The 72,089-nt window shown below is 44.3% G+C and overlaps 1 protein-coding gene across 1 annotated transcript; it reads right to left on the bottom strand.

Annotated features, from left to right (window-relative positions):
• Window positions 1-18,680: 18,680 nt before the first annotated feature.
• Window positions 18,681-61,866, bottom strand: MRPS30 (mitochondrial ribosomal protein S30). The gene is made up of 5 exons (XM_030192217.1): window positions 61,288-61,866; window positions 50,688-50,833; window positions 34,753-34,858; window positions 31,105-31,281; window positions 18,681-19,279 (listed from the first exon to the last, which is right to left on the bottom strand). Exons 1-5 carry the CDS (start codon window positions 61,838-61,840, stop codon window positions 19,011-19,013), a joined length of 1,251 nt encoding a protein of 416 aa, XP_030048077.1. The 5' UTR covers window positions 61,841-61,866; the 3' UTR covers window positions 18,681-19,010.
• Between the last annotated feature and the right edge of the window lie 10,223 nt (window positions 61,867-72,089).

Genomic DNA, 72,089 nt, shown 5'->3' with positions numbered 1-72,089 from the left:
AATATCTTTTTCTTTTATTTGACTATGACCAACACACCTACTCACATAATGTGAGAAACAATCTCTGCCCTATTAGGCAGTGATCTCTGTTTCCCTGCTGGTTGAATACGTCAAAGGAATTTTGTTCTCACAGCACAACTTTAATCATATGCCATGCAAAGACTTTTGCACGTATCTCAGAAGCCAGCCAAAGTTGTTGAGGGATATCTGCTTTTCTGATAAATACAGTTGGGTACAGAGAGCAGCCGCGCGCGCCTATCGTCTCCACTGGCTCCCTGCTCCCTCTGCCCCGGAGCAGGAAGTAACCCTCTTCCGGGGCAGAGGGAGCAGGGAACCAGTGGAGCTGACAGGCTCGCGGCTGCTCTCTGCACCCTCCAGCAGCGTGCACCCAGGGCGGACTGCCCCCACCGCCTCGCCCTTGCTACGCCACTGGCGCCACTTTGTAAAAGGAGCCCTTAGGTTTTGGGTTGTTTTTTTATGTAATCATTTTTCACTCTTTTATCTTCTAGATTTTACCATGTAGGTGAGACTACAATCAAACTCAAATCTGGAAGTTTTTGAAAAGTAGATTGTCTACTGTAAGTCAGTCACTGTTTGATGTGTGTTTTGATGTGTGCATTTTCCCAACTGCAAAGGTCTAAAATACAAACTAATGCACACGTCAAACTTTACCTACTTGAGCACACAGTTATGGAACACACTGCTGCGCAACTTAAAAACGATTTACGAACTAATAAGCTTCCGCAAACTGTTGAAGACCCATCTCTTTAACAAAGCATACCAAAAAGATCAACCAACGTGAACACCCACAATTCCTCCACATATATTAAGAACTGTCTTACAATAGCAGCTTGTTATACTACTATCATGTTGCTTAAGATCCTTCTGTAACACTAAATGTCTATTTTCTAATATTTCCATTATTCATGATGTATTGTAAGCCACATTGAGCCTGCAAAGAGGTGGGAAAATGTGGGATACAAATGCAATAAATAAATAAATTAATTAATTAAAAGCCATTTACACATTTATGATGATTAAATATTTCTTTAGCACAGATAACAACCATTTTTAACATAGGATTTTAAAAAGGTTTTGATAATTTCCTAAAAGAAAAATCCATAAGCCATTATTAAGATGGACTTGGGAAAATCCACTGGAGAGGCAGCAAAAAATCTGTTTTACTGTTCTGGGATCTTGCCAGGTACTTGTGACCTGAATTGGCAATTGATGGAAACAGGATACCAAGTTGATGGACCTTCATTCTGTCTAGTATGGCAATGCTTATGTTCTTTTGTTCTTATTTTTGTGTCCTTTTTTTTTTTTGTCTCCGCAACTATGGTAACCCTACCCCATGTCAGTCATGATAACTGATTTTGTTATGCAGATTGCAGTGTTGCTGCCCAGGGGAGGGAAACACCTTGTAGGGGGTGGGGGAGTGAGAGGAAGAACAAAAATGCTGGAGCCTGGGTGGAGGGGAGAAAAAGAGAGAAATGCCGGACAGTAAGGTGGGGGGGGGGGGGCAGGAGTAAGAAATGCTGAAGATGTGGGGGCAGGGGAGGAAAGGGAGGAGAGAAATACACTTAACATGCAGTAAATGCAAAAACTTGCCACATTTTTGTAAGAGTACCAAAGGTATTTTTGTAGTCTTAATTTATGTTACAGTTTATATACTGCACTATCTGTAGTACTAGGTGGTTCCCAAAATTCACATACATAATCAAATAAACAAATATAAACAAAAAATAAAATATTCACTAAGGGCCCCTTTTACCAAGCTACAGTAAAAGGAGACCTGTAGCAACATCAGTATGTGGATTTGCTGCACGCCAAGGCTCCTTTTTACCGCAGGGGGTAAAAGGCAAAAAAAATGGCTATGTGGTTAAGTGCACACATCCCGGGGGCAGCCCTTACTGCCACTTATTTAGGAAGTGGTAAGGGCTCCTGTGCTAACCCAGTGGTAACTGGGCAGCACACTGTGCAAAAAAAAAATATTTTCTGTTGCGCCGGAAGCAGCACTATCGCCAGCTCGCGCAGAAGGCCAGTGGTAGTGCCAGATTGGTGCATGCCAATGCCAAAGAAGCTCCACTGTGGTGTTGTAAAAGGGTCCCTAACTCTTCAACATAAAAATTAACCCCAATCAAAAAAAGAAATCCAAGAAATCAGCTAAACACCTATTGAAAAAGCAAGACCTTCAACTGCTTCTGAAACTGTCAATAGTTCTGCATGCAATAGTATGTACAATATACAATAGTATTGTATACAAATACTCCGGAAGAGCATTCCACAATTGGGCTCCTTCAACATAGAACATCTTAGCTCTATAATCCTCTGATCAGATATGCCTGAAGGAATATCCAAAACACACTCCTTTCCTGCTGACCGTAACATTCGAGGTGAATAATAAATCCTCAGACTTAATGCCAATGCTGCAGGGACCTCATTATTCAAAGCTTTATGAATTAAGGTCAGAATCGTAAATTGAATACTCCATCTCACTGGAAGCTAATGCAGTGACTGCAACACGGGGGAAATATGGTCAAATCTAGTAATATCAGATAAACTTCAGGCAGCAGGCATTCTGTGCGAGTTGCAAGGATGTCATAATTTGGAACCTTAGGAACAACAAATTAGAGTAAGCAGAGACATGATAAGTGTTTGTACAATATTGTCTGAAATTAGAACCTAACAGATTTTTTAATCTTCTCAAATCCATTATTTTATTAAAAAAAATTTTTTTCTAACATTTGAAGATGAACCTTAAATGAAAGGGAAGAATCTAATGTCACTCCAAGATATTTAATTTCCCTGACTAATTGAATTACAGAATCACCCAATCTAAATTCTCCTGGATAACTCAGCTGGTCATGATCTGTCAAAATTAACACCTGTTTTCATGACCTATTTAATGTCAGCGTATTTGCTGACATCCAAGTTCAGATAGTGGTAAAACAAAGTTTAAAAAAAAATCTAATGAATTATCGATCAATCACTTCATAGTGAATAAAAACTGTATGTCATCTGTATAAAGTCTATAAGAAACTCCTAGTCCAGCTAAAACTTTCCAAACATGAATCATATAGATATTGAAAAGTAACGGAGACAATGATGATCTTTGAGGGACCCCAGAATTTATTTTTCTCCAATCAGAAACATCACTGGTCATCTCATCTCTAAAGGATTTATTTTCTAAAAATGGCATAATAAACCAATTTAGCACTTCCCCACTTATTCCCAATCTTCATAATCTATCCAACAGCCCATGATAGATTGTATCAAATGCAGCTGTTATATCAAGCGAAATCATCAAGAATTCTGTACCTCTATCAAAAACTTGGGGCTCCTTTTACTAAGCCATTATAGTGATTCCCATGAGGCAAATTCAACAAACAGTGGCAGCCCTAATATTAGGCCGTCTGAGGTGGGGGCCTCAGGCAGCACTCTTTTGGATTGGCATCCACCCCCACACCCTGGTATCGCCCCCTGTCCTTCCTTCCCCGAATATACCTTCTTTTCTTGCTTTCCAAAAAGTCAGGGCAGCAGGGGTTCCCATATGCTGCCCTCATAGGCGGTCGGTGGCCCAACTGTTTGGGGAGGCTAAGGGGGCGGGGTTAGGGGTGGGGCCAGGGGCGGGGCTTGCATTCATAATTGTCTGACAACATAGAAAAAAAAAGTAAAAAATAAGTCACAATTAATACCTTTTTTTAAATTTAGATATTAAATATGTATTGTATGTCAAAAAATAAAGTGGTTGCTCAAAGCATGTACTAACCACAATTGCTCAACTGCAAAACACAATGCACAAATTTGTGCAAAAACACACTCATAAACCTTACTGTACCATAACACTGGGCAGACCCTAATAAACCAATATACCACCCATATGGAAAATGCAGACCGTCAACAATATGAAACAAGGGATCATAATATCACAATTCTCATGTAGAGCCACAAAACACCCTTTTAGGGTGGAAAGTGCTCACAATTAGCTCCTTTTATGAATGACTATATGTAGATCCTTCAAGAGGTAGTGTGTCATGATTTTGGCTCTAAAACACTTTCTGATGATTTGGTGCCACCTCAGTAAGGCCAATACACAATCTCTCCACTGCAAAACACTATACACAAACTTGTGCAAAAGCACACTCATAACCTTACCAAACCATAACAGTACTAATTCCAAGGACAGGACAAGCTACAACCTTATGCATGGAAAGGCAGCACTGTAATTACACCGGGCTCTAAAACAGCAGTGCACAACCTAGTGAAACAAAAAAACCCCAAAAAGGGCTGAAAATACTACACGCTAGCAGAATACTGCACCTTGATCACATGAAAAACACATGACACAACAGATATGAAGACAAAATACTAAACTGGAAAGTTACCTCAAGAAGTCAGACTCAGCATGCAGCAATACTAGAAAAATTGAAACTTACATGCAAAACATCACAGATGCAAATTTCCAAAAGCTGACATATTCCAGTTAATAAATTCTGAATAAAATACTTTTTTCTACCTTTGTTGTCTGATCATTTAGTTTTTCTATTCGCTTTGGTCCCAGTGTCTTCTGTTTTATGCAGCGTCTTCTTTCCATTTGATATTTTTTTCTCTCACCATGTCCACCATCCTCCTGTGTCCTTATGCGTCCTGTCTACCATATGTAGCCCTGTCCCTATCCTTCAGTATCCTGATCCAGCTCTTAAATTCATCAGTTTCTCCTCCATCCATATACAGCATTTCTCCTCACTCCCCTCCATCCATGTGCATATACTTCCCTTCCCTCCATCCATGTCCAGCACCTTCCTTCTTTCTCTCCTACCCTTCCATCCAGTGTCATCCCTCTTTCTCTCTCCATCCTTCCACCCATTACCCTCTCCCAATCCTTTCGTCCATTGTCTCCCTCTATCTCCCCTTCCTTCTAGACAGTTCTCTCTCTTGACCCTTTTCCATTCAGCATGTCCTCTCTCACCCCATCCTTCCAGTGTCTTTCCTCTTTCCCTCCCTACCAGCGTCTTCCCTCATTCTGCCCCCTCCTTCCAGCATTTTTCCTCTTTCTCCCTCTTTTCATCCAGCCAGCATTTCTCAGTCTGACAGCTAGGGTCTCCCCCAGTTTCTCCCCAGCAGCTTCTCTCTCTCCTGCCCATGTCCCCTCTTTCGCTCCCCATCTCTTTCTGGCTCTCTCCTGCTTTATTCCATGTCCCTGGCTCTCTTCTGCTCTTTTCCATGGCCCCTCTTTCTCTCCCCATCTCTTTCTGGCTCTCCCCTGCTTTATTCCATGTCCCTGGCTCTCTTCTGCTCTTTTCCATGGCCCCTCTTTCTCTCCCCATCTCTTTCTGGCTCTCCCCTGCTTTTTTCCATGTCCCTGGCTCTCCCCTGCTCTTTTCCATGGCCCCTCTTTCTCTCCCCATCTCTTTCTGGCTCTCCCCTGCTTTTTTCCATGTCCCTGGCTCTCCCCTGCTCTTTTCCATGGTCCCTCTTTCTCTCCCTATCGCTCTCTGGCTCTCCACTGCTCTTATCCATGCCCCCTGGCTCTCCTCTGCTCTCCCTCTCTCTCCTCCTACCATTTCCCGCCAGTGACCACGTTCTCTTCTCACCCTCCGGCCGGGCCTCTTTGCTGCAGCGCTGACATAAGAAGAAAAAGAAGCGCGGGGCCGCAGCAGCGTTCAGACATGCGCTGTCGGCTCTGCCGGTCCTCTGCCCCCCCGGAACGGGAAATTGACGTCACGGGGCAGAGACCGGCAGAGCCGACAGCGCATGTCTGAACGCTGCTGCGGGTGGCCCCGCGCTTCTTTTTCTTCTTCTTTTATGCTGGCTGTTCGTCTTGTTCCTGGCTGCCGCTGCGCTGCTCAACAGAAGCGGCGGCACGCGGCAGCAGAAGATTTGAACTCGGGAGTCGTCTCAGGCTGCATTTAGAGAAGGAGGTAGGCGGGGCCGCAGGGAAGGTCACAGCTGGGCTGGGGAGGCTTAGCCTCCCCAAGCCTCTTATACGGGGCGCCTATGGCTGCCCTGCTTGCTGGCCCCTTCTTCTTCTTACAGCCCATCTCTTTGATGTACTGCCTGTTTCCTTGGAGGTGGGGTGGGCCACAATAGAGAGAAGGGACCAGGGCCAGCAGCATATGGGAACCACTGCCACCCTGACTTTTGGAAAGCCAGAAAAGAAGGTAAATTCAGGGAAGGGAGAAATATCAGACTGGGGGGGGGGAGGGGAAGAGCGGAGCGGAGCTGGGGTGGCAGACCATCCCTTCGCCTCAGAAGGCAGACTGCATTGGGCTGTCCCTGGCGATGAAGCCCATAGGAATTGAATGGGCTTTGTTGTGTTTGCCATGCTGGGAATCACTACTGCAGCTTAGTAAAAGAAGCCCTCTGTCTTCCCTTTTTTTTTGCTTGCTATTTATCTCTGTTATACAAAAACAAAGATTTGTCAGCTTAAAGTATTTCTAGTTTAGTCAGAGATAAAGAGCAAAACACAGTAAAGTCATTTGATAATATTGACTTGCCTTTAACATCTATATTTGATGAGGAGGTTCCCACTAAGTTGTCTGAATTTACTTCTATAACAATACAAGTAGAAAAGATTATTGAGTGTGTGACTAGTGCTACTAATTCTTTAGATGCAGTCCCTCCGACTCTGATTAAATCTATGAAAAAATAGTTATCTAGATTTTTTAAAATCTATTTTGATTAACGAGTCCTTGGCAGATGGGTTGTATCCAGATTTATTAAAAAAAAAAAAAACTGGTAGTAAAGCCTTTGAAAAATGAGCAATTAGATTCTTCTGAGATTTCTTGTTTTCAACCAATTTCTTAAAGGCAATCTTGTTTCAGTTATAAGATTTTATGGAAGAATTTGAAGTCCTACACAATTTTCAATTTGGGTTCTGTCCTAAATTTTTCATAGAAGCATCATTGATCGCAGTCTATGACAGAAAAGCACACCATTTAAAAAGGAAAATACACTAAAGGGCTCATTTTCAAAGTGCTTTGACAGTATCAAATGGAATACGGTCATTTAGGTAACATAGACATTATTAGATTTAAGTGTTCTTTGATGAACCCAGATGCATTTAATTTTATTTCATTACTCTAGAGCTTGAACAACATCATTTCCTGCCTGGGACCACATTTAACTCTCCTCCGTATTGATAGCAGCTTTGAGAGCACAGAGGTACAGATTTTGCTCCAAGGTTGACACTTGAAGACATTTAGAGTTCCTGAGGAAGTTTTTTCAACGAAACTCTGCAGTGTTGGACTCTTGATGCTTTAAGGATAGAGACGCTGCCAAGCCTTAGTGTGAAGCCTTCACTTTGACTTAGCGGCTTTTGTGGGAAGCAAACATGGAAGAGACAATCTTACCAGTAATTCCAAGGAAATTGGACTCTTGATGCTTTAAGGATAGAGACGCTGCTGAGCCTTAGTATGAAGCCTTCACTTTGACTTAGCGGCTTTTGTGGGAAGCAAATATGGAAGAGACAATCTTACCAGTAAATTCAAGGAAAGCCAAGGAAAGATAAGTGATTAATATTGTTAAGTGCCTCATGAGCATAACAACTATAAAAGGACTATAAATGAGTCAATACAGAAGTCCTTAGTGAGAGTGAGAGGAACTAGGGATATGAGATTGACGAGCACAACTGACATTGATTTTGCACTTTAAAGAGCACTATAGTGGTTTTTGTGAAGGAAGCACACAAATAAAATTTTCAATACAAAACCACAGAGAGGCTTTATGATTGAGAAGCTCAACCACCCCTTGAGATTTACACATGTATGTTTAATTTCTCGTATTTGGGTGAGTTAATACTCTGAGAGCCCTCCAACACACATTATATATGATATAGTGAATGATATCAGTAAGAGTCAGATGTGCAGCCAATCTTTTAATTGAACCCCAGTATCCATGTTTTTAGCTTTTGGTTTATTTTGTATTTAGTAGATTATCACCAGAGCATTTATTTTGGGATTAATTTTTGATTCATAGGTCTATTAGAGCAGCATGCAGGTTCCTGGAGTAGTCATGGTCAGTGCAGTGCACCATGGCCTCTCTCTCTCTGCCTGTCACATTTGTGGTGGAAACTGAGTCCTCCAAATTTCACCAGAAACCCACTGTACCCACATATAGATGTCCCCTTCACCCATAAGGGCTACTGTAGTGTTGTACAGTTGAGGGTAGTGGGTTTTGGGGGAGGGGCTCAGCAGACAAAATAATGGGGCAACAGTGAGGTGTATATCTGGGAGCATATTTTTGAAGTCCACTGCAGTGCTCCCGAGGTTGCCCCATTTATCTCCTGGGATGTCTTGGGGTCCAGTCTACTAAAAACATTGGCTCCTCCTACATCCCAATGGCTTGATTTTGTGCATTTTGTAATTGGACTTACTTTATTTATTTTTTTTTTTTAAATGGACCAAAAAACAAAATGTCAATCACAAACCTTGTTGAAAACAGTAGTTTCAGAAAAAAAAAAAAAAAGAGAGACTTTTTCTTTTTTTGAAAATGACCATCTTTTCTATTCAGATTTTGGACATTTTTTTTGCAAAACATCCGAAGTCAAACATTTAAATGTCATATTGAAAATGCCCCTCCACATAAGGCTAAGGGGTCCTTTTACTAAGGCGCACTAAAAAGTGGCCAGCAACAGTTTCAGCGTGTAGGTTTCCCATGTGATCTAGCCACTTTTTAGCGCAGCTCTAAAATGGCAAAAAAAAATTATATTCTCTATTAATGGCCATATGCTAATTTCCAAATTAGCGAGCAGCCATTAGCGCCTGAGCCCTTACTGTTTCCTATTTAGTAGGCAGTAAGGGCTCATGCACAACTCGTGCAGTAATCGAGCAGTGCACAGCAAAGTGCCAGCACAGCCCGATTACTGGCCGGAATGCCTACTTCCCCCCCCCCCCCCACGTGTTAGAAAATAAAAATTATTTTCTAGCATTGGAAACAGCACACAGCAAATGCAGAACTACCACAGGGTACATGGGCAAGACCGGTGGTAGTGCTGTTTTGCTCTGCACTATCTCTGTAATAGTCCTACTGTGTCTTCATAAAATGGCCTCCACGTGCTTTGAAAATACACCTCCACATGTAAACAATAATAATGTTGTTACACATAGTAATGTTCAAAAAACAATGAGGCAAAAGTGTGCTACATGCCTCATGTGAATCATAAAAAAATATATAATTAACAAAATGGAAACTGCTGAAAAAGTCCAGTAAAAAAACATGTAGAAATTATCAAAAATCATAGATTGAATCATATTTCCATTACAGTTATTTCTCTTCCTCATTAAGAAGACCTTTTGCCAATCCACGGTAGGGCTACACCATGGGCTTGGCACACGGCAATTCGGCCCTACCACCAGGCTACAGCAGCAGAATAAATAGGAGGCGGTAAGGGCTCCCCCCCAGAAATGGCTGCATGGCAAGTGTTACACTTACCACACAACAATTTCCATTTTTTACAAAAGTCCTTTTTTAAAAGCCTAGCTAGCAGCTGCCATTGCGGTAATGCCGACACAGCTATTCAAAGTGAATGGGTTGTGTTGGCATTGCCGCATGGCTTTTGTAAAAGAGGGGAGGGTTAGTGTATTGTTCTTTTAAAAAAAGGTAAAATTATGTATCATACCTGATAATTTTCTTTCCATTAATCATAGCAGATCAATCCATAGACTGGTAGGTTGTGTCCATCTACCAGCAAGTGGAGATAGAGAGCAATCTTTTGCCTCCCTGTATGTGGTCATGTGCTACCGGAAACTTCTCAGTATGTCAATATCAAAGCTCCATCCGCAGGACTCAGCACTTAGAGAATTACACCCAAAGGGACACTCTGCCCAGCTCACCACCGCCGAAGCGGGGGAGGGGAATCAACCCAGCTCACCACTGCCGAAACGGGGGAGGGGAACCCACGCCCGCCAATGCAGGGGGGACTGGCTTATCCTGCTACCGCAACCGCGGGAGGAGCTGGCTTACCCTAACACCGCTGAAGCGGGAGGGATACAAGGCTACCCTACTGCCACACGAAGCGGGAGTGCCGGCATAATTTAGTTATCAATCCTGCCACCGTCAAAACGGGGGAGAGAGGAAGCAGCAGCTCACTATAACACAAAATCATCTCAACTCAAGGAAAATCCAATTGAAGAACTTGAACACTAAGTCCTCCTGAACAGGAACTGAAGATTAAACTTGAACCTGAAATATAACCAGAACACAAACAATACAGATATCTGGGAGGAGCTATGGATTGATCTGCTATGATTAATGGAAAGAAAATTATCAGGTACGATACATAATTTTACCTTCCATTTCATCAAGCAGATCAATCCATAGACTGGTGGGATGTACCGAAGCAGTACTCACCCAGGGCGGGACATGGAAATCCCTGCACGCAACACTGAAGCTCCAAACTGGGCCTCGGCCCGAGCAGCCACATCCAAGCGGTAATGTCGTGAGAAGGTATGAGCAGACTCCCAAGATGCCACTCTGCAAATCTCTTCCAAGCAGACGGATCTGGACTCTGCCATCGAGGCCGCCTGTGCCCTAGTAGAATGCGCCTTCAGCTGAATAGGCGGAATCTTCCCTGCAGCCACATAAGCTGCCGCAATCGTCTCGACCCAACGTGCCACAGTAGGCTTAGATGCCTGCAGACCCTTACGAGGGCCTGCGAACAGCATGAACAGGTGATCCGACTTCTGGAAATCATTGGTCACTTTCAAGTATTTGATGACTCGTCTAACATCCAGACATTTGAGAGCAGGCTACTCCTCTGGGTAATCCTCCTTATGAAAGGAGGGTAGACAAAGCTGCTGATTCACATGGAAGCGAGAAACAATCATGGGCAGGAAGGAAGGCACTGGGCGAATCGACACTCCTGCCTCAGTGAACCGCAGGAACGGCTCTCGACATGAGTGCCTGGAGCTCGGAAACTCTTCTGGCTGAAGTGATAGCCACCAAAAAGACCGCTTTCAACGTCAGGTCCTTCAGCGATGCCCTCGACAAGGGCTCAAAGGCCGGCTTCTGCAAGGCCTGTAGCACCAGATTGAGATTCCACATAGGCACTATCGAGTGCAAAGGAGGGCGCAGGTGATTAACTCCTTTGAGAAAGCGCACCACCCTTCAGACGGTTCCTGAAGCAAGCGAGAGCCGCCACCTGGACTTTCAGTGAACTGAGTGACAGGCCTTTCTCCAGACCCTCTTGCAGGAACGCCAACACTGAAGATACTGGAGCAGTGAAGGGCGATAGAGAGCCTGCCTCGCACCATGATGCAAAGGTATGCCAAACCCTGGTGTAAGTAGTAGAAGTAGAGCGCTTCCTCACTCTCAGCATAGTGGCGATGACCTTGTCTGAGAAGCCCTTCTTCCTCAGCCACTTCCGCTCAAGAGCCAGGCCTTAAGACCAAAGGGGGAGGGATCCTCCATCAGCACGGGACCCTGATGCAAGAGGCCCTGCTCCGCTGGCAGCCTCAGAGGGCCGTCCACTGAGAGCCTGATTAAGTCCACATACCAGGGACGTCTGGGCCAATCCGGACCCACCAGGATCACCCGGCCCAGATGCTTTGTCACCCAACCTAGAACTCTGCCCATCATGGGCCAGGGCGGGAACACGTAGAGAAGCTCCTGTGTTGGCCACTGCTGGAGAAGAGCATCAACTCCCAGAGATCAAGGGTTCCGTCCTCTGCTGAAAAAACGCGGTACTTGTGAGATAGAGAACATACTGAGGAGTTTCCGGTAGCACATAGGGAGGGCAAAAGGTTGCTCTCTATCTCCACCTGCTGGTAGATGCACACAACCCACCAGTCTATGGATTGATCTGCTTGATGAAATGGAAATAATGTTGGTGTGTTTTTCTGTAAGTGGCATGGGATGTAGACAACATATGAGTCTTGCCAATAGTTTTACTCCTTATGTCAATCATCACAGAGCTCTTGTTGACAAGAAGTAATTTTTTTTAGCACATTTTCATACAGCGGCAGATTACAGCCTTCTGATTTTTTTAACTTTATCACTAATTTAAATTTTTAAAAAATGTTGTATACATTGGCCAAGATCACGCCTCCTTATAACAAGCACCTCATGCATGAATGGCATCGTTACTAAAGGTGAATTTGGTGCCAATACAATCTCACTAGGAATTACCAGCAGAAAGTTCCTTGGATTTGTTAAAATTGATTTCATTACATTTAGGAGTCCTTTTACTAAGGTGCAATATTGGATTTAGCGCACGCTAATGATTAGCTTGTTCTAAATAAGATATCCATTATATTCCAATAGGCATCTTATCATTTAACACACATGAATGGCCCTATTTATTAAGGTGCACATTTTTAGCATGTGCTAATGCTAGAAACACCCATAGGGAAAGGGAAATGGGACTTGACATACCGTCTTTCTGAGGTTTTTTGCAACTATATTCAAAGTGGTTTACATATATTCAGGTACTTATTTTGTACCAGGGGCAATGGAGGGTTAAGTGACTTGCCCAGAGTAACAAGGAGCTGCAGTGGGAATCAAACTCAGTTCCCCAGGATCAAAGTCCACTGCACTAACCACTAGGCTACTCCTCCGCTCCATTGGAATATATGGCTGTTTCTAGCATTAGTACATACTCATTTTTAGTAAGCACTAAAAATGCTAGCGCCTATAGCCCTAAATCTGTTAGCGCTAGTAAGAGGACCCCTTAATTTTTATCTTTCATTGTGCTTTCTTGCAGTTTTTTGGGGGGACATCCAAATATTTTGATATATAAGATATAGTGATGCCACGTCTCTAAAAGTTCATTTTGATCACACTACCAATTTAATGTAAGGAGACTATCGGCTTTATTTTAATATCTTTAATCAGTTTATTACTTTGCTGGGGGGTCATTTTACTAAGGTGTGCTGAAAAATGGCCTGTGCTGTTGTAGATGCGTGTATTGGACGCACGCAGGTCCATTTTTCAGTGCACCTGCAAAAAAGGCCTTTTGCCAAAATGGATGTGTGGCAACAGAAAAATTGATGCATGTCCATTTTGGGCCCGAGACCTTACTGCCACCCATTGACTTAGAAGTAAGGTCTCAAACGTTAACCGAGCGGTAATTGTCTGCATGCGTACAATGTCGATTACTGCCCGGTTAGCGCTGCGCACCGGAAAATAAAATATATTTCCTGGCATGCGTAGTGGACACAGGCAAAAAATGAAATTATTGCCCGGGCCACGTAGCTCTGAATTGGCACACATTCGCTAGAAATGTAAGGAGAGGTGACAAAACTTTCTTCAGGTATATTAGTGAAAGGAGGAAGACTAAAAAGGGAATTGTGAGACTGAAAGATGCTGAGAACCGCTATATGGGTAATGATGAAGAAAAAGCAAATTTGCTAAATTGATACTTTTGTTCTGTTTTCACAGAAGAAAATCCTGGAGCAGGACCGCAATGGACTGGCAAAAGTACATGTGAGAATGGAGTGGATATAGCACCGTTCACAGAAGTGTGTGTATGAACAACTTAAAAATCTAAAGGTGGACAAAGCAGTGGGACCGGATGGGATCCACCCCAGGATATTGAGGGAGCTCAGAGAGGTTCTGGCGGGTCCTCTTAAAGATTTAATAAATCCTTGGACACGGGAGAGGTTCCGTTGGATTGGAGAATGGCGGAGGTGGTCCTCTTCACAAAAGTGGTGATAGGTAAGAAGCTGGAAACTACAGGCCGGTAAGCCTCAATTATTGGAAAAGTAATGGAAGCGATGCTGAAGGAAAGGATAGTGAATTTCCTGGAAGCAAATAAGTTGCAAGATCTGAGACAACATGGTTTCACCAAAGGGAAATCGTGCAAAACGAATCTCATTGAATTCTTTGACTGGGTGACCGGAGAATTAAATCAAGGATGTGCTATGGGCGTAATCTACTTAGATTTCAGCAAAGCTTTTGACATGGTTCCCCACAGGAGGCTCTTGAATAAACTAGACGGGCTGAAGATAGGACCCGAAGTGGTGAACTGGATTAGGATCTGGTTGACGGGCAGATGCCAGAGGATGGTGGTAAATGGGGTTCGCTCGGAGGAGAGAAAGGTGAGTAGTGGCGTGCCTCAGGGATCGGTGCTGGGGCCGATTCTATTCAATATATTTGTGTGATATTGCCGAAGGCTTACAAGGTAAAGTTTGCCTTTTTGCGGATGACACCAAGATTTGCAACAGAGTGGACACCCCGGAGGGAGTGGAAAGCATGAAAAAAGATCTGCGGAAGCTAGAAGAATGGTCTAACGTTTGGCAATTAAAATTCAATGCGAAGAAATGCAAAGTGATGCACTTAGGGAGTAGAAATCCACGGGAGACGTATGTGTTAGGCGGTGAGAGTCTGATAGGTATGGACGGGGACAGGGATCTTGTGGTGATAGTATCCGAGGACCTGAAGGCAACGAAACAGTGTGACAAGGCGGTGGCCGTAGCTAGAAGATTGCTAGGCTGTATAGAGAGAGGTGTGACCAGCAGAAGAAAAGAGGTTTTAATACCCCTGTATAAGACGTTGGTGAGGCCCCACCTGAAGTATTGTGTTCAGTTTTGGAGGCCGTATCTTGTGAAGGATGTTAAAAAAATGGAAGCGGTGCAAAGAAAAGCTACGAGAATGGTATGGGATTTGAACATGTATATCCTGGAGGAAAGGAGGCACAGGGATGATATGATACAGATGTTCAAATATTTGAAAGGTATTAATCTGCAAACGAACCTTTTCCGGAGAGGAGAAGGCGGTAGAACGAGAGGACATGAAATGAGATTGAAGGGGGGCAGACTCAAGAAAAATGTCAGGAAGTATTTTTTCACAGAGAGAGTGGTGGATGCTTGGAATGCCCTCCCAAGGGAGGTGGTGGAGAGGAAAATGGTAACGGAATTCAAACGTGTGGGATAAACATAAAGGAATCATGCTCAGAAGGAAGGGATCCCCAGAAGCTTAGCCGGCGGTGGGAGGCAGGGCTGGTGGTTGGGAGGTGGGGATAGTGCTGGGCAGACTTATACGGTCTGTGCCCTGAAAGACAGGTAAGGTATACACAAAAAATGGCACATGTGAATTTATCTTGTTGGGAAGACTGGGTGGACCGTGCAGGTCTTTTTCTGCCGTCATCTATGTTACTATGTTACATAGGTGCCTACACGGCTTAGTAAAAGGGCCCCTTGGTGTTGATTCTCAATGTTTGTTTTTATTCTAATATCTGTGTTTATATATGGTTTTATTGGTTGGCATGCATGTTGGATTCTGTTGATTTGGGCTTTTCATGTTCTATCCGGTGTCAGGGTTTATGGACTGTTTGCTGTATGTATAATTATCCAGGCACCAGCACTGAATATCTCTGATGCTTGGATACCCCTAACCAGTCACTGGATAGTCCTGGAACTATTGTTTGCCTTGGATCCAAATAAACATTGCAATGAAGCATGCTATGCCATACTTTGTATTGTTTGAATATTTTTACTGCTGATTGTCTACTGCTTATGTTTGACTTATTCTTGTTGTACACCGCCTTGACTGAATTTCTTCAAAAAGGCGGTAAATAAATCCTAATAAATAAAAAAAAATAAAAAATTAATTTGCTGTTCACTCTTTACAGCAACAACAACAACAAAAAAAAAGCACCAACGGCCTCCAGGACTGAAATTTCTTTAGTTTCATGGGCCGTGTTTCAACATCCATGGCTGCAGCAGGGGTCTGTAAAAAAAATACAAATATGTACTACAAAATACATACTGTTTCCATTTGTATGTACCCAAAAGCACTGCACTTTTACCACAGAGAAATATAGTGAAACAAACTCCAAAGTAACCACAAATGCAGTGCATTAGTGACATATTTGAACCATAAATGTATATTAACTATAGCATCCATATGAACAAGAGAATACATCTTGGTCCGTGCATCCATGTGATTAAAAAAAAATTAACAAAATATATCTGCTGGATGCTATCACATATTGTTCATTCACATCAGGTTGGTCTCAATCTATTTGTGATATGAACGTACCGATTTTTTTCCATCTCTTTATGGAGGTTACACTCCATATTCATTTGCTTTTGATAAAGTTCCTCATGAGAGACTCTTGAGAAAATTAGAGAGTCATGGGATAGGAAGCAAGGTTCTGGTGTAGATTAGGAATTCGTTACTGGACATAAAACATAGGATTGGGTTAAATGGTAATTTCTCTCAATGGAGGAGGGTGAACAGTGGAATGCCACATATCATAAATGATATGGAATGAACAAAAGTGATTAAATTTGCAAATGATACAAAATTATTCAAAGTTGTTAAAACACGTGCAGACAGTGAAATAGTGCAGGAAGACTGGGCGTCCAAATGCAGATGAAATTTAATGTGGATAAATGCAAGTTGATGCACATTGGAAAGAATCCAAATCATAGTTACCTGATGCTAGAGTCCACCTTAGGGGTAGCACTCAAGAAAAAAACCTGGGTGTCGTCTTAGACAATACACTGAAATCTTCTACTCAGTGTGTGGCAGTGGCCAAAAAAAGCAAACAGGATGCTAGGAATTATTAGTAAATGGATGGTAAATAAAACCAAAAATACTATAATGCCTTTGTATCGCTCCATGGTGTGTCCGCACCTTTGAGTAATGTGTGCAGTTCTAGTCGCCAATCTCAAAAAAAGATATAGCGGCATTAGAAAAGGTTCAAAGAAGAGCAACCAAAATGATAATGGGGATGGAACTCCTCTCATATGAGGAAAGGCTAAAGTAGTTAGGGCGCTTCAGTTTGAAAAAGGGACGGACGAGGGGAAATATGATTGAGGTTTACAAAATTCTGGAGTGGTGTAGAACGTTCCAAAAGTACAAAGACTAGGGGACACTCGAGGAAGTTACATGGAAACACTTTTAAAACAAATAAAATCATTGTGGTAAGGTTCAATATATTGTGAGGCTTAGGTTCAACAGGGCTGGCTGCAACCGAGCCTGGCTATGTTCAATCAGCTGACTCTAATTATCAATTAATTTGGTCAATTAGTTTATTAAGTAACTAAGGGGAAGTTACTTTTTCACACGGGTGAGCGTTTGGATAACTTTGTCCCTTAAATTAATGAAGTACTAATTTAAAAACTGTGGCATATGCTTACTCAGGTTTCCTTTGTCTAGAACTACATTTTGTTGAAAGATCAGAAACCATTCACTGTGACATATATGCAATAACAGGGGAAATTTGGGGGGAGGGGCCTTTTTCACATCACTATTTTTAAAGCATATTGCATTTTCAGTTCTATTAAAAAGGACTGGGAATGATAATTTAGATCAGGTGCAAATATGAAGTTTGACTGCCTTGTTTGTACCTCCATTCAGGAGAACATGTATAGGACTACCTTAGTGACCACCTTTATGGGTTTAAAAGGGATACAACCTACCTGGTATGGTGGGTACAACTTCGGTCATATGGCTGGCTGTCTGAACAAAAAGAGGATGGAACCAAAGCAATCCTTACATGACCGTCACACTTTCAGCAGGGTTTGGATGAAACCTGGCTGGTGTAGCACGTGCATTTTGGCTACCTTGTTGGGCAGACTGGATGGACCATACTGGTCTTTGCATTCGTTTACTAGATTACATATCTCCAAAAGGTTACTTCCTTTTGTGGTTCTGTCGTGCATTTATTTTCAGCTGTTGAAACAGATTCAAAGAACATTTCTTCAAATTAAAACTTAGGGCTTCAGCCCCAGGAAATTTTTTTGGGGGGGAGGGGGGTTGGTAAATTTCCTAAAATATGCCTAGCAAAGTTCCATGGAAAGAATTAACTTACTTGTACTTAGTTCACACCTTCAAAAGAAGCTCAAACGATTATCTTTTCTTTAATTTGTTGGATTTGAAAGAAATTGATACAAGTACAGGAGGAGTTGGCTAGAACTCAGAATAACACACACAGTATGTTAGCAGGGTATAATAATAATTACTCAAAATTACACTGGGTTCAGTGGAACTCTATGATTCTGTTTTTTCTCTAGATTCCTCTTCCTTTGGTACTTGATATGGCAGAACATTGGCAATTTATTTTCATGTAATTTTCTAACGTATTTCTTTTCATGGTCATGCTCTTTATGTGTTTACTAGTAAAAAAGGCCCGTTTCTGACACAAATGAAACGGGCGCTAGCAAGGTTTTCCTCAGAGTGTGTATGTTTGAGAGAGAGAGTGTGTGAGAGTGACTGTGCGTGTGTGATAGAGAGCGAGACTGGGTGCGAGTGTGTCTGGGGGGAGAGGGGGAGAGAGAGAGAGAGAGAGTGTGTGTGTGTGTGTGTGCCAGGGCCCCCCCCTCCTAGTTCCAGGGTCCCCCTCCCTCCCTCAGAGTTCCAGGGTCATCCCCACCTCCCTCCCTCCGAGTTCCAGGGTTGTTGTCCCCCTCCCTGTTCCAGGCTCCCCTCCCTCCCCTGCATTCATCCATATGCAGGCAACGTCCTCTGTGCCCTGCCCCCTCCCATCCATCCATGTGCAGCATCTCTCCCCTGCCCCCTCCACCTCCCTCCAAGTTCCAGGCCTCCCTCCCTCCTCTGCGTTCTAGTGTCCCCCTCCCTCCCTCCCATTTCCAGGGTCCCCCCTCCATCTGTCCCTCCCTCCCAGTTCCAGGGTCCCATGGAACTGGGAGGGAGGGGGGACAGAGAACTTTGGAGGAGTGACATCAGCAGGTGGTTACAATCCCAGTGACACACATTGGAACGTTGGAGGAGTGATGTCAGCAGGTGGTTACGATCCCAGTGAGACACAGTGGAATGTTGGAGGAGCAAATTATTATATTAGATTGTCGCAAATTTTTGAAACATGGAATACAGTGAAAAAAAATAAATTGTGTGCACGATTCAAAAGTCCAAGAGAAAGACCTCACCTGTCACTTGTTTTATGACTAAAACTATCCAAATTGCTTTCTTTCAATATCATCCCAGTAGCAATTTCTGTATGTGTTTTGAATATACAGCACCATTTTAAAACCAAAATAGAAGAGCTCTACAAGCCTGGAAATAATAAGTTTAGTTAGCTATCCTCTTTCTGGATTTTACATTTACACTTGTTTAGGACTGTTGAGTAGAAATCTAACAAACTGTTTCAATACTTCATCATTAAATCCTTTGACATCATCATCTTCTACAGTCTCATACAAGGGCATGCTCTCCACACCCCAGCAGATGTTCTTGCGAGAATCATTTACATCAGTCTCAACAGAAAGTGCCAAGGTATTCAGCTGGTAACAAAAGAAAGCAAAATATTTCCCATCATAAATCACACCTTGGGAGACAAATGGACGAGTCACATCTGCATGGCTCCAGAAACCTGAAAGATTAAAAATTACATTTAGGCTACTATAATTATTCCAATAGGTAAACGCAAAAACACAAAGCAACTTGTGTTCTAATACAAAATGGGCAATTATTTGAAACATCCTCACACATTCAGCTAATCCCTCAGCTAGTTGTATATGGACCTTAAAATAAAGAATGATTTTTCTGTTAAATATTCATAGAAAAAATATCATTAGTGTTTCGACTTCCTCTCTCTACTGGGATGAAAGAAAATTAACATGAAATACTGAGGGCTATTTCAAAAAAAGTGAAAAAGATCATAGCTATAAATGCTGCATTAGAGCCTTCAATTACCTAGGCAAAAGAAAATGACCCCTCCCTCTGCAGACCACCATTTATTTTTTTAAACAAAAAACTTTTCATACTGATATAGATACATGAGTAAGCACATCCGTATGTAGACCAGGAGTTCTCAATCCAGTCCTTGGCACACACCCAGCCAGTCAGGTTTTTAGGATATCCACAATGAATCTGCATGAAATAGATCTGCATACAATGAAGACTGTGCTTGCAAATCTCTCTCATACATATTCATTGTGGATATCTTGAAAACAGCCTGGCTTGGTGCGTTCCAAGGACAGGGTAGACCAAACACATACAACATACACAGACACAAAAGTATTAGCTTATATATTCATTTAGTGAAATGTTCACAAATCAGCTTTAAAAGCAAATGATAATTTCAACTATTAATACCTAGCATACAATACAAGCGATCAACAAATAAGAACTGTGCTATTTATTAAGGAAATGTCAAAATCGGAAAAGGTTTTTCATTTATTTGATTTCTTATGCACCACCCCTGCAAGACTGAAAGCTAACCAAGTAGTATACATTCAGGTACAGTAGGTATTTCTCTGGCCCTGGTGGGCTCACAATCTAAGTTTGTACCTGAAGCAATGGAGGGTACATGGAAATGCAGTGGGACCAAACTCCCTCAGCTCTCAGCCCACTGCCCCAAGTATTGTGCTACACTTGTTAAAAGTATGATTTCAAACACTCGACTAATCTTAAGATCATGCATTATGTTGGGAAAAAAGGAAAACAGGGTTTCTTCCATGTTACAATTTTTCTTTAGACATGATGTGTGTGAAATATGGGAAGAAATACCCATTACTAAACTGTAAGCAGAATATAAAATGTTAGCTTAAATTCATGATGAGTATACATGAGCAATTAAGAGAGACACTGAAACATGAGAAACAAAAGAATTTTCCCACTCCAGCTGCTACAACTCCAAAAAGTTCCTGCCCTAAAATTCCCCCTGCAGCTGTCTCAAGTGTCATCTTACTGCCTCATGAACACAAAAAGCTTGCACTGCATGTTTGTTACTTCTGCTGAGAATCTCTGTACTGCATGCCTTACCACCCTGAAGAGAAAAAAAGACTTTGGAGGAATTCTCCTACTTCAATTCTGGTCACCACATCTCAAAATAGATATAGTGGACTTAGAAAAGGTACAGAGAAGGGTGACAAAAATGATAAAGGGGATGGAACGACTTCCATATGAGGAAAGGCTAAAGCAGCTAGGGCTCTTCAGCTTGGAGAAAACATGGCTGAGGGGAGATACGATAGAGGTCTATAAAATAATCAGTGGAGTGGAATGGGTAGACGTGAATCGCTTGTTTTCTTTTTCAAAACTTATTAGGACTAGGGGGCATGCAATAAAGCTACAAAGGTAAAATTATGTATAATCATACCTGATAATTTTCTTTCCATTAATCATAGCTGATCAATCCATAGACTGGTGGGTTGTGTCCATCTACCAGCAGGTGGAGATAGAGAGCAAACTTTTGCCTCCCTATATGTGGTCATGTGCTGCCAGAAACTCCTCAGTATGTCGATATCAAAGCTCCATCCGCAGGACTCAGCACTTAGAGAATTACACCCACGAAGGGACACTCTGCCCAGCTCACCACCGCCGAAACGGGGGAGGGGAATTAACCCAGCTCATCCCCACACAAGTGGGGGAGGGGAATCCGTCCAGCTCATCCCCGCGGAGCGGGGGAGGGACACCACACCCGCCGATGCGGGGGGATCTGGCTTATCCTGCAACCGCGGGAGGAGCTGACTGACCCTAACACCGCCGAAGCGGGAGGGGTACAAAGCTGCCCTACAGCCGCACGAAGCGGGATGGAGTGCCGGCAGAATTTTAAGTCTCAATCCAGCCCCGTAAAACGGAGGGGAGAGGAATGCAGCAGCTCACTGTAACACAAACTCGTCTTAACTCTTGAAGAATCCAAGTGAAAAAACTTGAACACGAAGTCTTTCTGAAGTAACTGAAGACTAAACTTGAACCTGAAATGCAACCAGAATAAAACAGTACAGATATCTGGGAGGGGCTATGGATTGATCAGCTATGATTAATGGAAAGAAAATTATAAGGTATGATTATACATAATTTTACCTTCCATATCATCAAGCTGATCAATCCATAGACTGGTGGGATGTACCGAAGCAGTACTCACCCAGGGCGGGACATTGAAATCCCTGACCTCAACACTGAAGCTCCAAACCGGGCCTCCGCCCGTGCAGCCACAGTCAAACGGTAATGCTTGGAGAATGTATGAGCCGAAGCCCAAGTTGCCGCCTTGCATATCTCTTCCAAGGAGACGGATCCGGCCTCTGCCATCGAGGCCGCCTGAGCTCTCGTGGAGTGAGCCTTCAGCTGGATAGGCGGCACCTTCCCCGCGGCCACATAAGCCGCTGCAATGGCTTCCTTGACCCATCTTGCCACTGTAGGCTTAGCAGCCTGCAGACCCTTACGAGGACCTGCAAACAGGACAAACAGATGATCCGATTTTCGGAAATCATTGGTCACTTCCAAGTATCTGATGATGACTCGTCTCACATCCAGATATTTAAGAGCAGAGTACTCCTCTGGGTAGTCCTCCCTACGAAAGGAAGGGAGACAGAGCTGCTGATTCACATGGAAGCGAGAAACAATCTTGGGCAGGAAGGAAGGCACTGTGCGAATAGTCACTCCTGCCTCAGTGAACTGCAGAAAAGGCTCTCGACATGAGAGCGCCTGGAGCTCGGAAACTCTTCTGGCTGAAGTGATAGCCACCAAAAAGACTGCTTTCAACGTCAGGTCTTTCAGAGATGCCCTCGACAAGGGTTCAAAAGGCGGCTTCTGCAATGCTCTTAGTACCAGGTTGAGATTCCACGCAGGCACCACTGAGTGCAGAGGAGGGCGCAGGTGATTAACTCCCTTGAGAAAGCGCACCACATCTGGCTGCGAAGCCAGGGAAGCACCCTTCAGGCGGCCCCTAAAGCAAGCCAGAGCCGCTACCTGGACTTTAAGGGAACTGAGCGACAGGCCTTTCTCCAGACCTTCTTGCAGGAACGCCAACACTGAAGAAATTGGAGCAGTGAAGGGAGAAAGTGAGCCTGCTTCACACCACGCTGCAAAGATACGCCAAACCCTGGCGTAAGCAGTAGAAGTAGAGCGCTTCCTCGCTCTCAGCATAGTGGCGATGACCTTGTCTGAGAAGCCCTTCTTCCTCAGACGCTGCCGCTCAATAGCCAGGCCGTAAGACCAAAGGGGGAGGGATCCTCCATCACCACGGGACCCTGATGTAACAGGCCCTGCTCCACTGGCAGCCGCAGAGGATCGTCGACTGAGAGCCTGATCAAGTCCGCATACCAGGGACGCCTGGGCCAATCCGGACCCACCAGGATTACCCTGCCGGGATGCTTTGCCACCCGGTCTAGCACTCTGCCCAACATGGGCCAGGGCGGGAACACATAGAGAAGCTCTTGTGTCGGCCACTGTTGGAGAAGAGCATCTACTCCCAGGGATCGAGGGTCCCGTCCTCTGCTGAAAAAGCGCGGCACTTGGCAATTGGCCGATGACGCCATCAGATCTAGGCTCGGCTGGCCCCAGCGCTTCGTGATGTCCAAGAACGCCTGAGCAGATAGCTGCCACTCTCCGGGCTCCAAGGTATGGCGACTGAGAAAGTCCGCCTTGACATTCATGACTCCGGCAATGTGGGCCGCTGAAAGCTGCTCCAGGTTCGCTTCCGCCCACTGGCAAAGATTCATAGCCTCCTTGGCTAGAGGGGCGCTCTTGGTACCTCCCTGGCGGTTGACATAGGCCACAGCCGTGGCATTGTCCGACAGGACCCGTACAGGCTTCAACACCAGTACCGGGATGAACTCCAAAAGCGCCAACCGAATGGCTCTGAGTTCCAGGAGGTTGATAGACCACTTTGCCTCTGCAGGAGACCAGAGCCCCTGCGCTGTCCTTCCCAAGCAGTGGGCTCCCCAGCCCGACAACGAGGCGTCCGTCGTGACGACAATCCACTCTGGGGTCACCAGAGGCATTCCCGCAGACAACTTGTCTGTCTGCATCCACCAGCTCAGCGCCTTGCGCACTGCTGGGTCCAAGGGAAGGCGCACAGCATAATCCTCCGACATCGGAGTCCAGCGCTGCAGCAAAGAGAGTTGAAGTGGTCTCATATGAGCCCTGGCCCAGGGCACAACTTCCATCGTGGCCGTCATAGAGCCCAACAGCTGCACATAGTCCCAAGCCCGAAGGGGAGAGGCTACTAGGAACTGGTCCACCTGAGCCTGAAGTTTGACAATCCGATTGTCTGGCAGGAACACTCTGCCCACTTGGGTGTCGAATCGAACTCCCAGGTACTCCAGGGACTGAGTCGGGCGCAGCTGGCTCTTCTCCCAGTTGATGATCCATCCCAGGGAGCTCAAAAGAGCAACTACCCGGTCCACAGCTTTGCCGCACTCTGCATAAGAGGGGGCTCGGATCAACCAGTCGTCCAGATAAGGATGGACTTGTACCCCTTCCTTTCGTAGGAAGGCCGCGATGACCACCATTACTTTGGAAAAGGTCCGCGGAGCAGTAGCCAACCCGAAAGGGAGGGCTCTGAACTGGAAGTGTCGTCCCAGGACTGCAAAACGCAGAAAGCGTTGATGAGGAGGCCAGATGGGAATATGCAGGTACGCTTCCTTGATGTCCAAGGATGCCAGGAACTCTCCTGCCTTCACTGCCGCTATAACAGAGCGGAGAGTCTCCATGCGAAAGTGCCGCACTTTCAAGGCCCGATTGACCCCTTTGAGGTCGAGGATAGGCCGGACAGAACCTCCTTTCTTTGGTACCACAAAGTAAATGGAGTAACGTCCCTTGCCAAGCTGACTTTCTGGCACCGGAACGACCGCGCCCAGGCGGATCAGATTGTCCAAGGTCTGCTGCACTGCCACAGCTTTGACCGGAGACTTGCAGGGAGAGAGTACAAACCCGTCTTTTAAGGGTCGGCAGAACTCTAGTTTGTAGCCGTCTCTGATGACTTCCAGCACCCACGCGTCTGAAGTTATTGTGGTCCACTCGCCCAGAAACGAGGACAGCCGTCCTCCAATCTGCACTGGGGCGTGGACCAAGACCCCGTCATTGGGTACGAGACCCTGGGGGAGGACCGGAGGGAGCACCTCCGGGACGGCGGTCTCTGCGAAAGGAATGCTGCTTGGGGGAGAAATTCCTCTTGAAGGAAGAGGGGGCAGAGGAACCCGACTTGCCCGGGCGGTACCGACGGGCTTCCTGCAACCGTCCTCTGGAGGTACCGGGACGAGTACTAGCCCGAGCCCTGACCTCTGGTAATTTCTTGCCCTTAGACGTGCCGAGATCGGTCACGATTTTGTCCAGCTCGACCCCAAAGAGCAGCTTGCCTTTAAAAGGCAATCTAGCCAGGCGGGATTTAGAGGCGTGGTCAGCAGACCAATGTTTCAGCCAAAGCCACCGCCGCGCAGAGATTGTCTGAGCCATGCCTTTAGCTGAGGCCCTCAAGACATCATACAGCAAGTCTGCCAAATAGGCTAAGCCCGATTCCAGGGCCGGCCAATCAGCCCTCAAGGAATGATCCGAGGGGGAAGCCCGCTGCACCATAGTCAGGCACGCCCTGGCCACATAGGAGCCGCAAACTGAGGCCTGCAAACTTAAAGCAGCCGCCTCAAAGGACGACCTTAAGGCCGCCTCCAATCTTCAGACTTGGGCGTCCTTTAGGGCCGTGCCACCTTCCACCGGCAACGCCGTTTTCTTAGTCACCGCAGTGATTAAAGAATCCACGGTAGGCCACAGATAGGCCTCACGTTCACTCACAGCCAAAGGATAGAGGCGGGACATAGCCCTAGCCACTTTAAGGCTCGCTTCCGGGACATCCCATTGAGCCGAAATTAAGGTGTGCATGGCATCATGCACGTGGAAGGTTCTAGGCGGGCGCTTCGTTCCCAGCATAATGGCAGAGCCAACAGGGGCTGAGGGAGAGACGTCCTCCGGAGAGGAAATCTTCAAAGTGTCCATGGCCTGTAACAACAGGTTGGGCAAATCCTATGGGCTAAAAAGCCGCGCTGCAGAGGGGTCATCCGCTCCATCCGAGCGGGGATCCGTCTCCTCCAAGGAATCCGCAAAGGACCGTTGGGAGACCTCAGACACGCTGCCCTCATCTACATCGGAGGAGACAAAGTCCTCCAAGGCCTGGGAATCAACCCGAGGGCGTTTACCTCTGGGAACCTCAACCTCTTTACCAGACGAGGGAGCAGGGGCAGCGTTTTGCATGATGAAAGCCTGATGCAGCAGCAAAACAAACTCGGGGGAGAAACCCCCCAGACTGTGCACTTCCGCAGCCTGGGCAACAGCCCTAGACGCACCCTCAACCGGCGCTCGCAAGAGCGGGGGAGAGACATGCTGCGCATCCAAAATGGCGTCCGGCGCGACACTCCGCGAAGGAGCTGCGCGGGAAGAACGGCGCTTAACTTTAGCCGCTTTTGTGCCGTCGCCCAAATTAAGGGCGTTCATGGCATTAATGTCTCCAACCTCAAGGGCGGCCCACGAAGAAGCCGTCCGAGCCGCGTGGCCGGCCAAGATGGCGGAGGCGAGGAGCGGGGGATGGGCGTTTATGGCGGGAAAAACCGCCACGCCGGAGGAAGGACCGGGACATTCATCGGTCACGAAACTGTCACCCAACAAGGGCGAATCAGGCTGTAAGACCCCCGCATCCCCTCTAGAAGCGCTCAAGCGATCCGGGGAACGACCCTTTGCGCCCTCGCCCTCCGACGCCATATGCCACGAGGAGAAGAATCGGGGAACCCCCTGCCCGCTATAAAAAGGTAAAAATTACCTGCTGTCCGCTCCGAGCTGTAACGAACTGGTGTCCCAGTGAGTAGCTGCAATGAACGTTTAAATAAACGTCGAAATAAACGCCTTTAAGGACGTTTAAATTTTTTTTTTTTTTTTTTAACGGAGCCAGCGGGAGGGGGGAGAAAAGGAGGGACCTGGCACCACCAGGTTTGCACTTGCTCAAAAGAGCCCTCAACCCCAGGCACTCAACAAAACCTAAAAATTAGGCTTGGAGGCCTAGCCAGAGCTGCTGCTGTGTGTGACCACCACCTGCTGAGATAGAGAACATACTGGGGAGTTTCCGGCAGCACATGACCACATATAGGGAGGCAAAAGTTTGCTCTCTATCTCCACCTGCTGGTAGATGGACACAACCCACCAGTCTATGGATTGATCAGCTTGATGATATGGAAGTAGTAAATTTAAAATGAATCGGAGAAAATATTTCTTCACTCAACATGTAATTAAACTCTGGAATTTGCTGCCAGAGAATTTAGTAAAAAGCAGTTAGCTTAGCGGGGTTTGTCACCTGTTTTCCATACTTTTCCTAATAATACCCAACATTCTATTCGCTTTCCTAGCCGCAGCAGCACACTGAGCAGAAGGTTTCAGTGTATTATCGACGACAACACCCAGATCCCTCTCTTGGTCCGTAACTCCTAACGTGGAACCTTGCATGACGTAGCTATAATTCGGGTTCTTTTTTCCCACATGCATCACCTTGCACTTGCTCACATTAAACGTCATCTACCATTTAGTCGCCCAGTCTCCCAGTCTCGTAAGGTCCTTCTGTAATTTTTCACAATCCTGTCGCGAGTTAACGACTTTGAATAACTTTGTGTCATCAGGAAATGTAATTACCTCGCTAGTTACTCCCATCTATAAATCATTTATAAATATATTAAAAAGCAGCGGACCTAGCACAGACTCCTGAGGAACCCCACTATCTACCTTTCTCCATTGTGAATACTGCCTATTTAACCCCACTCTCTTTATAAGGCAGCACCCAATTTATCCAAATATCAGAACTATTTTAATAGTTCAAGTGGTTGTTCATCCGCTGTCTGTTAGGTTCCTTGTGTATGCTATACTACTATGCATTCACCAAGGTGATTCCCAGTTCCACGCTGATCCACTCAGGTCCTTCACTGCTGCCCAGCACTTCCACCAGCTGCCTACCGGGTACTGAGGAGGTCTTGCAGCCCATCAGCATATTCTTCCCAGCTCTCTCTGGGGTGGCTCCCAGGTCCACCCCAATTCACACAGGGCCTCTGTTCCTCCTGCCCAGCACTTTGGCTAGCTGCCTACCGGGTGCTGAGGAGGTCCTGCAGCCCATTCTATTTCCACAGGTTTTTCTTTGTCCTGTTTCCAATGGCTCCACTACACTTTCTCTTCTTGATACTGACTTTTCCTAATCATTTTCTCCATCTCAAATCACTGCATACCTGAAGCTGAAATTGCCCACTTTATACTCCCATCACCTCACAGTCCCTTTTGTCTTCTATCTTCTCAGCTCTCAAGCTTCAATATTTTCTTCCCTTCATTCAGCTATTTCCATTCTGTCTGAAAGCATCTCATCTTTGGCGCTGTTGTCATAACTCTCCTACTGTTTTTCGTACTTCCTTGATTGAGGTAGAATGAGTAGAAGTAAATCAGTTTTTTACTTGTTCCAAAAGTATAAAGACTAGGAGACACTCGAGGAAGTTACATGGAAGTACTTTTAAAACAAATAGAAGGAAATATTTTTTCAGTTAATGCATAGTTAAGCTCTGGAACTCTTTGCCAGAGGATGTGGTAACAGTGGTTAGTGTATCTGGGTTTAAAAAAGGTCTGAACAAATTCCTGGAGGAAAGTCTATAGTCTGCTATTGAGACATACATGAGAAGCAACTTCTTGCCCTGGGATTTGTAGTATGGAGTGTTGCCACGATTTGAGTTTCTGCAAGGTACTTGTGACCTGGTTTGGCCACTGTTTGGAAAACAGGATATTGGGCTTGATGGACCATTGGCTACTCTTATGGTTCTTGCTCTGCTCTCTGCTGGGGATATCGATCCCAAACCTGGTCCTCCTAATCAACTCTCGTTCTACCCATTCAGGTCAAACCACAATATCTCCAATCTCTTATTTCTGTTCCTCTCCTCCCTACCCCTTCTCTGCTTTTCTCATGTGCCCTGTAGAATGTACAGAATTCCTTTATGTTTATCCCACGCATTTTTGAATTCCATTACCGTTTTCATCTCTACCACCTCCATACACCTCGCCCAGTTGGCTATGGAGGTGGTGTTGGGCTGCTGTCACATTCTTGTAGATTTCAATCTCCTCTTCCACTTCAGTCTCACTGCTTTTCTTCCTTTGAGGTTCACTCCATCTATTCACGCCACTGCCTCTCCAGATGGCAGTCAATTATTGACCATCTGGATAAGTCCCTTTCTTCCTTTCTCACTGACTGACTCCTGGCTTTCCTCATTTCTGAAACTTTCATCTCATTCTTGGGGATTTTAGCATTCGTGCTAAAGACCCCTCTGACTCTTATGCCTCTAAGTTTATCGCTTTAGCATCCTCATTCAACCTTCACCTGCAATCCATTACCCCTACTCAACAGAACAGCCACTGCATTGATCTTGCCATTTTTTCCAACTGCTCACACTCCAATTTCTCCATCTCAGTTCTTCTCTCTGACCATCATCTGATAACTTTCATACTTAATTGCCCTCCCCCCACCAGTCCTGTCCAATCTCCATAAATATATTTAGGAATCGTCAGGCTATTGACCTGTGCATGCTTTCCATCACTGTTTCATCTCTCTTCTCATCTCCTACAGATTAACATTTTTTTTCCATACCCAGTCTGATAGCTACCCAGAGATTAAGCCTTAGAAAATAAGGATCATCAGTTTCTCTCTCTCGTATAACTTTAATACATTTATATTCCGCCCAACCAGCCAGTCCATGGAGGATTACAACAAAATAAAAAAGTAACAATACACACATATAATTATCAAGTATGTAACACACTCAAATCAAAAATTACAACATTAAGCAAATAAATCAAAACACAACAGAATTAAAAATGAATACATCCTCAACACAAAGAAAAATATCACATAGAAGAGCTAACCATATATTTGTTGAATAACCATGTCTTCACATTCTGACGGAACAACATATAATTCTTATTACTACAAACAGAGAGCCTTGGGGGAGGGACCCAGCACCACCAGGTAAACCCCTGCTAGTTAACTACTTTCTAATCCTAAAGAAAAATAAGCTTTTTTTTGTCTTTTTGACTTATGATTTTCAAAAGCGGCAAAGTTGTTAAAGATTGCAAAAGACTTATTTAGGATATTAGAAGATACATATGCTGTGTTTTATCCTTGGTGTGAGAAAAAGTTCATTGATCCACCATAGATAGTTTTACCACTGGTGTGGAATATGTTATAAAACACTGCGATAATTTTATTGGCTGCTAGATTTTGATCCCCTGCAGATCAGAACTTTTTTGCCCTACACTAAAAATATTCTGTGCATAAATATCAACATTGCAAATATTTCTGTACATAAAATGTTTGCTATGCCGATATTTATCCACAGAACATTACAGTATACCCACAGCTGCGTGCCGATACTATGCAAGGTCTAAGAAAAAGAGAAGAACTAGCCACATTTAGTGCAGGTCCTTGTGCACATGCATCTGGTGTACTCTTCCCGATTAGCGCACAAGTTCTGTGTGGATCTAACTTGCATATAATTTGCTTATTGCATTGGTAAGTGAAAACTGGGCATGGTGAAAGCTTTCTGCATTAGCTTCACAGTTGGGTAGACAATGCGCCTCTCACAAAAATGATTAATGCTAATTCCAAAGCATGACTGAATAGAACTATTGCTAGTACTGTTAGAAACTCCTGAAGCTACCTTACCCCCTTCACGTTTGTTATTTCAAAATAAAGTGGGGTATACATATCTTTTATATTCCTGACATATTTGTGATCCTTCTCCAACCTCTTTCCTTGCCACCCTCAGCATTTTTCTTATTTTTATTTCCCAGTCATACACTCTTACCTCTGTACTCTCTCTTAGATATGTTCATAAACGAATGAAAGATTTGTCATTTCTCACTTTACTCATTTAGCTATTTTACCTCAATTTTACCCTTGATATCATCTCTCCCCTATTTGTTATCCACTTGAGGTCTTTTGAATATTTAAGGTATGTAAAATCATGTTACCTCATTTCTCTCCAAAGTATTAACTTTCCTTCCATAAAGTTTAGCTCACTGTTCTATTGCACCTAGATCTTCTAACCTGCCAGTGCTTCTTTAAGCTGCCCTGCCACACCTTCCGCTTCCCCCAATTATAAAACTGTTGCACTGTAAGTCCAGAATCTTTGCCTTTACTCATATTACTTAGAATCAGATCAAGAACAGTTGTAAAGAAATTAAAGAATTAGTTAAAAATGTTAAGATGTTCAGTTGTGATTAGAAAATAGAATCAGCAGCAGTACATCACAAGCTCAATGCAGTCTTTCACATCTGGCAAATAAACGAGTCAGAGAAGGCTGGATCAATTATCTCTGGACACCGGCCTTATGGGCAGTCTCCAATACTGATAATAAAACTGTATGACATGTAAATCATTTATTTTAGTACCTCACCAAATACTTTTAAGCTAACCTTGATACATGGCTTGTGCTCCAGTCCAAGCAAAGAGACTCGCAATAGCATTAGCACGATAACGAATTTCAATTTGGTCAGCAAGATTTGCCTTGAGAAGTCTCTCTCTTTTCTGTTTTTCACACATCAAATGAAACTGTGTATGCCCATAACAATATGGATCATGTGTTTTGGTACCTACAAGATAAAAACATATTGCATTAATCACTGACAAAGTATGACATTTTGACTACCAAAATAAATGTTACTGTCTTGCAATTCTGAAAGGCCTAATCGAAACAAAATATTCTGGTCAGACTCAAGCTGGCAGTGATCAAGTACAATACCTAGCGATAAATTATACAGCATAAAGAGATTGGAAATACGGATGGTACTGATGGAACATTTATCTCAAAAACCATGGTGGATTTGAGCTCACATGCAGAAGACTCAGTATCAATACCCAGGCTCAAACAGAGATGCTGTGCAACAGTAACACCCAAAGTCTGGATCTAAGGTCCATGCTCACTGGGTACTGGAAGAAATCATAGCCTCAGGCTCCCAGCCAAGCACCGTCACTGCAATGTCTGGGCTAGAGGCGATTTTAAAAATAGGGAAACTACTCAGGGCTCATGTTATCCTTGTCCAATAAGCAGTCCGTTCCAACTGGAAAAGGGCAGTACTATCATCAAATCAGAAGAGTTTAGAGAAATTAAATTTAGGAAAACATACACCAACAATGCAGCAAAGTAGTGGACAGAAGTTGTAAAGAAATTTTGAGATTTAAAAACTGCTAAAAAGGAACTGGCAAACATTGGTTTTAAAGAATTTTCTCCAAGGCATCTTCTAGCTACTTCCTGGTAATATTTGACTAAGAACATCTCTTTGATCATAGCTGTCACTTTTCACACCTAAAATCTCTCCTATTTCTATCAAACTTCATTCAGACCCCCTTTTACAAAAAGGTGTACTAGCATTTTTAGCACAAGCTAAAAATTAGCGTGCGCTCTGTAGACGCTAATCTAAAAACTCTAGCACACTTTTGTAAAAGACCTCCTCAGTTAGCTAGTTAAGTTGGTATAATTGTTTCAAGAACAGCAATATGGATGGAGATATGGCTATGTATGACATTTAAGACCAAGGTGGCTTGCCTGGATGGCTGAAAGTTTCTACCTTCATAATCCAAAATTTCTATATTAGATGATACCATGTAGAAGAACTCCAAGTTATTAATGTTATTAGATGGATTCAAATTTTAAGACAGAACAAGTCCAATGCTAAAAACCCAGATGATACTTAATAGTCGAATGTTGATTCTGCATAGTTTGTTTTTATTACATTTGTACCCCGCGCTTTCCCACTCATGGCAGGCTCAATGCGGCTTACATGGGGCAATGGAGGGTTAAGTGACTTGCCCAGAGTCATTAGCTCACCAATGTTGCATTCTACATGCAGAGGGCAATTTTATAAGAGGGCACCTAGGTTAACTGGGCAGAAAAGCATCTATTTTGGCCCGATTTTATAAGAGGGCACCTAGGTTAACTGGGCAGAAAAGCATCTATTTTAGCCCGATTTTATAAGGACGCATAAGCACTTATGTATCCATAAAATACTAGAACAAATCTTGCAAAAATAGCATCCAGATTGAAGATGCAGATATTTACATACTCCCCCCAAACTCCCCCCCCCCCCGAGAATGCCTACTATACAAGGATGCACCGGCATGCCGCGCATGTACTTTTAGGTGTGCCTCAATTTTATATGTCCATTTATACATATCAAATCAGCATGTACAAATGGCTTATAAAATTACCCAGTATAAGAAGGTAATTATCTAGATTGTACTCTGAACTTGGAGGAGAAAGGGGGGGGGCTGGAAATCGGAGGAGAGAGAGAGGGAGGGAGGCGTGGAACTCGGAGGATAACCTTGTAGGTGCCCGTTCCATTTGTGTAAGAAATGGGCCTTTTCTACTAGTGTTTTCATGTTTTATAAAGTTTCTCTCAATGTAACTATAGGTTTCCATTCAATGTAGCATGTAAGCACTTGCTGGGCTTTACATTGTGGAATGTTTTGCTAGGACAGAAAACATTGACTGAATTTGGATTGCCGGAGTATGTTGCAAATGGTTATGAAAAATTATACTGATTGGGTAGAAAACACATACCAGAAACTAACAGTAGAAAACTGACATTCCGCAAAAGCAATTTTAAAACAATTTGCATGAACATACAACTATTCTGTCACGAACATACAAAATGATCATGATTGTTTGGTGATTGTACCAAACAAGGAACCTCTTACATCTTGTCATCCAACAGTGTAATTTAAATAACTTTGGGTAATCTATACCAAGATAAACGTCAAGCAACATTTCGCATAACTGACTGCCAGAATGCATTGCTTGCTTACTTTTTCTACTGTGCAAAAGTGGTGTCAGTGTGAGGTCATTGTTTATACTGTGAAAATGGATGTTTACTGAAAAAGAAAGTTATCAAGTTTTTGCAACAAACTAAACATTACAATGGGAAATGACTTACTCTTAATTAAACCAATACTAGGTATCCTCTAATCTCTGGTAGTTAAATCAAAGATGACAAACTGCTATAACCAGGATATAATAAACCTAATAATGCTATCATTTCTTTTGTAATTTAAAAAAAAAAATTTAAGAGCACCCTCAGATATTCCCACTATAGAAAGCACAACAAATTTCTGTTGCTTAAGACAATGAACTTTCTTAGTATATTAATTCAAAAGGAGTGAAGCCTGTGAAACTGGGATTACCTTAATCAGTGGGAATTGGATTAGAGATTCAAGTGTTTGTATTGTTAAATAATTTCTGGTTTTAAAAGAGAAAAAAAAATGAAATCAGGTGTATTATTTCCACTAATATTGGACAATAAGTATGTTTCCAACGAAATTAATTGACTATACACCGTCTTGGGTTTGTAGAAGCCAACCAGATTATCAATGTGGAATAATGATTCAGATAAATAATAACTGGAGATAATCAGGTTAATACCACATTTTCTTTGTTTACTGTTGTTTAATTGATCTCCTTGTCTTGTTTCACTCTCCCTATTTATTTTGTGGTCTAAGAAAGAGAAAGATTGTATATAATCCATTTATCTAATTGAGATTGTTTTCCTCTAATATTGTATTAATGCACAGTCATCTCTGTATTACTGTTTGCAAGTGACCCTTGTAAAATGAAAAATTATAAATGATTAAAAAAAAAAATAAAAAAGACAATGAACTTGACATTTGAGGGCTTAAATAAGCTCCTGAAAAAAATAATAAAAGTGGTACAACAGAACATTGTAAGGGTAGTGACTGCATGGGAAGAACGTAACGAGATCAACGATGCAACAACACAGTGGCATATGTCTTCGCACTTAAAAGGTCACATCAGTTTTTGCTACATGTACGCTGGACAACCGTTATGTTTTATTCAAATTTTTGAGTTATTTTACGAGGTATGCCGAAAAAAGGATGAAGGTGTGGTAATGTATAGAGAACAAGTCAATAAAAATGTACTTTTCTGTACTTTATTGAAAAATTGACTGAAATAGATACACCGTAACTCATGTTATGGAGATAAAATGGACAGGTTTCCTTCCCCACCTCACATTCACCATTTACATTACCCACTCTGTGATGAGACTTACCAATAAATATTTTGTTTTCATACTGTCTTTTAAATAGTGGCATTTTATCAGGTGAATGATTCATGACAGGAACTTCCCCAGGAACCGAAGATTCTAGAGGTACAAACTTCAAAAGAAAACAGTCATATCAGCAATTACAAAGACCTACAAAAAACTATTCACGAGGCTCTCTCAATAGTTTTTTTAAAACTAGCTTCATTATCCCTGATTAAACAACTAAGCCACAGTGAGATCTTGGTTGCAATCATTCTTTAAAAACGTCAGCACAATTGAATACACAAAAAGTAGCACATATGAGTTTATCTTGTTGGGCAGACTGGATGGACCATGCAGGTCTTTTTCTGCCGTCATCTACTATGTTACTGTGTTAGGGCTCTAGCAGTGTCATGCTGATAGTGGCTTTTGATTGCGCATTAGTCCCTGACTTGCAGACTTCTGAACAAGAATAAAAATATTTGGTGGAACACAAAAAATGGGTAGGATATACTAAAGAAGGCAAATTTTGGTTGCATTTAACTTTAAAAACACAATTAAAAAAGATGGGGAAAGCATAAAGAGCATGGCTCATCAAATTATTTCCAACATATAAGCCGCATTGAGCCTGCCATGAGTGGGAAAACACGGGGTACAAATGTAACAACAACAACAACAACAAAAAAACACTCTGCATGTGTGCTTTCTGTGTGTTTGATTAGTAGAAGGGAAGGCAGTTTGAAAAGGTGCAATTCCTTGATCACTATAATACAGTTAGTGCATGTATACTGCTGTAGGAACTGCTTCTCCTAAAGATCTGTATTGTGGCATTATTTGGAGGTGGGTTTGTTTCTCTTTTTTGTTGTTGTTTTGTTACATTTGTACCCCGCGCTTTCCCACTCATGGCAGGCTCAATGTGGCTTACATGGGGCAATGGAGGGTTAAGTGACTTGCCCAGAGTCACAAGGAGCTGCCTGTGCCTGAAGTGGGAATCGAACTCAGTTCCTCAGTTCCCCACTACATGCTAAAAATTCATTTCTACAATGGTAAAATTATGTCTTACCTGATAATTTTCTTTCCTTTAGTCAAAGCAGAAGAATCCAGCAACTAGTGGGTTGTGTTCATCTACCAGCAGGTTGAGATAGAGATCACTGACTTTAAACACGGTGATATAGGACGGTAGCTCCTCCCAAAAGCCAGTATGACAGCTACCAAATCAGGCCCTAACTCACCCCACTACTCCCCAGGATGGGCCTGGTCAGAATGTGGGCCACCTGGCCGTCCTCTGTACCAGCCACACCCCTTGTGCTCAGGCCTCAAGGACCAAAGCCTAAGGCGACAATCAAAAAACTGTCTGCTGGGTGTGCAGTTCTCTTATTTTGTTTGTTCGATTGCTATGTTGTGAACACATGTAGAACAAGAAAAACAAGAAGAAGAAAACACTTGCGCCACAGACAGCAGAGAGGTATGGATGCTGGATTCATCTGCTGCGACTTCCTTAGTGTCAGCAGCAGATGAATCCAACAACCAGTGGGATGTACCAAAGCAGTCCCTAAAGGTGGGGTGGGGGGGGGGGGGGTGGAAATCTGACAATGATGCAGAAAGTACCACCATGCCAAACCGAGACTCCCAGCGTGCAGTCACATCCAAGTGACAATGCTTAGAGAAAGAATGTAGAGAGGACCAAGTGGCAGCCTGACAGATGTCCTCCAGAGAAAAAACCCTCGCCTCCACGGTGCACATAAAATGTGCTTGCAATGTTCCTGGAGCCTGGGAAGCCACCAGTTCATACACCGAAACAATTGCATCCTTAATCCAGAGCACCAGGGTCACCTTGGAAGCTGCGAGACCCTTCCGGGATCCCGCCATCAGGACCATCAGATGATCCAACCAAAGAAAGTCATTTTTCACATGCAGATAATGAATCAGACCCCGCCGGACGTCCAAGCATCATAAGGCCACAAAGTCCTGCAGATAATCCTTCACTGAGAAGGATGGATGAAACAGCAGTTGATTAAGGTGAAAAGCCAAGACCACCTTGGGTAAAAAGGACGGAACAGGACAGATGATAATCCCCAAGTCCAAAAACTGGAGAAAGGGATCCCAACGAGACAAGGCTTACAACTCCAACACCCGCCACACAGAGGCCATAGCTACTTAGAAACACAGCCTTCAGCGTCAGATCCTTCAAGGACGCCGACCACAAAGGATCAAAGGGACCTTCTGCAGAGCACGGAGAACCAAATTAAGTTGGCAGTCTGGACAGGGATGCCACACAGGATGTTTGAGGAAACTTAACTCCCTTCAAGGACCATACTACATCCGGACGGGTAGCCAGTGAAGACTGTTCTACTCAGCATCGGTAACGAACTAGAGCCACCACCTGTACCCAAAACAAATTCAATATACCAGACCTCTCTGCAGTCCCTCCTGAAAAAAATGCCAGAATCCTCAGCAAACAGGCCATCATCAGAGAGACTCCGTGCTGGAAGCGCCACACACAAATGTCTGCCAAACTCGTGCGTACAATGAAGTCATTGAACGTCTGCAGGCCTGCAGGAGGGTGGTGATCACCCCCTCCACATACCCTTTCCTCCTCAAGCGCAACCACTCAAAAGCCAGGACATAAGACCAAAGCAGGAGGGTTCTTCCATGGGTACTGGACTCCGTCAGAGTAAATCTGGAATCAAGGGTAGCAGGAATGGGTCATCCACGAGCAGCCGGACGAGATCTGCATACCATGGACTCCTGGGCCAGTCAGGAGCCACCATAATCACCAGCCCCTGATGCTGAAGAATCCAATGTAGAACCCTCCCTAAGAGTGGCCACAGCAGGAAGATGTACAGAAGGTCCTCCTACGGCTAGGGTTGAAGCAGCGAATCCAGACTTCTCAGCCTTTGCTGAAAAACCATGACACCTTGGCATTGCCCCAAGTCACTATCACATCCATCGATGGCATGCCCCACACCTCGGCAATGGAGCGGAACACCCTCGGGGACCGCTCCATTCTGCTAGGTCCAGCGACATCCGGCTGAGAAAGTCTGCTTGCAAATTGAGACTCCCTGTGATACGAGCCGCAGACAGAAGTTGCAGGTGACACTCCACCCATGCATAGAGAAGGCACGCCTCCACCGTCAGCAGAGCAATGCGCGTGCCCCCCGATGATTGATATACACAACCATTGTCATGTTGTCAGAGAGCATCAAGACTGGCTTGCCTGGAACCAGAATCTGGAACACCTTCAATGCCCTGAGCTCCAAGAAACTGATGGGCCATTGAGCTTCCATCAAGGACCAACAGCCCTGAGCAGTGTGCTGCAGGCAATGGGCTCCACAGCCCAACAGATTGGTGTCCATCACCCTAAAATCCACTGCAGAGAAGCCAACAGCATTCCTCTCTGTAAATTGACTTGCTGAAGCTACCACTGCATGCTGAGTCGGGTCTGCAAGGTCCAATGTAGCCTTACCTGATAATCATGCAACACGGGCAACCAGCGACACAGAAGGGAACGTTGTACTGGGTGCATGTGAGCCATTGCCCAGGGGACTACGTCTATGGCCAGCATCATGGACCCCAGAAACTGCACGTTATCCAACGTGAGTGGGTACGGCATCCTAAGAGACCGAATCTGCTCCTGCAGTTTATCCACCTGAGAGGCCAGCAAGAACACCCGGCTCTAGATAGTATTGAAATGTACCCAGAGATACTCCAGCATCTGCAAGGGTACTAGATGGCTCTTGGCAACACTGATGACCCAGCCGAGAGACTGCAGCAAGTCCATCAACCTGACAGCGACTCCCTAGTTCTCAGCCTCTAAGGACGACCGCAGAAACCTGTCGTCCAGATACAGTTGCACTCAAATGCCCTCTTTCCGGAGGAATGCTGCCACAATGATGACCTTGGAAAAAGTGTGCGGCGCCATAGCCAGACCGAAGGAAAAGGCCTGGGATTGGAAATGGCAGCCCAGCACTGCAAAACAGAGAAAACACTGGTGCAGAGGCCAAATGGAATATGCAAATATGCTTCCTTGAGATTCAGGGAAATTAAGAACTCCCCCTTCTTCCCTTTTGTCTGAGCCACCCCTGTCCAGCAGGTCAGGGCATTCTCCCCTGGAGGGGACCTGGAGGAGGGGGAGGTTCTGGTCTCAGAGCTGGATAACTCTATGGCAGTCTGGATTTTTCATAAGGAGGAGCTGCTCTCTTTGATTGTTCGCATGCTCCAAGCCCTGAGTATTATGGTGAACGAGTCCCCAGCACAGGCCGCGGCTAGCCCCAAAATGGCTAGCATCAGGAGACCAGCTCGGTCTTTTCTGGTGCAGAGGCCATAGAGGAGCTCATCAGTCCATTCCAGATGCTGACCGCAGATGGTGTATCCAGTGCCACAGGATTGCTTAGAGAAGTTCAAGCTCCCTAATGTGGACACTTTGGTGGAGGCAGTCACCAAGAAGACTACCCTGCTGGTAGAGGGGGGTACAGTGTTGAAGGAAGTATAGGACAGGAAGCTAGAGGCCTTTGAAGTCTCGGCCCTTTCGCTCCAGACCTTCATCTGTAGCTCCTATACAGCAAGAGCTTGTCTCATCTGCGTCCATCAGGTGACAGATACAGTGTTGGGGGATAATAAGCTGGCGATGGATTTTCCCTCCTTGGAATCCAGCTTGGTTTGTTTAGTGGACTTGTATGAGCTCTTGTGTTCATCTACTAAGCAGATGGCGTTGGCCGTGATGGCTTGATGGCTCTTGTGGCTTTGCCATTTGGCGGTAGACGTACCAAGCTTTGCCACTGGGCAGCGGACGTACTAAGCAGCGATGTACCAATCTCCCTTTCCAGGGTTTAAGGAGGACTTGGAGAAGTTTCTCAAGGATTTGGGGGATTCCAAGACGCGTTTGCCTGAGGACTGTTGCAAGCCGACGTTTAGGGTGAGTGTGGCTCAACCCTGTTTTAAGGAAGCCAAGAAATATTGGTCGAGGCTGAGTTTGGCAGCATCAGCATCTTCTTCAGGTTTTCAGAGGTCCCGTTTCCAGCAGTGGTCTTCCTTTCAAAGTAACAAGCAAGGTCTAGCCCCATGTCCCGAATTCTGCCCCCTGCGAGACCTGCTCAATGATGGGGTGCCAGCCCGCTGCTCTGTGTGGCAAATAAGGGGGGGGGGCAGCTGACCCTGTTTTTCAAGCAGTCGGCCAGAACTACGTTGGACCAGTGGGTTCTCAACATTATCAGCGACTGGTATAAATTAAGAGCTCTCCGCTCCTGCCAGTCATTTTTTTTTTTTGAATCCTTGTGCAGTGTCCCTCCCTTCCCCCCCCCCCCCCCCCCCCCCCCCCCCCCCCCCCCCCCCCCCCCCCCCCCTGCAGGCCCAGCAGCTCCCTCCATTCCCTCCTTGGGCCCAGTACCTCTCTTCCTTCCCTCCAGCCTTCCCCCCCCATGGGGCCAGCGCCTCCCTCCCTTCCCTCCAGCCCCCCAATGGGCCCATTTCCTCTCTCTCGCTCCTTTTCCCCAAAGCCAGCCCTCCTTCCTCCAATGGTAGAGCACCTTCTTCCCTTATCTCCAGTCCCCCCTTCAGGTCCAGCAGGCCCCATCTCTTTCTCCAGGACCTTCTCTCTGCTGGATCCTGTTGTCTGATACGATTTCCTATTTTCACTAAACAGGAAGTTACATCAGAAGGCAAAACCTGGCCAAGAGAAGGCCCTGGAGGAGGCCTGTGGAGATCGCTGTCGGCTCAATTGGATGCTGCATAAGGTAGAACTACTGTGGGAGGGAAGGAGGGAGGAAGGCAGGTAAGCATGGAGATGCTGGACTTGCGGGAGCAGTAAACTGCAGCTTTTTTTTTCTTTTCTTTAAATCGCGGGAGCAAAGCTTTTTACCGTTCAAGTGGGGGCAGTAAAAAGTTTTGCTCCTGCACCTGTGGTAAACGGGCCAAATTTTTTCCTTTTACCGTGGATTTACTGAAGCTCCCTGTCTACGTGTCATTCTCTGTGTTTACAAATTACTCACTAGTAACTGTTTAACATTTTACAATATATTTTATTATTAGTAGATCAATACAATTATCCTAAAATAAAATCCATTCCCTTAACCCATAGTTATTAACCAATCCATACACCAATACATTTAAAACCAAACAATTCTCCACAATACTCTTTCAATACACATTCAAATAGCATATATCTGGCAATCTTTTACATCAATGTGTGATCATAGCTCTTTAGTCATGTGTTAATCCACTGCTCCAGAGTCTCCAACAAGATTCAGCCTTGCTTCAAATCAGACTCATTGAATCACCAACTTGTAAAGTAGTTCTGTCCTTTTTTCCAACAAACCGTTGTAACGTTAGTGATAAATCTTGAACAACCATTGATGATGTCAATCAGCAACATCCAAAACTGTCCATTTTCACTATTAGCAATATCATATGTTCCAGATATATATATTTTTTGAAAATGTTGTTACATTTGTATTAGAGTTTCAATCTCTCCTGTTCTTATAGTATTCCACCATACGACCAGGACCCAACATGCTCATGTTTCGCTATAAAAGCGTCATCAGGGGTCTTGAATTCTAAACACAATAACAGTGGGTTAACTATAATTCTACTTAATATGTATCATTGTTAAAAACTCTCAAAATTAAACATTAACATGTTATCATAAATACACTTACTGGCTCATCCAGGTGGTGGGGTAGTCAAATACCAGCGATGCGGTGGTAAGCTAGAACTGCTCTCCCAAACGCATAGATGGTCAGTGTTTTTACGATATAGTCGGGTGTGAAATCTATTGTTATCCCAGCGAATGTTGATATCTAAAAAATTGACTTCACTAACTCCTACATAATGCACAAACTTAATATGATCACTAATTTCATTTAATTCTTGCAAAAACATTTTTAATTCCAATTCAGTGCCTTGCCATATCAATAGTATATCATCAATATACTGTAGTCATTTAACTACCCCTCCAAAGTATTGAGATGTGTAAATACCTTTCTTTTCCAATTGATCCATGTATAAACACGCAATGGTAGGGGCTACAGTAGCCCCCATTGCTACTCCTTTTATTTGTAAGTAAAATGTGTCCTGAAACTTGAAATAGTTATGATATATCACCAATCTCGCCATCCTGCCTAACAACTGAATTTTAGAGGCTGACAGAGGCAAATTCTCCAACAAACTATCTATTAGTTGTATCGCCTCTATCTGCGGTATGTTTGTATAAAGAGCTGTGACGTCCAACGTCACCAGACATACCTGCGCTTTCTCTGAAATTTTAAGTTGATCCAATATTTCCAAAAGATGTGCTGAATCTCACACATAAGATGTGATAAGACTGTAAGCAAGGGCGCAAGTGAAAATCAAGATATTGAGATAGTTTCAAATAATGATTGACATCCCGACACAATGGGCTGCCCAGGGGGGTTGACTCTATCCTTATGTATTTTAGGAGTAAAATAAATTATCGGAACTCTAGGATATTGACGAAATAAATAGCGGTATTCCTGGATGGTTATGACTCCATCAACATACGCTGGGATAACAATAGATTTCACACCCGACTATATCGTAAAAACACTGACCGAAATAGTATGCTTCATTACCGTAGCCATCACCCAAAAGCATTAAAAGACAGTATCCCTACAAGTCAATTGTTACGAGTACGTAGAGCATGTAACTCTAGGGAAGAATTCTGCACTCAGGCAGAACAGATGATCAGTAGGTTTCGGGTTCGAGGCTATCCCCACAAAGTTTTGAAAAATGCTGCTAAGCGAGTATTTAATTATCATCCTGAATGGGAACGGAAGGTGAATAGGGTTAATGAATGTAAACCTTTAACGTGTGTTTTACCTTTCACCATAGCATCTAATGATATTATAAACATCATTCGTCGATATTGGCCCATGTTAAATATTCATCCTGCATTTAAGGTCACACCCCGGTTTGCTTTTTCTAGGGGTATGAATCTAGGTGAACAATTGGCTAAGAAAAGATGTAACCGTGATAGTTCAGTGGGAAATAGTGGCCACCATAGATGCAATCAATGTACATATTGTCAGTATGCTATGGAAGTTACTCAAATTCAAATTCCTCATTCTGAGAAAATACATTATCTTTATGAAAACACAAACTGCAATACTATAAATTGTATATATGGGGTGATTTGCCCTTGTGGTTTGTGGTATATTGGCTTGACTTCTCGGAGGATTAAATTGCGTATTTCAAAACATTTAAGTAACATACGTACAGCTCGTTTGGAAGCTCCTATTGTAGCCCACTGGTTGGAAATGCAACACAATTTAGAGGAATTTCGATTTGTTGTCCTTGATTGTGTTAAGTTAGAGAGGGGTGGTAACATGTCTCAGGCACTACTTAGGAAGGAGCAACGTTATATATTTCAATGGAACACGGTAGCTCCAGCTGGACTCAATAAAGAGATTGAGTGGTTAAACCTCTAGAGTATTTAACCTCTGTGTTAGCTGGTAACCATCTATGCGTTTGGGAGAGCAGTTCTAGCTCACCACCGCATCGCTGGTATTTGACTACCCCACCACCTGGATGAGCCAGTAAGTGTATTTATGATAACATGTTAATGTTTAATTTTGAGAGTTTTTAACAATGATACATATTAAGTAGAATTATAGTTAACCCACTGTTATTGTGTTTAGAATTCAAGACCCCTGATGACGCTTTTATAGCGAAACATGAGCATGTTGGGTCCTGGTCGTATGGTGGAATACTATAAGAACAGGAGAGATTGAAACTAATACAAATGTAACAACATTTTCAAAAAATATATATATCTGGAACATATGATATTGCTAATAGTGAAAATGGACAGTTTTGGATGTTGCTGATTGACATCATCAATGGTTGTTCAAGATTTATCACTAACGTTACAACGGTTTGTTGGAAAAAAGGACAGAACTACTTTACAAGTTGGTGATTCAATGAGTCTGATTTGAAGCAAGGCTGAATCTTGTTGGAGACTCTGGAGCAGTGGATTAACACATGACTAAAGAGCTATGATCACACATTGATGTAAAAGATTGCCAGATATATGCTATTTGAATGTGTATTGAAAGAGTATTGTGGAGAATTGTTTGGTTTTAAATGTATTGGTGTATGGATTGGTTAATAACTATGGGTTAAGGGAATGGATTTTATTTTAGGATAATTGTATTGATCTACTAATAAAGAAATATATTTTAAAATGTTAAACAGTTACTAGTGAGTAATTTGTAATATAATGTGTAACTAATTATAGAGTTGAGACCTAGATTGTAATTGTGATTCTCTGTGTTTAAAGTCAGTGATCTTAATCTTCAGCTGCTGGTAGATGGACACAACCCACTAGTTGCTGGATTCATCTACTGCTGACGCCAAGGAAACAGAAAATTTCCTCCAGAACACCTCTTTCCTTTCTGCAACTACAGCTGCCTTCCAGGCCTCAGCCCCCACTATTTTCCCTAACTACAGCCTCTGTTGCTAGTTAAAATGGAAGCAGATAATGCAGGATCACTCATACCAGATGCGGGTGGGGATCTATAGAACTGCAGATGGAGAAATTATGTCTTACCTGATAATGTTCTTTTCTTTAGTCGCAGGAAGAGAATCCAGAAACTGGTGGATTGTATCCATCTACCAACAAGCGGAAACTGAGAACACTGAAGTGAATACTGTGATCCTGGACGTCCAGCCCCTCAGCCATTCAATATGTCTCACCACAAAGCAGACGGAGAAGCAAATACACCGCTAACCTTCCTCACAAATGAAGCAATACAATCGAACAGAACCAACTGTAATGAAAGCTACACTGAAGTGAAGGCAGTGATCTTGGACGTCGAGCCCCTCAGTCATTCAGTATATGTCTCATCACAAAGAAGATGCAGAAGTACCGATAACCTTCTTCACAAACGAAGCAATACAATCAATTGAAAGTTACAACACGACTTCAAGTCCCGTTGTGTCCATTTTTTTTTAAACCACTGCACTTGACCAAAAAGACCTCATCGTGAGCCAAATAAGAAGAGTTTGGCAGACACAAATGGGAGGGATCCTGGATTCATCTGCTGCAACTAAAGGAAAGAAAATCAGGTAAGACAATTTCTCCTTCCTTAGCCTCTGCAGCAGATGAATCCAGAAACTGGTGGGATGTACCAAAGCAATCCCTAAACTGGGTGGGAAGCCACCGCTCCCCACAACAGAACCACCACTCCAAAATGTACATCTTCCTGCGCAGCCACATCAATTCTATAATGCTTCGAAAAGGAATGTGTGAAGTCCAATTAGCTGCCCGACAAATCTCCATCAAAGAGAGCACGCTCGTCTCCGGCCATGAAGCCAACTGCACCCACATCGAATGAGCCTGCAACGCAGCAGACAGGGACTGACTCCCAAGAGGTACGCTGATGTGACTGCTTCGTTCAACCACCAATTATAGTCACTTTCAACGCTGCAGTACCCGTCCTGAAACACGAAAAGCGGTATTCATTGGACATCTGCAAATAATGGAGAACTACTCTACAAACATCCAACAGCCACAGCTTAGAAGTCTTCCTGAAAAATCCTCCCTCCGAAACAAAGGAAGAAAAAGAGACTGATGGAATGCCGATGTTACTTTTGGCAAAAAAGACGGCACCGTCTGCAAAGTCACTTCAGACTCTGAAAACTGAAGAAAAGTATCCTGACAAGACAACGCTTGGATCTCTGAGACCCGACGAGCCAAAGCCATAGCCACTACAAAATTGCGTTGAGTGTAAAGTCTTTATCTGACACTAGCTGCAACGGCTCAAACGGCGCCTTCTTCAATGCCCTCAGCACCAGATTCAGGTTCCAGGCCGAACACGGGCGGCAAAGTGGAGGACGGAGATGTAGAACACCCGCAGTAACCACGCCACAGCTGGATGTGATGCAAGGGAGGAACCAGATACGTGCCCCCGGAAACATGCCAGAGCCGCAACTTGAACCTGGAGAGAATTGTAGGCCAAACCCTTCTGCAACCCCTCCTGCAGAAAAAGTCAACACCTGCGACACTCAACGGCTGAAAGGGTGACCATGCGAGCTCTGCACACACCTCAATGTGCGCCACACTCGGGCATATGACGTTTTAGTAGACCGCTTCCTAGACCGAAGCAAAGTGGCCATCACTGCCTCTGAATAGCCCTTTCTCATCAATCTCGACCTCTCAAGAGCCAAGCCGTAAGATCAAAGTGAGAGGGATCCTCCATACGAACCGGATACTGATGATGGAGACCCCAGCAGGACCAGAAGCTGAAAAGGCGCCTCCACCAGGAGTTGGACCAGTCCATATACCAAGAAAGGGAAGGACAATCTGGAGCCACCAGAACCACCAGTCCCCGGTGACGACCGATCATGTGGAGAACTCGCCCAATTAAGGGGCTATGGAGGGAAGATGTACAGGAGTGCCAGACTCTACCCAGGGCTGCAGCACAGCATCCAACCCTACAGACCTGAGTTCTCTTCTGCTGAAAAACTGGAACACTTTGGCATTCGCACTTATTGCCATCAGGTCGACGCTGGTGTTCCTCACTTCTAGCAGATCTGAAGAAACGCCTCTGATGCCAATTCCCATTCTGTCAAACTGAGATGACTGAGAAAGTCTGCCTGAACACTGAGCTAACCCGCAATATGCACCACGAACAGGTGCAGGACGTGGTTCTCCGCCCACTCCATAAAGGCCACTCGGCTCCATGCTGCGTACTGTCCTGTTGATTGATGTACGCCACTGCCATCATGTTGTCTGAGAGAACACGTACAGCCTAACTCCTCCAACAACACCTGAAAAGCCAGCAAGGCATTTAACACTGCTTGCAGTTCCAGCCGATTGACTGGCCACGCTGCTTCCATCACAGACAAGTGCACCTGATTATATCAGTGAAAACAATGAGCCCCACCACCCCGAGAAGCTGGCATCCATGACTACAACCACCCACTGCTGAGAGGCCAATGGAATCCCCTGCCGGAGGATAGAGTTGTGAAGTCACCAGCCCATGCTGAACTTCGCCCTTGGCAGCCATGGAAGCCTGACACTGGTACTCTGGGACAGCAGCAACCACCTGCACAGGAGTGAGTGCTGCACAGGACGCATGTAACTCTCGCCCATAGCACAAGCTCCAGAGTGGCTGCCATCGACCCCAACACCTGAAGGTAATTTCAGGCCCGCTGGCTCGGAAACCTAAACAGACTGCGTACTTGAGCAAGAAGCTTGACCCCCCCTGCCCTCTGGCAAGAATACTTACCCCTGCACTGTGTCAAAGTGAACTCCCAGATACTGCAACGTTTAAGAGGGCATCAGGTGACTTTTTGGAAAGTTGATCACTCAGCCTAGAGATCAGGACCCTGTCAGTGGCCAGGCGACTTTCCTGCTCCGACGCTGCCCAGATTAACCAATTACCAAGGTAGGGATGCAACCTGATACCTTTCTTCCGTAGAAACGCCGCCACAACCACCATCACTTTGGAGAAGCGAGGCCAAAGGAAGGGCCCAAAACTGAACGTTTCTTCCCAGAATCATAAATTGAAGCTACTGCTGATACGGAAGCCAAATTGGGATGTGCAAATAAGCCTCTTTCAGATCTAGCACAGTAAGAAACTCCCCCAGCTGCATTGCTGCCACCACGGACCTCAAGGTTTCCATAAGGAAATGCCACACCCTCAGAAATTCATTCACCCTCTGGAGGTCTAGTACAGGTCTGAAGGAGCCCCCCCCTTTTTGGGGCACTACAAAGTAAATGGAATACAGACCTGTGCAAACCTCGGGTGATGGAACTGGGACCATCACCCCCATGTCCAATAAGTAGAGCAATGTGGCATCAAATTGCCGTCCGCTTGGAAGCCGTAGTGCACCGAGACTCCAAAACAGAGTTTGCGATGGGACAATAGGACTCTCTAGCCCGCATCCACCTCTGGTAAGTTCGAGAATCCAATGGTCTGAAGTGATCTTGCTCCACTCTTCATAGAAGACAGTCAGCCGACCCCTTATCTGGGGCACCGAAGAGCGGACAGACGCCCCATCATTACACAGAGTGCCCTGTAGCCTCCTGCCTGGCAGCTGGTCCTGAGGACCTTTCCTCACTATGAAACTTGAGTGCTGCTGGAAACTGGGATGCTGAAAGGTCGCTGAAGCATTACCTGTACAGTACCGCTGAGCCTCCTGAACCAAGACCTCAATGTACCGGCCTTAGAAGTGGGATTAGGCTTATCTTCTGGAAGCTGCTGAGGATGTGGAATCCCCCAAATCCTTCAATCTTCTCAAGATCCTCACCAAGCAGCAGCTTCCCCTGAAAAGGTAGCTTAGCCAGACACAGTGCAGATGCCATATTCGCCGCCCAATTGCGAAACCACAGCAAACAGCGGGAAGTGACCGCCATAGCCATCTGCTTAGCCAACGCCCGCACCAGATCATAAGCATCAGCTAGATAAGCTGGACCTGACTCCATGCGGGGAACAGTGGCTGCCAACAGTGCGCTGGAACAGTGGATCCAGCGCATGCTGAAGCCAGCTAAGGCATGCTCTAGCCGCATACGAGCTATAAATAGAAGCCTGCAGTGCCAGAGCCAATACTTCAAATGAATGATTCAAAGAAGCCTCCAACTGCTGGTCCTGCATACCCTTCAATGCCATCTCTCCCTCCACCTGAAGAGTGGTCCTTCTTGGTGACCACTGTCACTAGGGCATCAACTTTAGGGAAAGAAAACCTGTCTACCTAATCAGTGCTCATTGGAGAGAGACAAGCCATCGCCTTCGTCACCTTGAGCCTCCCATCAGGGTCGGACCACTGAGCTGTAATAAGCTCCTCGATGTCCTCATGCACCAGAAACACCTTAGATGGTTTTCTGGTGCTCACCATCTTCAGATTGACCATAGAGGCCATCTGCGCCTCTGGATCTGAACTATTCAACACCTCTAAGGCACTAGAAATAACAGCTGACAGCTGGTCCTGGTGAAAAATGCTTCCTGGACCACCATCACCTGAGGAGGCTGCGACTGCGGACAGGACAGTTTCAACAAATATGCCTGATGCATTAGAAAGCCAAAATCAGGGGAGAAAAAAATCCGCTGCAAGCTCTGTCCCCGCAGCCTCACTCGGAGCGCCCCCAAGGCCGCCCATGTCCCGTCAGAGACCCCATCAGACGGGCCAGCAGCATGTGAGTGCTCCGGAAGCGGCAGCTGCGGTGAGGCCGGAACCGCATCAGCGGAAACTGAGTAAATGGCGTGCGTACCATGAGACTGCACACGAGAGACCACTCCGTCGGGAGAGACCGAAGCACCATCTGCAATCAAGTCATCCATACATCCTGCACTGCGGAACATCTCTTCTTGCAGCAGGAAACAGCGCTTGACTTTGGTTGCCATACTGTACCTCGCTAAACCCCAACAGAGAGGACCAAAGAAAAAAATGAAAACCACTTACCACAGGAAGTGAAATGGTACCTTCAACAGCAGCAGAGTCTCCCAGGAGGAGCCCGCCACTCAACCAGCACTCCAGGCTTGGCCGAGGAACAAACCTCTCAAGCACAGTTTTCCATTGTTTGTTTGTTTTGGATTGGGCAAGCTAAAACATTGCTTGTTTTTAAATTTTTTATTTTGCTGAGGAAACCCAAAGCACAAAACACTGGGAAAAGGAGAACTGTGGGTTAAGACAGGGACCTGCAGACCAAGTGTGCCCTCAAAGCTGGCTCCTTTGGCCACACACCCCCTGGCTCAACTGGCTAGGACTACATAGTAACATAGCAGATGACGGCAGAAAAAGACCTGCACGGTCCTCCAGTCCGCCCAACAAGACAAACATATGTGTATACCTTACCTTGATTTGTACCTGCCTTATTCAGGGCACAGACCGTACAAGTCTGCCCTGCAGTACTTCCCGCCTCCCAACCACCAGTCCCGCCTCCCATCACCGGCTCTGGCACAGACCGTATAAGTCTAGCCCAAATTTTGCACCTTATGATTAAAGGCTTCTGTTGCACAAAATTACTTGCAAATTGGTTTAATGGAAACTTCTGCACAAGCCATCAAATCCTTAGAGCAGAGACTCCCTACCCAGTCCTTGAGACATACCCAGCCAGTCTGATATCCACAATGTTTATGAATAATAGATTTGCATACAGTAGAAGTAAATCTCTGTTATGCATATTCATTGTGAGTATCCTGACTGGCTGGGTGTGTCCTGAGGACTAGGTTGAGAATCCTTTCGTATTTCTTTCCAACTTCCATTTGATTGAAAAGAATACAGTAAAAAACTAAAGCATATTTTATATCACAGCCACCAAAGCATGCTTATGACCACTATCAAATTTATATCTTGAGTAAACAGGGTCCTGAGAACCCTGATAGTAAGCTGATTGGGTATTTCATTCTTCTACTGACAGACATCCTCAGCTTCCAAATTAATGAGGTTATCATTTTTTGCACTGAGCTAATAAGAGAGGAGATGAAATCAAATAACCAAGTGCTTTAGATAGTAGTGAGACTACATGCACTACACAAACACTTATGTGATATGGAATTATGTTTGGACCATACTAGTAAATAGGGAAAGAGATTTACTAGGCTGCTGGGGAAGCTGTCTGGGATTGGGCATACTATTTAAGATTGGTCCTCTCATTTTTCCCCCAAGCAGTTAAGGGAACTGAAAAGTTTACAGATAGAGGTCTGTCAAATTCTCCTTGGCTCCCTTTCAAAATAAAGTTTACAGAAGAGAGAGCAAATGTCCATCTAAAACCTCTTGCTGAACCATGCACGCTGAATAAAAACAAGGATTCCACTGGACCAGAGCAGCTACCACCGTTCTCCAGTGATTGGAATTAAGCTAGGTCAGAGGGTCATTTCCACAGCTCTCCCAACAGTTGACACTCTGCTGGGCTGCAGCAAACTCACCATCATCCCACAGCCCGACAACTATGGCCCTTCCACAAAAATAACATAAAATAAAGACAGACACCCAAAAATGAATACCTCTGGAAGTTGCACTGGCATACGAATCTGGCACTGAGGGTTGTCATCTATCTGAAACGGGATTGGATCAACCTTGCGTCGCCGATGTCCACGAGGAACAACCCGTTCACCACGAAGCCAAAAAAAATTAACTTGTGGTCCAATATCTTCATGTAACAATTTCACAAAACAAAAAACATTGTTTCAGCAATGATAACATTACATACATCAATATTTAATCTGCAAGCTAAGACCAAGCCCCTTACATATAGCATATTTTTGACATGCTCTACCCAGATGCTGAGAGCTGTGATAAGAGGTTACACAAGTTGGGTATAAGATATGGGAGTAAGGGAAAAGTTGCTGCTTGATTTATTAGGTAAATTTATATGCTCATACACTCAAACTGATTAGATTGTGAGCCCTCTAGGGACAGAGAAGTACCTGCATGTAATGCGTACAGCACTGCATACATGTATTAGCGCTATAGAAATGATAAATAGTAGTAACAGCAATAGAGAACCAGAAAGGGAACCTATTAGCTAATGGAAGCCAACTGGGAAGTCTGACTGGGCCAATTAGGAGCCCTTTTACTAAGCTGCATAAGTGCTAACGTGCTTAATGCAGCAAAAAAGGCCTAAGGTGGGACACACTAGTGTCCCATGTTAGTTTTTGCATTTGTGCATTTGTGTGCGTGCTATCCATGAAGTAAATATTTTTTCTTTTTTGTCAGAGGGAGTGATATGAGCAGAAAGTGGTTGCACTTTGCTAACCAGTCAGTGTATTTATGTTACTGCACACTAACTGGATAGCATGCACTTAACGCATGAACCCGTATTACCTTTAAAATACATGGTGGTAAGTGCTCCCGTAGTACTTTTTAAAAATGGCAGCACAGTAATGGTAACATTAGCGCATGGCCATTAATGAAATAAATGAAAATTTGAGGTTTCTACAAATATAGCAAAAATGGCCTCAGCTTGAAGGAAAGACCCATGTAAAGATACACAAAGGCCAATTAATTACTGCAGCTTAGTAAAAGGGCCTCTCAGTCTTTACCTGCATCATCTATTGTGCCACTATGATTAAGTCAGGTAGATTGTTTTTGCTGTTATCTATAACTTGCCTATTCCAAAAGGCTCTAGGCAGAATACTAGCCAATGGACCACTAAACTTCCCAAATTAGATCTTAGAACAAAACTATGCATTGGTTTTCAGTGAAAATTCTGAATGAGTGAATCTCCTACATTAAAAAGCAACCCCATCACCATTACAGATGTCCAATTTTTTCAAAATACTTCAAAAGAAATTACCGTATTTTTCAGACTATAAGACGCACTGGACCATAAGACGCACCTAGGTTTTAGAGGAGGGAAATAGGAAAAAACCTTTTTTCCTTTTTCCCTCCTCTAAAACCTAGGTGCTCCGGTGCGTCTTGTCCGAGTTCGGGATCGCCCTCCCCTACTCACGTCACGCGATGTTCTCTGGTGGTCTAGTGACGTCGGGGCAGGAAAGAGACCCCTCTTTCCTGCCCAGCGCGCTGCTCTCCGTCCTCCTGTATGCTGCTTGACGGTCTCGGCGACATTCAAAATGGCCGCCGAGACAGCAACTCTCGGCGGCCATTTTGAATCTCGCCGAGACCGTCAGGGAGCATACAGGAGGACGGAGAGCAGCGCGCGCGCTGGGCAGGAAAGAGGGGGCTCTTTCCTGCCCCGACGTCACTAGACCACCAGGGAACATCGCATGACGTGAGTAGGGGAGGGCGATCCCGAACTCGGGGGGAGGGCGATCCCGAAATCGGACCTCGCTACCTTCGGACTATAAGACGCACCCCCCATTTTCCTCCCAAATTTTGGGGAAAAAAAGTGTGTCTTATAGTCCGAAAAATACGGTAGCAACTTTTTAAAGTCTGAAAAACTGCAAAATTTGAACTAGATCCAATAATCCTCCAGACTTCCACTCTGCAGTTCAGGGGAACATAAGGCGAATAGCCAAGCAGAATCACCGAAGAGGAGAGAAAAGAAAGAAAACAGCACTACCCCAAACTAAACTGCAACATGAACCGTCAACAAGGCTCAAACAACACCGTCTGCGGCTGCTGCCCAGAATTGCAACAACTACCAGCACCAAAGAGACATCCAACAAAACTGACCCCCTAAGGTAGATACCTCATATTGCCCTTCTCTTATTTTTTTTTGTTTTTTTTTGTTTCCACCTCCCCCACTTTTTTTTTTGTATTCCAAGGTGCAATACAGTGTACTTGGGCCACTTAAGTAAAAAAAAAAAAAAAAAAAAAAAAAAGACAAAAACCTCCAACTCCTCGCCCACCGACCAGCAAGGAGCACTGTCGACGAACACACTCCATACAACTAATACAGACAATCTGAGCGGGCTCTGTACCAGTCTACTACTACTACTACTTAACATTTCTAGAGCGCTAGAAGCAAATTATCAGGTAAGACCAAATTCCTCCTTCCACAGCGTCCCCTAGACCGGCACACATGGGAATTACCAAAGCAATGACCATCAAGGGTGGGACCCAGAAGACCTGCCTCCAACACATATGCCACATCCTGACGGACCTGCACATCCAACCTGTAATAACACACAAAGGAATGCAACAAAGACACACATCTGCCTTGCAGATGTCCAGCGGAGGCACCAAGGAATGCTCCGCTCATGAAGCCGCCCGAGCCCGTGTGGAATGAGCACATAAAAAAATGGAATCAGTCTGCCCTTGAGCAAGTAAGCTGACACAACCGCCTCTTTAATCCACCGAGCAATAGTAGCCTTAGAAGTGGCTTCTCCCTTCCGATGGCCACCAACAAGCACAGTCAATCAGAGTGGCAAAATTCTTGAGTAATGTGCAGGTACCTTCAGAGAATGTGCCGGAAATCCAGAAAACGCAACTGCTTTACTCCGTTGAACCAGCTCAATCTCCCAGCACAGACACTGACTGATTCATGTGAAAATCAGTGACCACTTTGGGTAGAAAAGAAGGAAGGAAGGAACCAAAGTTCAACTTTGTCCTTAAAGAACAACAGGAAAGGCTACCGACAAGAAAGGGCCTGCAGCTCCGAAATCCAGTGAGCCAAAGTTAAGGCAACCAAAAACACAGTTTTCAAAGTCAAATCCTTCAGCGTATAAAGGCTCAAAGGGTGCCACCACCAACGCAGTAAAAACAGACTGAAGTCCCAAGGACACCAGAGGCTGAAGATGATGCATGCCTCTAAAGAAAGGCGCCATGTCATGATGCGGTCAGGGATTTACCCTGGACCAAGACTGTGAAACAAGGTAAAAAACCTGTACTTTAAGCGATGACAAGGCTAGATATTTGTCCAGACCCACCTGCAAAAATTCCAGAACCTGAGGCAACGACATGTGAAGGTGAACAATCTGCTGACTGGCACACCAATCCTCAAAGACATGCCACATCTGCACGTAAACGAGCAAGGTAGACAGCTTCCTAGACCACAGAAGCGTTGCAGTTGTCGACGAAGAACAATCTTCCTCAGATACGCCCTCTCAAGAGCTAAGCTGTAAGAGAGAACACAGCTGGATCAGGTAGCAGCACCAGGCCATGACACAGCAAGTCTTCTCTCTGAGGCAACCAAAGTTGCTCCTCCACCAAGAGACGTACCAGATTGCTGTACCAAAGGTCTGTACGGCCAATCCAGTCACCAGAACCTCGATGCCCCCGTGGTGCTTTATCTGCTAAATGGCCCTGCCGAATAAAGGCCACGGTGGAAACACAAAGAGGAACTCCGATACAGGCCAAGTCTGCAGTAGAGCATCCATGCCCTCTGAGGTGCTCTCTCTCTCTCCAACTGAAAAACTGAGGAATCTTAGCATTGCAAGAAGTCACCAAGTCCACGATGGGAGTTCCCCGTCTGTCATGAGGGTGAAGGCCATTGGACTCAACTCCATTCCCCTGATCTAGTTGTCTGCTGAGGTAACCTGCCTGGATGTTGTCCACCTCTGTGACATGCACCACTGAGAGATTCGACAGATGAAGCTCCACCCAGGAGAGAAGCAGAAACGCCTCCTGCGCCACCTGTAGACTTTATGTGCCCCCTTGCCAATTGACAAACGCCATCACTGTGACATTATCTGATAGGACTCACACTGCCTTGCCTTTGAGAAGGGACTGGAACGAGAGTATCCCAGGCAAATGGTCCTGGACGTCATCACATTGATCAAAAATCTCGCTTCCTCCTGCAACCAATGTCCCTGAGCCACTTCCCCCAGCCCTGGAGACTGGCATCCGTCCATCAGCATCACCCACTGAGGTTCCAGCCATGCTCCCTTCAAGAGGTGACTGCGAACCGATCAATTCACAGTACCACACCAGACCCCGAAGGGGAAGCCGGGCCTCCAACTCCTGTGACTGAGGCAATCAATGGGACAGAAGAACTGACTGCAGTGGACTCATGTGAGCTGTGACCCACGGCAATATGTCCAAAAAGGTTGCCATGGATCCCAGAACCTGCAAATAATCCCTGGCCCTGTGAGACCGAGCTCGCAGAAGAGAGCAAATCTGAGTGTGCAACTTCAGAATTCTTGCAGAACGAATGACAACGCGTTCAAGGGTCGAAAAGCACCCCAGATATTCCAAAGTCTGAGATGGCTCCAGATGACCTTTGGCCAGATTGACTACTGAGCCCAATGACTGAACCTCCTGCACTACTCTGGAAGTGACTTGAACACTCTCCTGGAACGACTTGGCCCAAACGAGTCAATCATGTAAAATGAGTTTATCTTGTTGGGCAAACTGGATGGACCGTACAGGTCTTTATCTGCCATCATTTACTATGTTACCACCACCGCCACTATCTTGGAAAAGGATTGAGGAGCAGTAAGTAGCAAGACCAAAGGGAAGCACACAGAATAATGCTGTCCCAAAACAGCAAACCGAAGGGACTTCTATGAAAATAAGTCTCGGTCAAGTCCAGAGAAGTAAGAAACTTCCCTGGACGAACCACCACTATGACCGAATGCAAAGTCTCCATGCGGAAGTAGGACACACAAAGCACCCAATTGACACCCTTCAAGTCCAGAATTGGCCAAAAAGAACCTACTTTCTTGGGACCACAAAGTAAAAGGAATGACCTAGGCCTTTCTCGCTGCTTGGCCCCAGAACCACAGCTTACAGATCGAGAAGCCTTCATCAAGTGTCCCGGACAGCCCACATCTTCCAACAGGGAGACTCCAGGAAGGCGTCTGCTAAGGGACAAACTCCAGAGCGCAACCTTCTCGAAATACGTCGAGCACCCACTGATCTGAGGTAATTTGGGTCCACTTCCAATAAAACTATTGCAATCTTGCCCCTACCGGAACCAGAGGCTGGACCCTCCCCCAACACTTTAATTGGGAGGCCCATCCAGGAGTGGACACTGAGAGACTGGAATCCCGCCCCCCTTGATGACCCCCCCGAAATGGACTGAGCCCTCTGAAAATAGTGACTACGCTGAATACCAACGCCTCTACCGGACTTATTATCTCCAAGTCTCTCAAAATCTACCTTTCCCAAAGACACCTCTACTAGACTGTCTAGGTCTGTCTTCTGGAAGCTGAGGAACCTTGGTCTCTCCTAGGCTCTTCAACAATTTATCCAACTCCTCGCCAAACAGGATAGACCCACGGAAAGGAAACCACATCCACAAACACTGAGCAGCCATACTGAGTGCCACAGACTTACCTGATGTACGGAGAAGATCGTAAACAGCATCAGCAAGGAAGGACAAGCAAATCTCGAGTTTATCAACTTCCTGATCCACCAGGGCCCAATCGTTCGACTCTCTGTCCAAGATCATCTCTGCCCAGCAAAAACAGGCCTGCACAACCAAACCTCTACAGATAGCAGTAAGCACCACCTGTAACATCAAAACTCTGCTTCAAGAAAGCCTCCATTCAACAGTCCTGAGGATCTCGCAGTGCAGTGCCCCCGTCCATAGGGACTGCATTCTTGTTACCGCCAAAACCACAGCATCCACCATCGGAGGACGCAGAGATTCCCTGCCCTGCTCTGGAACAGAATAAATGTGGACCATGGACCGAGCCACCCAAAAAGGAGAGTCTGGAGTTTTCCACTGGGTCTAAACAACATCCCTAATGTCTTGATGCAAGGGGAAAGATCAGGAAGACTTCCCTATGCCTTTTAAATAGGGTCCACTGTCCAGGGAGCCTCTTGCGGAGTCTCCTCAAATTTTAAAACAAAAAAAACTTGAGAATTAAGTTCCTGGAGCTCCTCCCGATGGAAAACACGGACAACCGATACATCCAACCCAGGAGGCAAATCCTCCATCCAACTCTCTGCCCCAAAACCATGCTCTGGTTCTAAAACCTCCTCATCTGCCCAATTCTGATCTGCCTCTGACTGAGAGGCACTATCCAAAAAATCCTATAATCTCTCCTCCACCTGCTTTTTGAATGGTCTTCAAATGCTGATCTATGTACAGGCCTCAGAGACTGGCTGCCCTCTTCATGGAGGCAGAAAGTCCTATACACGGCCTACACAAAGTCGAGGGGGCGGGGAATCCTCCCCCGAAAACTGAGAGGACTTTGAGGACTCCTGTCCAGGTTTGGTGGGAGACACAAGTACCAACGGCGAGGGACAATCTGAAGCTGGTGTGGTTCTCAAAATGGAGGTGGTTCCCACTGAAATCGGAACCGTTGTCATCGAGCACTCCCCCACTGACACTGAAGCAGCTGCCGTTGCAGTCACACGTGAGGGCTTTGCCTGTACCTCTAACTCCGGAGCCTGCAGAACTACTGCCACTATCTCCCCGCCCAGATCGAACACTGACCCATGGAATCAATGGCCCGACGCTGACAGGTTGCGCAGAGCTTCAAGTGCTGGGAGCTCACGTCAGCTGCTGTAAAACTGAGGAGCGCTACAGGAACTAATACTACTAATCATTTCTGTAGCACTAACAGCAGCCCCCCCCCCCCAAAAAAAAAAAAAAAAAAAAAAAAGCAGTGAAGGATCACACAGCACAAACTGGCAGAGAAAAGTAGGAGGCTGACTCTTTAAACTTAAATCACTTTTTTTTTTTTTAAAACAGACCTCTCAACAAAGGCCTATAGGTAGACCTCCAAGACTGCCTGTCTAGCAGCAGGCAAAGAAGGACAGCTGAGGACCCAAGACAACAATCCAAGGAGGGGGAAGGGACTCAGCCACCCGAGTTTAGCACCCCCAGGGGTAAGAGACTCCCATAGGTCTCAACCGCTGTCCAGCAGCAGAGAGAACGGATTAGAGTTGTTGTTTTTTTAATCTCCTCGGAGCCAAAGCCAGACAAAACCCTAGCCAGAAACAAAAAGAACCACCACTCAAAAGGGCAAAAAGAAACAAAAACGGGACTGCATAGGCTTACCATTCCTACTATCTGCCGAGACCGAGAACAGACTGATTTTCAGGGGGCTGCCCAGCTCACTTATAGGCTTATCTGAAACTCAGCAATTCTCAGTCTCCATCTGCTGGTAGGACTGCATAACATATCTGTGCCAGTCTACAGAGACACTACAGAAGAATATAAGAATAGCTATACTGAGTCAAGACCAAAGGTCCACATAGCCCAGGATTCTGCTTGATTGCAAATTAGTTGAAGGGAAAGTAGCCTGTGAATCCACCAGAAAATTAAGAGGCTATTCTCTAGGAAGCATTTGAGTTTTATAGAGAGCTAGAAGAAAGAAAAGGAGTGAGAGAGAATGGAATAAATGGAAAAAAGAGTATTTACTTTTTTTTCCTTTTATTCTTGTTGATTTACAATTTGTCTGTTATTAGTACAAGTTTTTTTCTACATTTTTAAAAATTCATTATGTTAATAGAACAAAGATTACAGGGGCTTCCAGTGACAATGTGCAGACATGGTTAACGCTGCTGCTAAGCACACTCATAATATTCACTTTAAAATCATACAGACATTAACGTTTTAGCTATTTGGTATGTGAGCAGATGTAACTTCAGGATATATTCTTCAAATTCTGCTCCAACATCCAGTTTTACTAATAAAATTACAAGGACAACTTGAGGAAAAGCTAGAAATGTGGAAGGCAACGCAGCACTACACATAAAGGGGCTGATTCCAAGAGTGAGGATATTGCAAAAATAGCATTTAAAATTGTAAAATAAATTCTGAAAGAAAAAAAATAATAATTGCCGCCTCATCTTAGGTGCCACAAAGGGGTGCACATTCTATAATGACTTAAAGGTGTGTCTAAGCTGTTATAGTATATTAGCACAAAGTCGCACTGCTGCGCCAAAGGTTACGGACACCTACTTACGGCTGGCCTAAGTGGGTGCACCTAAGAGCACCATACAATGTGCACAACTATTACTCCTCTATAAGTTGTGCACATCACTTAGCAACACGCCCATGACGTGTTCATTTTCTGCTCATGCATATTCCTTCCTGACAGTTACAAGGTAAGGGGCCCCTTTACTAAAGGCTTGTAATGCAGCAACCCAGAACTACCACCAGCCCAACGAAGGTGCCAGTAGTAGTTCCATCCCAGCGCATGCCATTTCCGGCGCAAGCAGAAATATTGAAAAAATATTCAAAAAATATTTCCAAGGGGGTTAGCCGGTAGTAATCAGGCAGCAGAGCCCCTTTACCACAGCTTAGAAAGAGGGCTCCTAAGAAGTTTAGGCACCTGTTTACAGAATAGCGTCTAGCACGTATGCACGTAACTGGCAATTATTGGCACCAATTACGCACATAAGCGCTTGTGTTCTATTAAAAAGGTGCACTATTGGTACTTTAATTTAGGTCAGCAAGCAAAGAGTGGAGACGACCAAGAATCAGGATGTAGCCAAAATTGTTTCTTAAAAACCTTTAATAAGCAAGCTGATTTAAGCTCTTTGAGCAGGGACTGTCTTTCTTCTATGTTTGTGCAGCGCTGCGTACGCCTTGTAGCGCTATAGAAATGCTAAATAGTAGTAGTAGTAGAAATACACAACCTTTAGGAAGGCCTAGACATGGGCCATTGTTTTCGCGGTAGTGCCTGCTTCAGGAGTCCACAACACACATAGATCTCAAAGGGAGGAAAACGTTTTTCTCCCTTGAAAACAACTGCAGCAAAAGTGTTCAGTAACTTGCTTATTAAAGGTTTTTAAGAAACAATTTTGGCTACATCCTGGTCCTTGGTCACCTCCGCTGTTTGATTGCTGCTCTTGTATTTATGGAAATTTGCCCCTCTTTACTTAAATTTAGGTGCCAGTTTATAGCATTGCTTTCATGTATATCGCAAAATGCTATCGAAAAAAATGTACAATGGAAATCTAGTAATACACCTTGGAGATCATTTTCAAAGCACTTAATCTTACAAGTCTATATGCTTTGAAAATATGCCTCCTGATCTGTTAGTGCAATGGATAATTGTATGATGGCATAAGAGACCACGGAAGACTTGATCAAAAGACTCAACAATGGATAAGAAAAATGAAGCATTGAAGACAAAATTGATCAAGAAAATAATGTATGCCTTAAATGGATGATCATGTGTAATCCCAGAAAATTTGCTTGTTTAGCTAGAATCAAGGATACTTTGTACAAAGCATGTAAACTGGTCTAGCTTCCCCTGTATACAGAATATTTGGGGTTAGATGCTGTTATTTATTTTTATATATAGTTTTCAATCAGTGGTTTCCAACCCAGTCCTCTAGACCACCTGGCCAGTTGGGTTTTCAGGATATCCTCAATGAATATTCAAGAGTTAGATTTGCATGTAATGGAGGCAGTGCATGCAAATCTAACTCCTGAATATTCATTGTGGATATCCTGAAAACCAAACTGGCTGAGATTCCCCCAGGACAGGTTCAGAAACCACTTGGTTAGGTGGAAGCTGAAGTATTACAGACATATTTATATTACTTTTTTGTATGCTTTTAGTCCTATTTTAACTATTATTAGACCTATTTTAGCTATCATGCACGAACATGGCTTGCCCACAAAAAAACATAAATAAGCTAACACCTCATTGTATGGATATGGAGCCATTAAGTATTTTGCAGCAGGCAGAAAAGGGCGCAGTGGCTTTTTAAATGCAACAAATCACATTTTTTTTTGCCTGGTCTTAGGCAGTGTAGAAGGGTTAGCAGAAAAGATTTAACACCAGGGTTTAAACATTGGTCACAAGTACCTGCAAGTTTAAAAGACTGATGTGAAATAACAGCGCGTGTGCTTTGATCAGAACAAACATGAAAGTATTGGTACACATGGACGCCTATCCTTCCATACACAAAATGTTTAAGTGCTAGAAACTTTTACAAGGCTGATACTGATACGTAAAAGAACAGGCACCCATGTGTGCAAACACTTCCATTGTTGTTCCATCATGCGCACAAAAACCTTATACGCATGAATCGGACAGGCTCCAACCTGTCCTGCACGCAAGTTTTGTGCCCACAAAACTGCAACACGTAGATTTAGCTTCCTCCATAACACAGTACTATGCTCGCGGCTTTCTGTATTGGTCCTACAGAGAAGCAATCTCTACGCTCTTTAACATATACACCCCAAAAGCTAGATTTCACCAGGGTAATTCACTGCCAGAAAGCCCTGCACAAGCCCATGTAGAAGACAGATTTGTGATCGTTAGTTACTTCCACGCTTTCCCTCACCCAGGCTCGAATCCCTGAGCTGCGGGTTGTGTTTTCCCAGCAGCGCCGTCAGCGAGGACACCATGTTATTGAGGAAGGGGGCACCATAATGTCTCTGTTCCGTGTACACGAAAGGTCTCCTCTTCTTCTTCAGATAGAAATGCTCCTGCAAGAGAGCATGACATACACTAGAGCGCAGCTCGCTCAGCGTTTCCTCCTCCACCTGCCCACCCGTCACCGATTCCGGCAGCCCCGGTAAAAAAACGGTCTTAGTGAAGCTCTGGTACCAACGGTCAGCACCCAAGGCAAAGGTCTGCGGCGGCACCACAAACTTAAGCCGTTGGACTTTGGTGATCAACCGCAGCTTTTCAGCGACCGTCTGGGAGGCATATATTTGCTTTCGATACTCCTCGGCGCGCCGCCGCAATGAGGCCTTGCTGCGGGCCGTGAGGGAGGCCACCACCGGAGGATAGAGAGGTGAGGGAGGGGCGGGCTCCGTGTGTAAAACCCGACACCCGGGTATAGCGACCTTAAGTGTGAATCGGAGCAGACTCCCGGCTCTGCATGCCTCCATCTTCTAAGACCCGCACTACCGGAACTTCCAAGGAACTGAACTTCCGTTCCGGGTTAGACAAGCGGTTTCAACCAATCGTGTTCCACAACTTAACAGATCAGCGCGTGCAGAGCCAAAGAGGTTACATAAAACAGGAGACGAAGTGAGGTCAAAACGTTGAAGCTAGGTTTGTCTGTGTTTCCTCTTCCTCGCGCAGCCGTCGTTCTGCGTACACTCAAACCAAACAAAAACCTGAGCCTCATATCTGCTTTATTTTGAGATGAGCTGCTGCATCCACGTTGTCGGGTTTTTTTATTGTTGGTAGTATTTTTTATTTAAAATCACTTATATTTTCAAACATGCCAGTTTATGCAGCATACGGTTGTACACAGAGGAATTATAATAATGGAATAATTTTTCATAGGTAGTAGAGTAGTCATTTGTTATAAATTGTAATCAGTGTGTCATTTAGAGGGGGTGGTTATAAGAGCACCCTAGCTTGTGTTTGTGCAGAGATTTTTTTTCTCTTGGTAAAGGACCACTAAAACAGACATCATGTTTATGAGAATCAGGTGCTCAACATTCAGGGTTAGATCTATTTCTTTATTTACTTATTTATGACATAAACCTTCAGTAGAGAGGTATGGTAGCCATGTTAGTCCACTTTTAAAGGTAATCAATAGAAAAAAAAATAAAACATGGAAAAGAGAATAAGATGATACCTTTTTTATTGGACATCTCTCTATATAAAAGGCAAAACCAACGTTCTATGAAGCCTCCAGCCGGAAGTGTGAAGGGGGCGAGATATCCGGTTTCCCTATGAGTGTCTGCCCCGCCCTCTCTGTAACACAGTCAGTGAAGGAAAACAGCAGAGCACGAAATCAAATCGCTGGCTCTGTAACAGTGAAGGACTCAGAGGGGGGAGGGGAGAGAGGCCAGAGGGCAGGGACACACACACTCCCACATGCACACAGAAGAAAACATTGCTAGCCCCCGTTTCATTTGCATCAGAAACGGGGCTTTTTTACTAGTAACTTAATACATTTCTTGATTAGCTTTCGAAGTTTGCCCTTCTTCGGCAATCTGACAAAGGGCAACCTTCGAAAGCTAATCAAGAAATGAGCCACAATTTGGGTTTCTGCCAGGTACTTGTGACCTGGCTTGGCCAATGTTTGGAAAACAGGATACTGGGCTAGATGGACCACTTCTGAGAAGTTCCGAGAGAAGGGGACATTTCTCTGGTAAGTGAACACTATTTTGCTTTGTGCTTTGGGAACTTAAAAATTGGGCTTTAAAGGAGGAATTGTAGGTTAGTGTTAGGCAAAATAAAAATATAAAAAGCAATTTTATCAACTAATCTCCATAGTCTTTTCCACTTACTTTTAAAAACTTTGTACCACAGCATTAACAGATAGAATCTAGCAGGCACTGCAGGATCTAGTTTAGTCTTCCCACCCCTAAGACAACTCTTCATTTATAGTCAGTTATTGTAATTAGGGTAACAAGCAAGGAGTGCTCTTACAATGTTTTAAATACATTTCATTACCATCTAAGAAGGAAACATTAAATAAATCATACATTATACTATGAGGCATATTTTCAAAGCACTTTGGGAGGCTAAGTTCCATAGGTTTCTATGGAACTTTGGGAGGCTAAGTGCTTTGAAAATGAGCTTGTAAATAAACTAAAAGACACTTTTATATTAGGCTAATATCCTTAATACTGTAGCAAGTTTTAAATTATTGAAAAACTGAAAAACACTAAGATTGAGTCAACAGTCCAGCAGCGAGAGGGGTGCTTTCCAGTCTTTTGCATTGAGTGTCACATGTATGATTATCTCCCAGTTGGTGAGATGTCATATGTGTGTGCCCGATGCAAAGAGCTCCTAGCTCTCAGAGAACGTGTCCGTCCTCTTGAGGCTAGAGTAGCAGATTTGGTGGAGCTGAGGGAGACAGAGAGGTACATAGAGGAGACCTACAGGGATGTTGTAGAGAAGTCCCACCTCCAGTCTGGTAGCCCCTGTGCTACCTTGGAGGAGGGAGGTCTCCTAGAAGGAAAGCATCACCCTGGTGAAGTAGGAAGTACTCCTGTAGCCAGGACCTGTCCACCAGGAGATGTACTATCCTCTCGCACCGAGGATATGTCTCCAAGTGCTGCCCGGGAGGGAAAGGGTAAGACAGCTGTTGTAGTTGGTGATTCGATCATTAGGCATATAGATAGCTGTGTGGCTGGTGGACGTGAGGATCGCCTGGTGACTTGCCTGCCTGGTGTGAAGGTGGCGGACATTACGCATCACCTAGATAGGATTTTAGATAATGCTGAGGAGGAGCCGGCTGTCTTTGTACATGTGGGTACCAATGACGTAGGAAAATGTGGGAGAGAGGTTCTGGAAGCCAAATTTAGGCTCTTAGGTAGAAAGCTCAAATCCAGATCCTCTAGGGTAGCATTTTCTAAAATGGGCAACATTCTGGGAAAGGGGGAGCCTATTCCGAAAGGATGGGCTCCACCTTAACCAGGGTGGGACCAGGCTGCTGGTCTCGGCATTTTAAAAGGAAATAGAGCAGCTTTTAAACTAGAAACGGGAGGAAGGTCGACAGTCGCTCAAAAGCGCATTGTTCGGGATAAGGTATCTTTCAAAGATATCACCAAAACAGGGAAGATAGGGTATCTTGATAGTGAGGTTGCAAAAGAGACCGTAGTAGATCAGGTGTCCTTAAATAAAAATAAAAATCAGACAAAAGATTGCAAATTAATACTGTCAAGTACTAAGCATGATGTAAATAGGAACAACAAACAAGTTTGAAATCCCTGAGACCTGGTGGAAGGAGGATAACCAGTGGGACACTGTCATACCGGGGTACAAATTATATCGTAGTGATAGGGTGGATCGAATTAGTGGAGGGGCAGCATTGTATATTAACGAGAGCCTTGAATCAAATAGATTGAAAATTCTGCAGGAAACAAAATACTTCTTGGAATCACTGTGGATTGAAATTCCATGTGTAAAGGGGAAAAGGATAGTGATAGGAGTGTACTACCGTCCACCTGGCCAGGATGAACAGATGGATGCAGAAATGTTAAAGGAAATTAGGGACGCAAACAAACTGGGCAACACAATAATAATGGGTAATTTCAATTACCCCGATATTGACTGGGTAAATGTAACATCGGGGCATGCTAGGGAGGTAAAATTCCTTGATGAAATCAAGGACAGCTTTATGGAGCAGCTGGTACAGGAGCCGACAAGAGAAGGAAAAATTCTAGACCTAGTCCTTAGTGGAGCGCATGATCTGGTGCAGGAGGTAATGGTGCTGGGGCAACTTGATAACAGTGATCATAATATCGGATTTTATATTAGCTTTGAAGTAAGTATACATAGGAAATCAAATACGTTAGCCTTTAACTTTAAAAAAGGAGACTATGATAAAATGAGAAGAATGGTGAAAAAAAAACTTAGAGGAGCTACTGCGAGGGTCAAAAATTTACATCAGGCGTGGTTGCTGTTCAAAAACACCATCCTGGAAGCCCAGGCAAAATATATTCCGCATATTAAAAAAGGAGGACGGAAGACCAAACGACAGTCGGCGTGGTTAAAAAGTGAGGTGAAGGAAGCTATTAGAGCTAAAAGAAAATCCTTCAGAAAATGGAAGAAGGAACCGACTGAAAATAATAAGAAACGGCATAAGGAATGCCAAGTCAAATGCAAAGCGCTGATAAGGAAGGCTAAGAGGGACTTTGAAAAAAAGATTGCGCTGGAGGCAAAAACACATAGTAAAAATTTTTGTAGGTATATTAAAATCAGGAAGCCGGCAAAAGAATCGGTTGGACCGCTAGATGACCGAGGAGTAAAAGGAGCGATCAGGGAAGACAAAGCCATAGCAGAGAGATTAAATGAATTCTTTGCTTCGGTCTTCACCGAGGAAGATTTGGATGGGATACTGGTGCCGGAAATGGTATTCGAAGCTGACGAGTCGGAGAAACTTTTTGAATTCTTTGTAAACCTGGAGGATGTAATGGGGCAGTTCTACAAACTGAAGAGTATCAAATCTCCTGGACCGGATGGTATTCATTGTGAGTAGTATGCTATGCCATACTTTGCCTTGTTATCTGAATATTTTTACTGCTGTAATTGTCTATTGCTTATGTTTGATTTATTCTTACTGTACACCGCCTTGTGTGAATTTCTTCAAAAAGGCAGTAAATAAATTCTAATACATAAAATAGATGTAATAAATGACTGCTTCTTGGAGCAACTGGTGTAGGAACTGACAAGAGGGGAGCCATTTTAGATCTAGCCATTAGTGGAATGCAGGGCATAGTACAAGAGGTAATGGTGCTGGACCCACTGAGAAACAGTGATCATAACGTGATGAAGTTTGAGCTACTATCTGAAGTGAAGCCACAAAGGCAATCTGCTGTAGCAGCATTTAATTTTTGAAAGGGTGACTATGATAAAATGAGGAAAATGGTTAAAAAGAAGCTAAGAGGATCAGCTGCAAAGGTCATGACATTAAATCAAGCATGGATGTTGTTTAAAAATACCATATTAAAAATACCATATTAGAAGTCCAGACCAGATGCATTCCACGCATTTCCAAAGGTGGAAGGTAATGCATAGAAATAAAAGAAAACAGAGAGAAAAAAAGGTGGAAAGACAGCCAGCATGGTTAAAAGGTGAAGCGAAAGAAGCTATTAGAGCCAAAAGAATGACCTTCAAAGGATGGGGAAAGGACCTAAATGAAGAAAACAAGAAGCAAAATAAGCACTGTCAAGTTAGATGCAAAGCATTGATAAAGAAGGCTAAAAAAGAATATGAAGAGAAACTTGTCACAGAGGCAAAAAGTCACACTAATAACTTTTTCAGGTACATCAAAAGCAGAAAGCCTGCAAAGAAATCCATGGGACTGATAGATCATGAAGGAGCAAAAGGGGCAATCAGAGAAGGACAAGGCCATAGCAGAGAGAATGATTGAATTCTTTATTTCCGTCTTAACAGAAGACAATGTAAGAGATTTACCTGTACCAGAAATGGTTTTCAAGGGTGATGATGTGGAAGAACTGAAAGGAATCTGGGTGAACCTGGAAGATATACTGAGCCAAATCGACAAATTAAAGAGTAGTAAATCACCTGGACTATATGGCATGCATCTGGGAGCGCATGCAGATATAACCCTTTTTGGGGTGCTATTGGGGTACCTGACAGCATAAATTCTAAAAGGAATAGGTCTTTGGTAATACCAACCTTAGGGGTCCTTTTATGAAGCTATGGTAAAAGGGGGGCTGCGTTAGCATCAGTGTGTGTTTTTGACACGCGCTGAGGCCTCCTTTTACCGTAGCAGGTAAAAAGCTGTATTTTTTTGAAGAAAAGAAATAGCTGTGCGGTAAGTGAAACACCACATGGCCATTTTGGGAGCGAACCCTTTCCGCCACTCATTGAGATGGTGGTAAGGGCTCCTAAGCTAACCCGGTGGTACTTGGGCAGTGTGTGGTGCTGCCCAATTACCACCAGTTAATTTCTGGTGCTACAAAATGGTGCACTGGAAATGGCGCACACTAAGGGTGAGAACTACTGCAGGGCTCCTGTTGTAGACTGCGGTAGTTCCATATTGGCACGCAGTAAGCCCACGTGGGCTTACTGCTGCTTAGTAAAAGGGCCCCTTAGTGAGTGAAGTGTCAGAAGCAAATGTGTTCCCTTTTATCCTTAGAACCAAGCTCACTACTGTATATATACACCAAAACTGAATCTTCCAATTTCGGATACCTTAAAAATTCTTGGAGTCACCATTGACTGGCATTTAACACTTGAAAATCACGTGAAAAACACAACCAAGAAGATGTTCCACTCAATGTGGAAATTAAAAAGAGTAAGACCTTTCTTCCCAAGATCCGTCTTCCGAAACCTGGTACAATCAAGGGTACAAAATCATCCACGGAGATGCCCCAGCCTACATGTCAGACCTGATAGACTTACCACACAGGAATGCCAAAAAAACATCCCGCACACTCCTTAATCTTCACTTCCCGAACTGTAAAGGTCTAAAATACAAACTAATGCATTCGTCAACCTTTTCCTACCTGAGTACACAATTCTGGAACACACTGCCACGAAACTTGAAAGCGATTTATGAACTGACTAACTTCCGCAGACTACTGAAGACCCATCTCTTTAACAAGGCGTACCATAAAGATCAACAAATATAAAATCCTCCGCACTTATCCAGAATTGTCTTATAATATTTGCTGTTATACTATTATCATGCTTTATCACTATCATGTTACCCAAGATCCTTCTGTCATACTAAATGTATTTCCACTATTCATAATGTATTGTAAGCCACATTGAGCGTGCAAAGAGGTGGGAAAATGTGGGATACAAATGCAATAAATAAATAAATAAATATCACAGAGGCCATGGCAAGGTGCAAACGCTTCATATTTCTAGTTTTTATTTTAATATACCTATTTTGCTTTTCTGAGCTGTGAGCAGACAGCTAGAAATGTATTTTTTCTGGCAACTGCCCTTTCTGAGGCTGTAGAAATTTGTGGTTTGACATTTGGCCTATGCTAACTTGTGACAAGTTGCTGGTCAGCAACTAACAGACAGAGACTCCTATGACTAAGGACACCTTCAGTATCCAGATAAACAATCAGAAGCAGAAGTAAGTGGGTGTGGGTGAAACTGTAACTTCAGCAAGAGGGTGTGTGTGTGTGGGGGGGGGGGGGGGGGGGGAACTAGCATGATGACTATGCTTAACAAAGACATAACTCAAACCATTATCTAATGAAAACTTATGCTTATTTGTATGACAGGCCATAACTGTCCATGCAATGAGGGAATACATGATAGAAGTTGGAAGATGGTAGAAAGTGCTGGAACAGGATTCACCATAAAAGAAAATAGAATATTCTGGAAAGATGTATTTTCATTAGGTAGGAAGGGTAATTAAGAAAATGAAGAAAGGAAGAAAAAAGTATTTAAGAGGAAACAGAACTGAGGATGGTGAGCCTCAGTGTGTCCACTATCAGGTGGACATATTGATAGCTCCCCAGGTAAAACTATGTTTTTATTTACTACATGTTATACTGTATTGGGATTTTATTGTTGATATTTCAGTATTTACTGATTGGCTTCTTTGACTATTTGAATAAACATTTATTATGTTTACTACTTATTTAGTAGCCAGTTTTTCTTGCCTGGGGTTCTGCCGGGGGGGGGGGGGGGGGGGCAAGGGTCCACCCTTCAGGAGACCTCCAGAGGGTTACTCCAGTCTCAGAGGCAAAAACAGGAGTACACTACGCCCTAAATAATAAAAACAGCCAACTCCACAACCAAGAATTATAAAATAAAGTGTTTATTTATTTACAATAGCAGCAAAGATAATGTGCAATGAAGGCAAAAATAAAGACAAAGGAAGTCTATTATAGATACAGCTCAGAGTAAATGCACATAAATCCCTAAGCTAGACTCCTAAGTAAAAAAAGTCACCTTAAGCCCACAGCACTTATACAAATCTACATGGCACACATGCAATCTGATGTAGATTTCTAGCAGATAGACTTCTGGTATGTTCTTCAGATGTTTAGTCAGATTCAGTGCAAGTCCGTTCTTTGGATGGAATGGCAGGACATAAACATCAATCATCAATGTGCGGGGTCATCAACACATGCTTTCTTCTGCTGGTTATGCTTCTCTATGCAGCTTATGCTTCTCTATGCAGCTTGTCATTCTGACAACAGCCACCGCCTTGTCACATTCTTTCACTGCCTTGAGATCCTCAGACACTATAAAAGTCACTAAAAAATTGCACATTCCCAATTTGTGCATGCAATTTAATTGAATAATGAGCCAATTAGCACAGATAATTGAGATTTTAACAAGCAATTATTGGTGCTAATTGGATTTAATTAAAATTTACACCCATACATTTTACACATGGGTCCAAAAAGGGGGCATGGCCATGGGAGAGTCATGGGCGGATCAGGGGCATTCCTTTATTTTACACACATTGTTATAGAATAAAGGGAATGCACACCTAATTTACACCAAAGGTTTCATTGATGGGGATTTACCCAAAAGTTTCATTGGTGTAAATGGTCACACTTAAATGAAGTCATGGTTCCTGGTGCTAAGAGCTATTCTATAAATGGTGCCTAACTTATCACTGTTTATACAATAGACATAAGTACTATTTTTTGGCACCGATTTTTTAGGCACCATTTATAGAATTTAGTCCCAAGGGTATCACTTTGCACTTCTTCGCATTAAATTTTAACCACCAAACATTAGACCAGTCTTCTAATTTTTGTAGATACCTTCTCATGTTGTCCACTCCTGGGGTGTCCACTCTGTTGCAAATCGTGACATCATCTTCAAAAAGGCAAGTTTTCCTTCTAACCCTTCAGCAATGTCGCTCACAAATATGTTGAATAGAATTGGCCCCAGTACCGATCCCTGAGGCACGCCACTGCTTACCTTTCTATCCTCTGAGTAAATTCCATTTACTACCACCCTCTGCCATCTGTCAGTCAACCAGTTTCAAATCCAGTTCACCTCTTTGAGCCAGATTAAGTAAATGGCATCTAAAAAATAGGTGCGTCCAAAAATATCGCTTAGCATGGTTAGACATGGTTTATAGAATAGTGCATAGGGCCGGGGAATGCGCCTACATTTAGGCATGGCCAATTATACCCCTGACAACCGGGTGTAAATACCCGTGCCTAAATGTAGGCACATTCCCCCGAATTCTATAACCACACGCATACATTTAAGGAATGCTTCAGACACGTCCACACTCCTTCCATGGCCATACCCCCTCTTTCAGCTAAATGCGTTAGAATTTACAAACACCTCTTTTTAGAGTACGCCTAAAAAACGTGCATAAATTCCAATTATTTCCAATTAGTGCTGATAATTGTTAGCCAATTATACTTATTGACTCGTTAATTAAGGTGCATGCATATATTGAGTGTGCACCCAATTTAACATGTGCAACTCACCATGCCTTATATGGAATCCAGGGGTTTGTGTCCTAACTTTAGCCCACTGAGTTTATTCATGAGCCTTCTGTGTCAAAGTCCTTACTGAAATCCAAGTAAATCTAGAGCATATCCACTATTACATTTTCTAGTTACCTAGTCAAAAACATTAATCAGATTCATTTGACATGATTTTTCTTTGGTAAAATCATGTTGCCTCGGATCTTGTAACCCATTAGATTCTAGAAATTTCACTATCCTTTCCTCGAACAGCACCTCCAGTACCTTTGTAATCACCTATTAGGTTGGGGATTACTGAAAGGGAAGGCACCTTTGAGAGTCATTGGGGAGAGTGACCTAGATGTTCCCAGGTGGGAGCTGGCCTAGCACATGGAGAGTGGTTTTGAAATTGAATGCAGGGGAAAAGAGTTTTTTGGAAAGAGAATGTCAAGGAGGGAGGAATTACTAAGGAGATAAAAGCTGGAATTATGCCTAGGATGGGGTCTTTGGTTGCCTGACATTCCCCCAAGATACCAGGAGGAGTAAAAGTGGAATTCTAAGTGAGGAGTGAGACCACTGGCTACAATAGGGGGGTTGTGACTCCTGAAGCAGCAATCAAACAAGTGTGTGAGCAATGTGTGGGTGTAGGAGAGACCCCAGCCCATGAGCCAGGGATTAGAGCCAGGGAGAGCTTGGTCCCAAGACCATAATGGGCCCAGAGCGGAGGTTGCTTCTGGAAGAGGGTCAGATCAGAGGAGGGTCTGAGCCTGCAGAGATTTGAGCTGTGCTGAGGGAAGGAGAACCAGCCAGTGGGAGTCATGCTGCCTCAGGATAGACATAAAGGAAAAACTGTGTATATGTACATACTTTGCTCAGAAACTTGTCTTTGTAAATATCCCTGAAGGAAAAACTGGCACAGGAATTCCCCTTAGGAACAACAGAACAATTAGAACCTATCTGGAATTTTATCTGAAATAGGAATGCTGAAACTGGTTTTGATGTTGCTGCTGTTGCAGAGTTGGAGAATAAAGGTTTGAGTTTTGCATTAAACTGCTGACTGAAGCATGCTTCTTGGAGACAGAGGGCCAAGAGGGGCTGGACCCCCGAGAGAGTATGAGTGTCTCTCAAAACTCTGGATTTCAGTTCTGGAACTTCAACCCACTCCCAGCTCGTATTGAGTGTGGACTGAACTAAGAGAAGATTGGTATGTCCAAGAGTGAGAGGTGGTTGGAATTTTCCCATGAGCCCGGTTCCGAGCGAACTGAGCCTCGCCTAGGAACAAGAGACCCGGGGT

Source organism: Microcaecilia unicolor, chromosome 2, assembly GCF_901765095.1.
Source record: "Microcaecilia unicolor chromosome 2, aMicUni1.1, whole genome shotgun sequence".
NCBI lineage: Eukaryota > Metazoa > Chordata > Amphibia > Gymnophiona > Siphonopidae > Microcaecilia > Microcaecilia unicolor.
This window is presented reverse-complemented; position numbering and strand designations above follow the sequence as displayed.

Excerpts from the sequence above, each read along its gene's own strand:
- MRPS30 (XM_030192217.1), bottom strand. The coding sequence starts at position 61,840 with ATGGAGGCATGCAGAGCCGGGAGTCTGCTCCGATTCACACTTAAGGTC. Across the intron at positions 31,282-34,752 it reads TGAAAACAAAATATTTATTG|GTACCAAAACACATGATCCA; the intron begins GTAAGTCTCATC and ends TTTATCTTGTAG. Across the intron at positions 19,280-31,104 it reads AGCACAAGCCATGTATCAAG|GTTTCTGGAGCCATGCAGAT; the intron begins GTTAGCTTAAAA and ends TTAATCTTTCAG.